This window comes from Mirounga leonina, unplaced genomic scaffold, assembly GCF_011800145.1.
Source record: "Mirounga leonina isolate KUSES-001 unplaced genomic scaffold, KU_Mleo_1.0 Mir_151, whole genome shotgun sequence".
Taxonomy (NCBI): Eukaryota; Metazoa; Chordata; class Mammalia; order Carnivora; family Phocidae; genus Mirounga; species Mirounga leonina.
The window spans coordinates 73,261,114-73,333,202 of record NW_023270377.1 but is presented as its reverse complement, the minus strand read 5'-3'; the positions used below and the strand labels follow the sequence as shown (position 1 = coordinate 73,333,202).

Here is a 72,089-nt window from a genome sequence, read left to right as displayed (position 1 = left end):
AAAGTGAATCTAGTGCAAGATTTATTCATAATCAAAGTTCATGTTAACCAGGAGACATCACAGTTTTGTTCAAAATGTCTAAGAAGTTGATTACATGGGCATAGTTGAACACTATTTGATAGAGTCTAAAGAACTTAATAGAAAAACACCTAAAATATTAAACCTTACCACTAATACCAAATAAATGTATTATTTTGAAAATAATTAAAACACAAAAAGTAATAGTCTCATTAGGATGACAAAACCATTATACTATAGTATAACTTTTATATTATACTATTCTATATATGTTGTATTACTTTCTTTTTTTTCATATTGTATTATTTTCAATAATATTTTTACCTGGCAAAATAAAATCATGCACCATTTTTAAAAGAAGGTATATATCAACAAAATTTCTGAAATCAAAATAGCACTCATTAATCTTAAAATTTCCTTTTAAGAATAAGGAGTCCAAAAATAAACACAAGTGCACTATTTGAGCTCTTCAAATTGTCTCTAAGTAAATGAAATTGTAAATGTAATATTGATCATAAAATATACTTAATATGTAATCTACATTTCCTCTTTCTAGTAGATATCAGAAAAGAAAATTTTAAAACCCACTTTAGGGTAATGATCAAGTCTTTGATCTATATTTTAAATTCCTTTTGTTAAAATTACCCAATTATTTCTCATTTTAAGATCATAAAAGTGAATTTAATGATTTCCTAATTAAATCATTTCTATAAAATGCTTTATAAACTTCAAATTGTCTTGTAAATTTTGGTAGAAATATTTGCTGAGAAAAATAACATTCATTATCTTCTGTTGCTTTTATTCTTCCTAATAATTTAGTTCAAAGCTTCAAAATGTATTTATATAATAACTGCTCAATTATGTTAGCTGGAAGTAAAATAAAGCACTAGTAAAATTTTGGAAATAAACAGATTAAGAAATAAAGATTTTTCTTTTTAAAAATCTTCAAAATTTCTTTTTCAAAAAAAGCTTATAAACAACTTGGTTCAAAATCTACCAAAGTATTTCTTTTTTTAAAGATTTTATTTATTTATTTGATAGAGAGAAAGAGAGAGCAGGGGGAGGGGCAGAGGGAGAGGGAGAGAGAGAATCACAAACAGACTGCACTGAGCATGGAGTCTGATGTGGGGCTCAATCCCACGACCCCGAGATCATGACCTGAGCTGAAACAGAGTCAGATGCTTAACCAACTGAACCACCCAGGTGACCATATCAAAATATTTCTTAAACAATCTCTATCCCCACAAAGAAAATTATCTAAATATAATGAGACCATGTGTCGACTTTTAAGTATGCTTAGTATATCTGGAGGACTGAAAGACAGGTCTCACTGAGAAAACAGCATCAACAGGGAAATAAAATTTACTTAATGGTGACTCTTAAAAGAGTATGTTCTAGCAGGATGCTATGCATCACGAGAGAATTTGTTGCTCATTGTTATAGATCTAAAAGTGGAGAAAAATTATATATGTGAGATCATTCACTAGTCATACAAATCATGAATAAATACTAAAGATCAGTATATAGTCACTGGAAAGAGAAACAATTAAAAAAATAATTCCACTTTTGTTTATATATATATATATATATATATATATTTTTTTTTTTTTTTTGCAAAACTTACACAGCATTCAAAATGAACCAAGCATGATTCCATGGGATTTCCAACTATTATGCTTTTTTATTTACAATAACTTTATGAAGTTGGCACTTTTATTGTCCCATTTTGCAGGGAGGGAGCTGAAACACAGAGTTCAAATAACGTTCCCAAGGTCATGTTGCTTAAACCACTTTGCTATACTGCTTTCCTAGTAGCCTATTTTTATACTTCTATTCTTAAGGTTGATATCCTTTTATTTAAGTAAAGTCTTCTCTCTTCATCATATTCGTCCATAAATATGTCAATCATTGCAAACACAATAGATCCATCACAACAGTAAGTGTATGATTGACCAATAAACACGTGAAAAAGTGTTCAAAATCATTAGTCAACAATGAAATTCAAGTTCAAACAAGGAGATATCATTTCACACCCATGAGCGTGGCTAAAATCAAAACAAATGACAGTATCAAATGTTGATGGGGATATGGAGCAACTAGACCTCTCATATAAAACTGGTAAGTGTGTAAAATGTTTCAACTACATTGGAGGTGTTTGGCAGTTTTCTTATAAAGTTAAACATACGCCAATCTCACAATTTTTCAGTGGTACTATGCTCAGGTCTAACTCCCCAGATCCCCTGCTCACCCATAAATAATTGCCTGCCGGAAAAAAGGAGTTCCTGCACAGTCTCATCTTCTCCCTCACATTGTGTTTTTCAAACTGAAGTGTTTTAAAGGCGATTCCAGATTTCAGATTATTTTACTGCACATACTTCTGTGAATATCTTTAACAAGTTCCAGTTCCAAAATTCTCTCCCACTGACTATAAAAAACAAAAACAAAAACAAAAACAAAAAACAGTAGATAGAATGCATGTAGCAGCTATCTGAGGACTCTAAAAAAATAAATGGCAGCTGAAGGAATAAAAGAAGAAAACAAGAAGCTGAATGCCACTGAACCGGTAGTAAGTTTAACATCTGTTTTTCCACGGTATCTCCTGGCCTGGTCTCAAGAGCATCATAACACTTCCAGGTATTCTCCAGGAAAGAAAATGTTCCAAGAGAAATTTCCTATTTCTGGTCCATGCAGTAGGAAAGGAGGCCTCTATGGGTCACAGATAGTGTGGGAAATCTTGTGGGTTTTTTGTTTGTTGCAGTTCCCTCTTCCCTAGACAGTAGCCATAGTGGAGGGTGATGGCAGCAGTAGATGGTCGGGTGGCTAAAACTCTAAGATAGGGAACCTTTTTCAATGACCAAAAAAGCTGTTCTTTTAAGAGTTTTGGTAGAACAACTCTTGCACTTCTCTCCCCATTCCCACTCCCCACCCCCCCAGCCTCTCTCTCTGTGTCCCCCGCCCTTTCTCTTTTTCTCTGATCTTTTCTCCTCTCTCCTTAATGCTTAACCCCAAAAGCAGGCATAGTCATACCAAGGGCATGGCAAAACAAGGTAACGACAACCTACAACTTCCAGCTAAGGAAAAAGAGAAAAGTGTTGGGGAAATTACAGAAAGCTGCAAATTCAAGGAAGTGATTCTATAAAGTCGTGCTTGAGCCACTGGGCTCACCACTAAGCTGAGTGTGCATGGATCTGGGCTTGCTGACACAAACGCAAGTGATATTCTCCATGGTACTAAACAAGAGTGAGAGTCACACAACATGATATTAAAATGTTAAGATACAATCCAAAATAATCTGACATACAAGTACAGGAAAATTTTAGCCTCTCACATTTAACATAGTCAACAATTGCCAAACTTAAGATGGCACCAATATTGGAATTATCAGACAAAACATGTAAATAGCTATTCATGCTTCAAGAAGTAAGAAACATGTAAGAGAATTGTCTTTGAAGCACGTTTTCACTCTTGAATTCTACCAAACATATAAAGAAGAAATGATATAAATTCTATACAATTTCTTCAGGAAAACAGAAAATAGATCACTTCCCAACTCATTATATATAGCCAGCATTACCCACAAAACAGACCAGGACATAAGAAGCACAACTACTAGCTAATATTCCTTATGAATATTTACAAACAAAGTTACCAACCAAGTACTAACGGATCAAATCCAGCAGTAAATTTTTAAAAATTACATCATGATGGGGTGCCTGCGTGGCTCAGTCAGTTGATCATCCAACTCTTGGTTTTGGTTCAGGACATGATCTCAGGGTCATAAGGTCAAGTCCCGTGTCTGGTTCTCACTCAGCAGTCTGCTTAAGTTTCTCTTTCCCTCTCCCTCTGCCCCTCCCTCCTGCTCTCTCTCCTCTTCTTTCTAAAATAAATAAATAAATCTTAAAACAAAAAAAAGAAAATCAACTTTTGTAATTTATCACATTAATAGACTGAAGAAGAAAAACTATGTGATTATATCAATTGCAGAGAAAAATTCTGATAAAATTTAACATCCATTCATGATTTAAAAAAAAAAACTCTAAGCAAACAAGAAATAGAATTAACTTCCTTAAGCTGATAAAGAAAATCTAAGGAATGAAATCTTGCCATTTGCAACGACGTGGATGGAACTGGAGGGTATTATGCTGAGCGAAATAAGTCAATCAGAGAAAGACATGTATCATATGACCTCACCGATATGAGGAATTCTTAATCTCAGGAAACAACCTGAGGTTTGCTGGAGTGGTGGGGGGTGGGAGGGATGGGGTGACTGGGTGATAGACACTGGGGAGGGTATGTGCTATGGTGAGTGCTGTGAATTGTGCAAGACTGTTGAATCTCAGATCTGTACCTCTGAAACAAATAATACATTATATGTTAAAAAAAAAAAAAGAAGAAGATAGCAGGAAGGGAAAAATGAATGGGGGGACATCGGAGTGGGATACGAGCCATGAGAGACTATGGACTCTGAGAAACAAACTGAGGGTTTTGGGGGTGGGGAATGGGTTATCCCAGTGATGGGTATTAAGGAGGGCACGTACTGCATGGAGCACCGGGTGTTATATGCAAACAATGAATCATGGAACACTGCATCAAAAACTAATGATGTAAAGTATGGTGGTTAACATAACATCATCATCATCATCATCATCATCATCATCATCATAATAATAAAAAGCAAGTTCATAACCAATTTGGTAACTACCTTCTTTGTCAGTGAACAAAATTCACTCAAATAAAGATAAACTGGATGGAATTGAAAAAAAAGAAAAAAGAAAATCTAAGAACAAAAAGAAAACAAACACACACATAGCTGACATTGTTCTTAGTGGTAAAGAATAAATGCTTTCACCTTAAAACCAGTGATAAGGCCAGAATATCTATTCTTATCACTCATATTCAGCATTTTATTGGAAGCCCTAGACTGTGCAGTAAGTAAAAAAATAAAATAAAATAAAGTTAAATGAATAGAGTTTAGAAAAGAAGAAATAAGACCACTTCTCTTGGTTGAGAACATGATTATCTATGTAGAAATCTCAGGGAATAAAAAAATAAATTCATTGAACTAATATGTAATTTTAGCAAGTTTAGAGAAGGATGGAACATCAACATTAAAAAAATGAAAACTTACACTCACACAAAAACTTGCACCTGAATATGTACAGCAACTCTATTACTATTACCTCCAAACTAGTAAAAGAGTTCCAGTGTCTTCAGTGGCTGAATGAAAAACAAACTAGGGTACAGCCATACAAGGAATACTATTCAGCACTAAAAAAGACCAAAGCATAGTTGCACACAATATGGGTGAATCACAAAGACAGTGTGCTGAGTGAAAGAAGCCGGTCTCAAAAGGTTACAAGCTGTATGATTTTATTTGTATGACATTCTGTTAAAGGTAAAACCATGAAGATGGAGAACACATCTGTTATTGCCAGGGTTAGAGGAGGAAGAAGTGTTTGATAACAAATAGGCAACACAAAGGGGTTTTTAGAACAATGGAACCATTTTCTATCCTGAGTATTATGGTGATTACACAAATCTATATATGTGAGGAAAGTCACAGAACTGTACACCAAAGGAATAAAACAGAAATGTATGTATGTAAATTTTCAAGCAATTTTTAAAAACAAAACAGAAATGTATGTATGTAAAATTTCAAGCAATTTTTAAAAACAAAACATACATGTAACCTATGACCCAACAATTCTACTCATAGGTATTCTCAAGATAACTGAAAACAGATGTTTATAAAAGGTTGGTACTTAACTGCCTTATTCATGGTCACCAGAAATGAAACATCCCAAACACTCTACAATAGAATGAATAAATAAACTGTGGTGTTTTTACAAAATGAAATATTACTCAGAAATAAGAAGGACCAACATAAATGAATCACAAGAACATTATTTTGAGTAAAAAGAGACAGATGCAAAACAGAACTTATGCTTACTATATGATTTCATTTATAAGAAGTCCAGAAATAAGGAAAGAAAAAAGCTGTGTGTGTGTGTGTGTATGTGTGTGGTGTATGATATTAGAAATCAAAACATTGATAGCCTATGGACATGGTTGGGGAGGAGTCTGGAATTAAATTTAAAAGAACACAGTGGAACTTCACTAAGTGATAGATATATTTTATGTCTTGTTATAATCATAACGTGGGGGTATATAATTGTCAAAACTCATCAAATGGAATATTGAAGTATACTTCAATTTAAAATAAAATAAAATAAAACTAAAGTAAAAAAATCTATACAAAGTTTGAAATTAAACTGGGGGTTCTATAATTGCTTCATTCCCACAATGACCACAGACATAAAATGGAGCATATGTGGGAGAATGTGGATTAAAAAGTCAGCATTAGGCATGATTTCCTTGACAAGTTAATCATTCCCTAAATGTAGTTTATTAAAATAAAATTAACCTTAATTATTTTCAACATCTTACACAACTAGGAGCTGAATTATTAGATGAAGGAGATCTAATAGTACCTTCTAAATTGTATCTCAGACAAAGTCACTATATTGGCTCTAAAAGGGCAATCCCATATGGATTCTAAACAAAATATTTCCTTTTCTTTTTTTCTCTCTCTCCTAAACTTAACAGTATAAAAAGCTTACATCCTTAGGCATACGATTTTAATTTCCTTTATATTAACCACGCTTTCCAAGGTACTTCCAATTCCTTGGGTCATAAAGGAAATGAAAAGTATTTGAAAATAATCAATCTTTGTAATGTCAGTGCCTCCAGTAAATGGGCACCTGCCTGACTAGTACCACCAAACTGTTCCCCTTCCAATAGTTTTAACTCGCCAACACACCATTGTTGTGTCAGTGGAGTGAATACAGACCTTAGCAATCCAAGTAATCACACGGTCTCAATACCGCTTCCCTTACCTATCAGAAATCCCTCCTACCTGTGGAAAGTTCTGGTGAGAGAAATATGTGTGGAAAAGAAAAGTCAGAGAAGAACCAAGATAAGAGTTAAAGGAAAAAAAAAAATATGACATACCTCTTTGGGAAAAAAAAAAAGTAGTTAAAAAGTAGCAGCCCATGTGCCATGACTTCCCCATTCTGCATTTAAGGCAGTTCTCACCAATGCTTCCTTCTTTTGTTCTGGCTGAGCCTGGAGAGAACCTTAGAATTATCCACATCTCATAATGTCAGGAAAACACTACCAACTGGTCAAAATTAGTATGCAAGGAAAAATCTATTTGTTATTCCTTGCAAGTTTTATGTTAGCTTTATAAGAAGTATTTCTGAAAATCATTTATTGAGGAGAATTCTGGAAGAGTTGGGGCTCACATATCTGGGCTACATCAGAAATGATTTCTTTCTACAAAGACCAGGCCAGATTCATATAAAACCTAAGAGTTCTGCCATGAAAGGAATTCCCAATATGTTCCTTATGATAGTGAAACCACTCCTCATCTTCCACCCCAAAACCACATCAAGTATCTTACCTCCCCTTCTCCAGGATTTCCAACCGCATATTATTCCAGTCAGTACAATAAATAATGTGGTCTCTAAAACTCCAAAATGTGAGCATTAATGAATCTGTTAATTTAAAAGCAAACTTCTATTCACACACATTGCTCCCAGTTGCCCATGGAGATATTCTCACTATCATTAATGAAAGCCTTATATGTAATCAAAGAACAATGAGCATCCTTAGGTCTGAAGAGCTTAAAATAAAAACTCTGTTTCCATTAAGTCAACATTTAAAATGATAAGACTCTTATTCCAGTTCTACAAATAAAATATCCACAAGGACTTGTGTGTTTAGGTGTCTTAGGAAAATTCAAATTGATGTTATTTGTAAATGTTTAAAGACTCACATGTTAAGAATTCATAAAAGATATCAACTGGATACAGTGTGAGAAAGCAAAGGTTCAATGAAAGATGCACAAATTATAGTTTTAGTTTCCAAACTACCTCAAATCCATCATGCAGTGTTTCCATCTCAAATATACCAAGAAATTAAAGATTATTTGACTTGCTGCAATTAAACAAAAGCACAGCCATTATGGAGACATTGCTTTTCATGCACGTAGTCTGGTTTTAAAGATGTGTTTATTTTGTTTTGTTTTTAAAGCAAAGGCATTATCTGCTCCAATTGCCCAGCAAGGAGGTTTTATAAATTTCTCTCAAGTTTCCATAGAAATGCATTGATTAGAGCATAATTTCTGTTAATATTTTCTTCTTCTTCAGACTCCTCTGCTCGCTTAAACTAACAGTGCACCTGCCCCTTGCAGTTGTTTTCATCTTTTGTTCGGCTCAGTAGGTTACCTAACTGGTGGATTTTATTGAGTTAAATCAAGCTGTCACTTCATCTGCCTGAAGGATGACTCAAATACTACACATAATAATAAAAGAAAAGTAGGATAAAATAATCTTGTCAAGCCAGAAAAACTGATTGCTTGAAGTTGTAGCCTTCAATCAATACACTAATTCCACAATTTATACCTTTTTCAATTGAAGAGGAAAGAAATCCTGATATGGTATTTCTTGGCTCACTGACCAACTTTGACCTTCTATCTATGTGAATGTAGGATTAACAAGGGCTTCTGCTTAGTGAAATCATCTATGAAAATAAGAAAACAAATGTGGGCATTTGCGGCTCCGAGTAACTATTAATTTCAGAAATGCAAGGAGCACACAGTATTTATTCAGTATGACTACTAAAATGAAGATTTTATTTAGCTTGAGGTAGATGGTCTTTCCTATTAGAAATAATTTGAAGCTAGAGTTTGTGGCACAAAACACTATAGAATTTGGCATGGTGTAATCCCCCAAAGATTTTTTCTTCCTATTTGATCTATTCACTAATAGCTTATACAAAAGAATAGGTAACTAAGCAATATAACCACGCTTTCTTTCAAATTGCGTACTTATTTGGCTTCTTAGAAAACCTGTTAGCTATGGTAAAATAGAGGGACACCCTTCTATTGAGCTAGAGCTATGATTTCTTGTAGGGTTTAATGAACTATTTTTTTCCACCGGTTACTATTTTTTTTTAAATAATCTATCATTTTCAAAAGCTTAGGTTTGTTTGTAAATTGTGATTAATTTGCATACCTTTTAAAATCAATAAAAACACTTCGTTTCAAAATTCTGGACTCTCTTTGGCTGTCAGGTTTCTGCCTTCCTTTCATAATTCCTTCCCTGCAGGCACCAACCAGAAAATAAAATTCTTTGTTTAGCAAGCCTTTTATATTGCACTAGGCCACCTGCTTACCTTGAATTGTGGCATGCAATTAAACAAGGTCCCCAAAACTAGAACTTTTTCTCCTAGCCCATATCTTAAATGTGTGTGTGAGTGTGTGTCTATGTATGTCTTGTATACTACAAAAGCAACCTATAAATTGGGTCACTAAAATGTCGGTCAAAAGCATTTTCAGTTACAAAAACTAAAATGTATTTGTCCAAATACATTTGGTTTTAAATTAGTCATCCTCTTACATTATCAAGCCATAATATTTTCATTAATATGAGAGCTATAACTTATATACATATAATATACATATTACATATATATAAACTTTATATGCATATAAGTTTCTGGAATAAACTCCTTTAAACCCTGGCTGTCGTGGAAACACAAGACTATCTTTGTCCTTCTGATATGCTTAATCACATCTTGCTGCCAACTTCAGCTTCTTAAGCCCAGATTTAAACTCTTGAAAGAACTGCATGTGACCATTCTGTCATGTAAACCATCTGAATGGTCTAAGTCCATTGAATGAAGTAGAACACAGATCTCCAAATGCTGCTAGCCCTGAAGAGCAGTAAATTACAGTTTGAGATGGGTGAACAAAAAACTGGGGTTGTTTTCTTCACAGCAAACATGAAAATACTTGCCTGACCCAGAGTAAATCCCTCAAACCACACCATTGCTTCCTAATTCTGTGCCATTTGATTTCAGGAAGAAGAAGGAAAAAGAAAACAAAGGGGAAAAAAATTAAATTCTAAGTGCTTATCCTCTCTATAGCCACCTACACACACACACACACACACACACACACACAGACACACTACTCCGTCTTACCTCCAGTAAGGATTAAGCCAAATTATCTCTTCAAAACGCTTACATTTACACTTACAGAAACATATGTTCATTTCTAAATGGTGAAGAAGCACATTCAAACCAGTAGCAAAATTATCTAGCAAGTAAATTTCAGGATGCAATTAAAGGTCACCAATGACTTCCTGTTTGCACAGTCCAATGGACTTGACTCACTCTTTATTTTCTATGGTATTTCATTCAGTTGACTAATCTTTTCTTCATGAAAATATTTTCTCTCTTTTTAAAACTCTCTTTTATGCTCTCCCACCTTTTCTGGGTTTTTTTATTCCCTCTTTATTCCCTTCTTACTTTCCCCTACTTGGAGCATTTCACAAGGTTTGACCCAGGGACCTATTTTTATATTAATATATATTCTCCTCCCTTTGAGGATCCATTTATTCTAAAGGTTTCCATCTTCTGACTCAACTGTGGACAGCAGTCCGTCTAGGGTTCAAGCTTTGGTTCCTAAGAGTCATGGAGAGGTCAGGAATTAAGCACAGGGTCAGCCAAGCAGACAGTCTGGAACCAAGTAAAGTACAGAAGTCAGCAGTCAAAGGCCAATTGGAAGATCAAGGCTGAGTGAAAAGAAAAGAAAGGGATCATGCCTCAGTCAGATGTCAAGCTAGTAGTGTGGGCTTTAAACCAGGACAAGTACGAGAGTTGCATAGTCTCACATACCAAACACCTCAAAGGGGGAAATCCTGCCTTCTCCACTCTCTATGCCATGCAGAAACCAATGACTGGCTTTCCCAGAGAATCAACACCCAGAATCTGAATATCCTTGCTATTGTCTTTAAGTCATCTGAAACAATGAAAAGACCCCAAGAATTTTCTACTCTATACGAATATCTCCCAGATGTCTATCTCTTATCTGTCTCATATTTTCAAAAGCCAGCTATCCCTAGAGGTTCTGCTGTCACATCAATTTGACAAAAGCTAATCATCTCTTCACTTGAGTTCTCTATTCATTTATTTATTTAACAAAATACCAAGTAACTACATTGTAATAAGCAGTATTCTGGGAAAAAGCAGAGAAGAAAAGTGACAAAAATCTCCCTTGTGGAGCTTGCTTCCTGGGGGTTGGGGAAAACAGATGATAAACTAAATAAATGGGGAAATAATACAGTTTGTTCCATTAGAATATGATGCATAAACAAGACAGTGTGGATATGTTATCAAGATAGATACATCAGTGAAATAGAATAGAGATTCTAGAAATAGATCCACTCATAAACAGACAACTAATTGCTTACAAAGATGAGAAAGTAATTTATTGGAAAGATAATTGTGTTTTCAACAAATGGAACTTGAATAATTAATATTCGTATGCCAAAACAAGAAACTTCAATCTGTACTTCATGCCATGCATAAAAGTTAACTTAAAAAGGATTGTGGAACCTAAATGTAAGCATTAAAACTATAAAATTTCTGAAAGAATATATAGGAAAAAATCTTTATGACTTTGACTTAGGCAAAGACTTCTTAAACACCTAAGGTAGGACTCTTAAAAGAGAAATAGATAAATTGGATCGTCAAAATTTAACACTTCTGCTTTTCAAAAAATACTGTTAAAATAATGAAAATACAAGCCACAACTTGGATATAATATTTGCAAATGATATATCTGATAAAAAATACTTTTATTTAAAATAGTTTTTTAAAAACTCTCAAAACTCAATAATAAGAAAATAACCCAATAAAAAAACAGGCAAAAGATTTTAAAGACACTTCACCAAAGATATAGGGGTGATAAATAAGCACATGAAAAGATGTTATTAGTTATTAGTCATCAGTAAAATGCCAATTAAAATCACACTGATATACTACCACACACATATTAGAATGACTGAAATCAAATGACTGACCACACCAAATGTTAGTGAGAATGTGGAGGAACTGGACTGGAACTCTCATACGCTGCTGGTGGACAGGTAAATTAGTAAAACAATTTGGAAAACAGGTTAGAGGTTTTTCAAAGAGTAAAATAGCCATCTATCATATGCCTGGATATTTACCCAAAAGAAACGGACAACTATGTCAATACAAAGACTTGCACAAGTATCTTCACAGCAGCTCTTGTATCAGTACCAAAAATTGGAAACAACTCAAATGTCCATCAATGGATAATGGAAAAACCATGGTATAGTCATGTAAGAGATTAGTACTCAACAACAAAAAGGACTAGGCAATTGATACACAGAACAACATGGACGAATCTCAGTTATACTGGATAAAAGAATTAGGACAAAAATAGAATATATACCATATCATTCCATATATAAAATTCTAGAAAATTCAAACAAGCTATAGTGACAGCAGATCAGTGGATGCCAGGAAAATGGGAGTGGAAGATGGAAGGGCAGAAAGGATGGAATACAAGAAGGAGCAAAAAGAAACTTTAGGGGTAATGAATGTCTTATCTGGATTGTAGTGATTGTTTCATGGGTGTACACATATGTCAAAAGTTATCAAATTGGACACTTTAAATACATACAGATTACATATAAATTATAATACCTATACATATCAAGAACACAAAGCTGCCCTAGACCTCAAATCAGTACTGATGCTAGAAATAAATATGATAAGAGAACTGGAGAACAATTAAAACATATTATTTATGTAAAATGAAAGAAAAGTGACATGATATTACTGATTTTTTAAATGACTTTTGAGAATAAAGAACAGAGAGAAGGAATATAAGTAAACATTTAATTCAGGTTAATGCAATAATCTAAGCATAATATAATTGTTGCTTGCATTGTAGATGTGTGGATATATTTTGGAGATAGAGTCAATAGAGTTTGCTCAAGGATTAGATATGTGATCTAAAAGAGAAAGAAAGGACTCAAGAATAACTCCAACATTTTTGGCCTTATCAACTGAAAGAATTGATAAGCTTGTCAAGTGAGTATAAATAGTAAGTCCAAACACTGAACACTAGGACACTTACATCAACAGTCTGAAAAGAAGAGGAGAACAAGCAAGGGAGACTGAGGAGGACTTGTAAGAAGGGTAGGAGGAAAATCAGGAGAGAATGGGTTCCTGGAAGAAAAATGAAAAACGTGTTTTAAGAAAGAAATAACAAGAAAGGGGTGGCAAGTAATAGGAAAATAAGGAAAGGTGAGGACTAAGAATTGGCCAACCTGCATACGCAAGCAGCACTTACAGTTCTACCAGGTTGGAATGCACGGAGGCACTCAGTATGATCCATCTTAAACCTGTATTTAGCACTTCCATGTCAGACACTGTGCCATGTCCTGGAGAATACAAAAAGTATATAGCAGCAAAAGTCCTAGAAACTGGGTATTTGAGCTTTCGATGAGTGGGAAAAGAAAAGGGTAAAGAGCAAAGACAAAGAACAATACAAAACTGCCCTAGATCTCAAGTTGTTCAAAAATGCTTAAAAATAATAAAGAAAAGAGAAAGACTCAAATGCAGGGTCCAAATCCAAGAAGTAAAAGCACACACACACAAATTGGCAGATTCAGAGAAAGCACATTTCTTAGAACTGGGGAACATGACAGGGATGTCCTGGAAAGAGAGGCAGAATCCTGCTCACTCATTCACTCATAAAATACTTGCTAAGTACATGGTAAACCAGGTGCTGTGAACTAGGGACACAAATACATAGTGGCTGGGTTCTGTCATACCATATCCACGTACTAGCTGACCTATATTTTCTTCTTTTGTTCTTCAAAATAACTCACTTTAAAATAATAGATTTTTTAAAACTTTTTGTCATTGACATAAATTAAAACCATTAACACTTGCTGTTATATAAACTACAAATTCAAATACCACATACCAGAAAATAATTTCCTCAATTGAAAGCATAGAACTATTTATGACCAGTCATTAATTAGAGACTATTAACCATGATGCCACTTATTTTGGCACAATATGAGATAGTCTCTGCCAATAAAATTATTTTCTCTTTTACTCAGTATCAAGAAATCCCAAATCCTGTGGGTATATGGAAGAAAAGGCCAAAAGATACTTACCTTCCTTCCATGAAATGTGAACCGCTGGGGTGCCTGGGTGGCTCGGTCGGTTAAGTGTCTGCCTTCGGCTCAGGTCATGATCCCAGGGTTCCTGGGATGGAGCCCCATGTTGGGCTCCCTGCTCAGCAGGGAGTCTGCTCCTGCCTCTCCCCACACCCCCTGCCACCCCGCTCATGCTTTCATGCTCTCTCTCTCCCTTAAACAAATACATTTTTAAAAACCTTAAAAAAAGGAAATGTGAAATGTTGAGAATTAATTTCTAACCAAATTGGCATTGCTCAATAGATTGAAAAGCTATCTAAAGTGACCTCCAGATTTTATTCTTCTTTGAAAACAATTTATATTTTAGAACTGCCCACAATGTGATGGGAAAGGGCTTCTTATCCATTCACAGCTGTCATTTCATTTGAAAAAAATATTACAATGAGCTTTTGTCAAGTCTTTCAAAATATTTCCAGTGAGTATTCCAGATGGCTATATAGTCAGGATGTTAAGATGATCAAAAAGTTTCAACCTTTGTTGTCTGGCTGAATGGAAAAATAACGTTTAGGGCCCCATTTCCATTTTGATGCATAATGTCTAAACACAGTAATAAAAATGTCTATCATTTATTTGCTGCTAACTATGTATCAGGCACTATTCTTATTTTAATTTAAGAAAAATAAAGGCTTTGTGACTTTTCAAAATTAAAAGGCACTAAAGAGGCATAATACCTACCTGTAATGTGTGATCAATGTCCTTCTTTGAAGGAGATTATTGCAACATTTGCCACAATTTGAATAAGGTCTGCTGATTAGATAATGGCATTATATCATTGTAAAATACTAAAAATGTGTGTGAATCCACATTTGGATTCTTAGGTAAAGGATTGGAACTTTCCTTGCTGTAGCTGTTGGACCAACATTTGATTGATTGATTTATAACCTTTATTTTTAAAAGGACCATGTTAGTTATCTATTGCTATAAAACAAATTACCTTAAAACTTGGTATCTTAAGACAAGAAACATTTTAAATCTCAGAGTTTCTCAGGGCTAGGAATTAAGGAGCAGCTGAGCTGATGGTTCCGCCTTGCAGCCCTTCATTTTCTAGTGGTCAACATAATGGCTGGGGCTGTGATTTGGGACTCGGGCTGGAGAATCGTTCTCCAAGGTAGTTCATTCACATGAGTTGATAAGTTGGTTCTGGTTGATGGTGGGAGATACAGTCACTCACCAGGAGGGCCTCTCCATAGGACTACTTGATCGCCCCGAGTTTGCTGCCCTCCTCCAAAGTGAATGATCCAAGATGGAAAGAAACTCTATCCTTTCAATGACCTAACCTCAGAAGTCACTTGGCATCCCTTCCACTACAATTTATTCATTAGAAGCAAGTCCCTAAATCCAGCCTTTTTCAATTGAGCAAGAGGCACATGACATTTTATGCAGAGACCCATTAAACAGATTAACTTGACTGGAAACTAATTACTTCACAAATGGGCTCCATCTTTTGAAGTCGGGGGTGCTGGTCAAGGAATCAGTGAACATACTTTAAAATCACCACATTTTCTATTTAGCTTCTAAGCTGAAATACTCTATTTGAACAATCAAAAAATCTTGATACTAAGTATAGTTCCATTCCTCAAAGAATTTATATATAACTCAAATGGCTCTAAGCATACTTATTTGGATTATGGACAAAATGACAAATCTTATGGAAGATGCATAAGAAGGTGTTTGCAGGAATCTAAATATAAAGTGACCAGGATTTTCAGATGGTTTGGGGATGAAAATGAAGCAGAAAAAAATCCTTGCAAAATGCTCTGCACAAAATCACCAAACCTCACTGGCTTTTGAAGTTTTTCCAGCCCAACCCCATCTTTGTATAATTCTTCTAATCATTCCACCACCACATATCACATTTTACAGTTGAATTTTAATTATGTAAATAATTATTTTGTTGTGTATCAATTAGCCTTTGCTGTTGACTTAGTGACTTAAAACAAAAACAATTTATTATTTCTCATGTTTCCGTGGGGGTCTTGGCAATTCTGATCTAGGGTGGTTAAGCCAAGGGCTGGGTGGTCAACCTTGGCTTCACTCAAATGTCTGGGGCTGTGGCCATGATGGCTGAAATGGCTGAGCCTCTCTCTGCATGATGTTTGAATGGAGAGAATGAAGTGCTTGAGCTGCTCTCTCTCTCTCTCTCTCTGGTCTCTCTCCTAGAATAGCCCATGCTTCTTCACTTGGAGTTCTTGGGGTTCCCAGCAGGGAGAAAGAGTAAGGCCCTAGAATAGGGTTCTCCAGAGAAACTGAATCAATAGGATATATAGAGATACACATATAAGAGGATTTTTGTTATAGGAATTGACTTACGTGGTTACAGAGGTGGAGAAATCCCACAGTTTGCCATCTGCAAAATGGAGAACCATTTTGTTCTCAAAATGTATAGCTCAGTTCGCCTCTGAAGGCCTGAGAACCAAGAACAGGAGAAGATGGCTGTCTTTGCTCAGGAAGACAGCTCAGGAAGAGAGAGAGTGAATTTGCCCACCCTCTTCTTTTTTGTTCAGGTAAGGCCATCAAGGGTTTGGATGATGCCCACCCACATTGAAGAATGCCATGTCTTTCACCAGTTCAAGTGCTAATCTCTTCTGGAAACATCCTCACAGACACACCCAGAAATAAGGTTTAACAAGTTCAGTGGACATCCTTAGCCCAATCAAGTGACACGCAAAACAACCAACCGTCGCAGGTCCCAACATACAAAGACTTTTCAAGCCTCTGCTTGAGTTACATTTACTAATGTTCCTTTGGCCAAAGCAAGTTACGAGGGCAAGTCCAGATTCAACTGGTGAAGAAATAAAGTTCACTGGTTGAGAGGATTCAAGGTCATGTCATAAAGCCATCTCCATACAGGAACGGGAGGAGTTTTTAATTATCTACTATAAATTGTTTCTGGCTTAGCGATTGTTGGAATTTTCTGGTTTTCTATTGAACATTTTCCTTACTAAATTTTAGCACTCTGGAGTTGAGAGAATACTACCAGCAATCAACAATGTGCCTGAAACACAACAATGAATGGGCATTCGGGAAATGTTCCCTGACTTGATAACTCACATAATTTTGCTCTGAGTTTTCTATGAGGATGCAAATGTATCCTTTTCTAATAGCACCCTTTAATATATATCTCTTCTAGGGGCACCTGGGTGGCTCAGTCAGGTAAGCATCTGACTCTTGGTTTTGGTTCAGGTCATGAGCTTAGGGTTGTGAGATTGAGCCCTGTGTTGGGCTCCATGCTCATTGGGGAGTCTGAGATTTTCTCTCTCCCTCTCCCTCTACCCCTCCCCTCTCAAATAAATAAATAAAATATTAAATATTAGATATATATATTTAATATATATTTAATTCTATATAACAAATACATTTAATACCTATATCTTCTATATCATACACCAAGCGGACAGGTGAGCTAGCAATGGATTTACTTGGTTATTTTCCATCAAGTGATCCATACTTCTTGGCTTCAATTACCTACTTGAATTAATCAGCCCACAAGTTTCCTACCTTTGAGGATTTAATGAATAACGTGTATGTCCATTTTTCACTTTCCTGATGATGTGGTAATACTGGCAAGAACATAGGCACACTAGCTATTTAAATGCTTTGTAGCTCATTAAGGAGATTGTACTGAGTTCCATTTAAGATTTTAATTATGTTATTTTTCCTTTTTGCTTCCAGCTTGTTTTGGCGAATAAAATTACCCACAGCTGCTTCAGATTGGTCATTCCTGCTGGGAGGAAAACCATATGGAATACTTAGAGCAGGTGCTTGGTACTTGACCAGCTTCTTCCATTTAAACAAGCTTGAACTGTGGCACCTGACATTGGGGCACCAGTCTACAGATGTGTTTGCAAGAATTGGAAAATTGCCTCTCTTACATTACAAGAACTGGTGGCCGATGGTAAAAAAAACTTTTGCTTCCACATAAGAATTTTCAGTCAACGTGAGACCACAGTGCAGTAAATTTGGAAACACTGATAGTATTTAAACTGGCAACTGAGTATGGGGAGAAAACAACTCTGGGGTCCCTTGGCCCTCACATCACCGTAACGTTGGGCACATTATTCTGTCAACCAAAGGGCAAGGACAGAATTGTTATTGTCCAAGAAAGCCTGCAGCAATGGATTTTTACACCCTTGAAAGAAGCACTTGGAAGAACTGGAGATTATCCAGAGAAAGGTATTTAGGGAAAAAAAAAAAAAAAGAATGCTGGGGGTTTTCCGAGGAGTTACGGCTTCTTAACCTAGAGGGGAAAATAAGTCTGAGAGGTTTCTACATGAATAAATTGAAATTATTTAAAAAAAAAAAGGTGTTAAGCAGCTGTTTTCTGACTTTATGGAGCACTGCCCTAAAAATAATAACAATAATAATAATCTTGACAGGCAACAGTAAATGTATCAGTGAAATGTAATACGAAAAATCTTGACTCTAATTATTGTTAATCAGTGAGCAGTACCAAATCCACTTAGAAAGCCTCAAAGAATAAAACAAAACAGAACAAAACAGAAAACAAATTTTTTATAGCCTATAATTCTGCCTCAAGGACAGTGGCTGGACTCTATTTCTTCATTTACTAATCAAAATAATAGGTTGTGGAGCCTCTACCATGTGTCAGACGCTGTGCCTGTGAGCATAGAAGGAAGGCGAGGTCTCATTCCTCAGGCTTCTCCCTAGAGCACGGACATCTTGCACACCTCAGGTCTGTGCTCTGCACCCGAGGATCTCTAATCTCCTTCTGGGTCAAACGTTTCTCTGACTTCTCGGCTAGAATACAATTTCAGGCATACGTGCATTAATGTTCAAGTGACAAGGAGGCAGTGAATGAGGAGGCAAGGCATGGGCGTGTGAGTATGTTCGAGGGCAATAGATGGTCTTTATTTTCTTCTCCTTGAAATACTAGTGAACCAGAATAGACTACCTTCTTATCTTTGGCTGCTTATTTCAATTAATTTAAAACCCTGAGCTTTGGAGATCAAAACTGCTGATTTCTTGCCGAGGGAGATCATTTGGCTTCTAACTCTAGACAGCAGACCCATAGGTATTGCTGGTCACTAGCAAGAGCGAGAGAGAATTAATGAACTCGGGCACAGCCATAATCTTTCATTTGGCCCAAATTTCATAGGCAGAAATACAGCCCAAAATATGAGAATGTTGATAGCAGACCATTAGGATTACATGAATCTATGAATCCAAAAACACATCATGCTTTCTGTTAAATGAGTAGAACCCCCCCTTTTTCAATCCATGCACACCAAAGAAGCACTCATATCAAGTTACAAACTCAGAGATACTTCAATAATTTTTCTGAGGCTTTTGATAAGGAGCCAAATTTTAGCAAACTTTTTTTGATTTATCCAAAATTCTAACATGATTAATATATTATTATAGAATATAGTATAAAATGTCAGTGAAAATATTTTCAAGAGGTGGAAGTTTATCTTTTCAAGAACACTGAAATGTGGACATACTGAAAACATTTTCTTCAGGAATATCAATACCTTTCTTCAAGATATTATGTAAGAAAATATATCTCTGACTTTCACATGAAGACAGATAATTTTATTTTAATTCAACTAACGTTGATCAGATGTTTACCAGGTGACTATAGGAAATCAGTGGGTCAGTGTTATATGAATGTAAAGATGAGTATAAGTCATATAGTCTTTACCCTCAGGCAGCTGACGTCTAACAGAGGAGCTAAAAAAATTTCCAGTTCTGTGATACACTATACAAATTGGAGTAAAATATAAATGGTATATCATGACTACTGCAGATGACTAAAACTGGCTTAAGGGAAAAAAAAAAAATGTGGGCGAGAAATGAATATATTGCTTCACAAAAGGCAAATTCTTCAAGCGTTAGGAAGTCCACACCCAGCTGGGTTCAGGCATTCAAATCATGTTGACAGACATCCGTCTTTTGGTTATATCTTGGCCCAGGATTGGCTTCATTCTCAGGCAGGCTCCCCTGTGTGGTGGCAAAATCACCCTCCAAGTTCCATACTTTTTTCTGCCAGATCATCAAACCCAGAGCTAAGCAAGTCTTTTCCCTAATAGTTCTTGCAGTAAACCTGGTGTCATTAATTTATTCAGTCACCTAGCAAATATTAAACACATAGTAAGTATTAGGCAGTGTTCCAGACTTAGAGGATACAGTAACTATAAACAAAATAGACAAAGCACCTGCCCTCATGGAGCTCATATTCTGGGAGGGGAAACATATATTAGACAAATACAGAAATAAATCTGTAAAATTTTTCATGATGAGGGCTATTAAAAAAAATTAAAGCAGGGTAAAGGATCGAAAGTGACTCACCTGCCCAGCTTGTGTGGCCTGTCCATCCCTGAAGCTTTAGCAGAACTGTTTGGGCAAGCCTAGAATCCATCACTGTCTCTGTACCAAACAGAGTACCCTTGGTACCCCCCAAATCATCCAGGAGAAAAATATGGAATAAATAGCTCCCCCAAGAGAAACTCCCGATGTTGTTACGAGAGGGAGGCCTAGCTTCTCAACTGACAAAACGAACCAAACCTCACTGGGTTATAAGAAATATCAAGTGTAAACCCTTCTCAGGAGCATGTGGCCTGGGGATAATAAAAGTTATGTGCTCCAGGTTTGAATGCGCATGTGAAATGGGCCTTGAAAGATGGTTAGGATTTAGATAAAGATCAGGGAGGAAGATAGAGTGATAGGAAAGGGACAACAAGCAGAAGAGTTTGGTGTTTGCAGGAGTGTGTCTACAGGGAAAATGAACACAAGATTGTAAATAAAGATGTGGCTGCATTTGGACAGGCCTTGAAATGTTCATCTGGTAGGCAGAGAGGAAACATTAAGGGGTTTGCGAGGAGAATAACATTACTGAGATCTGCTTCAAACTTACAACAGTGCCCAGGACTGATTGGAAGGGAGAGCGAGAGGAAGGAAAGATAGCCTGGAAACCTGTTGTAAAGGTCCAGGTGAGTGTCTAGGTGAGAGTCGGAATTACGATGCGGGATTAGGGAGAATGGGTCATATGTGTTTTTGAGGTCTCAAGCCCTGGTCATTGAGAAAATGGTGCTTCTATTCCCCATGGAATGCACATGAAAAGCAGGAATGAGGACTGAATAGTACAGAGGCGTTGACAGAGAATCAGCAACATAGTATATTGAGTTAGAGGTTCTGCCAGAACCAAGTTACAGTGTCTGAATGACAGCGAAAAATGCAATCCAGGGCTTAGGGAGAGGTTGGAGCTGGTGACTTAGATTTAATAATTACCTGAAGAAAAATGATTGTTAGAGCCATCAGAATGAGATAAAAAAATCCCAGCTGGCTTCTTCTTAGGCTCCTTTGCAGTCCCTCAGCTCACCTTTAGAGTAAGCTCTAAAGGTGAAAATGTCCCAGCTCTCAGTCTTTGTAACTCTTCTCACATCTGACCACTCTGGTGACTTGATTCAAGTTGTACAGTTTTAAATGTAATCAAGCTCAGACCACTCTCCTGAATACCAGAATAGAATATCCAACTACCTACTCAACACCTCCCCTTGGGCATCAAATAGGTCTTTTGAACTTCTCTCCAAAACCAGGTTCTTCATTTTCCCTCAACCCTCCTCGTCTCAACAAATGGCAACTCCATTTTTCCAGTTATTGCAACCAAAGATTTTGGAGTCGTTCTTCACTCTTCTTGCTCTAATATAGCATATATAACCCGTCATCAAATTCTATCACCTATATGCTACAGCCGACTCGGGCAATTTCATATAAATGGAATTATACCAGGTGTGGTCTATTGTGTTTGGTTTCTTTCGCCTAGAGTCATGTTCAGAGTTTATCCACATGGTAGCACGTGTCCGTACTTGGTTCCATTTTGTGACTGAACAATACTTCGTTGTTCTAGTATACTGCATTTGCTTTATCCATGTATTCGTTGATGGACATCTGTGTTACTTCCACCTTTTAGCTATTGTGTGTAATGCTGCTATGAACATTCCTGTACAGTTTTGTTTGAACACCTGTTTTCAATTCTTTGAGGTATACACCAAGGCATGGAGTTGCTAGATCAAGTGGTAATTCTACATTTAACTTTTTGAGGAATGGTCAAACTGCTCTCCACTGTAGCTGCACAATTTTTTAGATTCCCACAAACAATATACAAAGATTATCAATTTCTTCACATCCTGCCAACACTTACTTTGTTTTTTTTTTTCTTTTTATAACTATTCTAGTGGGTGTGAGGTGGTGTCTCATTGTGATTTTTATTTCCATTTCCCTAATGAATAATGACACTGAGCATCTTTAGATGTAGTTGTTGGCAATCTGTATATCTTCTTTGGAAAAGTGTTTGTGTGAGTCTTTTACCCATTTTTTAACTCTGATGTTCATCTTTTTTGTTGTTGTTGTTAAATGGTAAGAATTTTTTATATATTCTACGTATTAGACTCTTATCAGATATATGATTTGCAAATATTTCTCCAATTCTTCAGATTATCTTTTCACTATTTTGATAGTGTCCTTTGATGCATGAAAATTTTCAGCTTTGATGAAATCCAATTTATCTACTTTTCTCTTGTTGCTTGGGCTTCTGGTGTCATATATAAGAATTCTTTGCCCAATCTGAGGTTATAAAAATTTATTCCTATGTCTTCTACTAAGAGTTTTACAGTCTTAACTCTCACATTTTAGTTCTTTGATCCATTTTGAGTTAATTTTTTTACAATGTCAGATAGGAGTAATCATAGTATATCCTGTAATTTACTTGGTTTACTCTGTTTATTTCCCGTATCTCCCACTGGAATCTAAGCTTCACCAGGGCAGGAAAGTGTCTTGTTCACTACTCTAACTCTCTTGCTAGCCTGACCAATAGTGACTTGCACATAGTAGAGGCACATTATTTGTGAAATGAATAAATTAAGTGGCCAAAGAATGGTCCAAAGGGAAGACAGCTAAGATGATCTTATATCAGTGTATTACCATGTAAAAGATTATCCCTAATGGAAAAAGTTCAATACATTTTACCACAGTTCTACTACAATGTGCTATAAACACAATAGCTCATTTGATCTTTGTTCTATAATAAGCTAAGTCACTTGAGATTTTTTTCAAGTTACTTTTTCCTTATAATTTGGAAAAGAGAAAAGAAAAAAGAAAACCTCATACAACATCTGGAGTTCACTTTTATTTATATATATTTTTTATTTAACAGTTAATTATGATTTATAAGTGTCATTTTAAAAACATCAGTCCATCAAACTATGCAGAAAAAAGTGGCAAGAAGTCTGCAAAACAAAATGTATTTTAAACATGTTTAAGTAGAGGGATTATCTGAAATCCTGGATTTTTCAGTCCCTTCGTTATTATGCTATGACAATCAAGTAATGCTTAACTTCAGTGGAAGTAAGCCTCCTGGATCTGGCTTCATTGCAGTCTCCAACCTCTGTGTTGTCTTCTGTCATTTGCCCTTAAAAAACTTTCCTTTAGGGTTAATCTGGCTGTATGAATAACATCTTCAAGTTCCAGGTCTTCATTATATCTTTTCTCCAGGAAAGTCTTCCCATTGACATGATTCTTTCCCATTGCTGTGGCTTTCCAGGCAACATGAGCTCCAGGTAGATCTGACTAAAATAAATATGGCCACCCCTCATTCCAACCACAAATTACTAAAGAGACTCCAAGTGGATGAACACTACCTGAGTGTATTCTTACATCACATAAGCTACTCTCTGTACAAGTTGAGCCGTGGGGATGGGGTCTTGGTAAATGAGATAGTATTGCTGAGCTAGTTTTTGAGCTCCATGCACGAGCACTCTGTAATCTGGGTCAACGCCACTATACACCAAACCTATATGCTTGGTAATTGGTTCCACGTTGTGTACACTTGGCTCATCTTACAGAATGGATTTCTGTTTCTTCTCAGTTGCTAATACCACATCATTTGCAGCTTTAATTCCCACTGAAGGGTCTCCTCCAGCTACACCAGCCAAAACATATTCAATCTGGACAAGTCTACCAGATGGGCTGAATGTACTCAGCGAAAAGCCGAAACTGTGCTCCGCCTTCTTTACCTGGAGTGCCCTGGAGTTTGCTTTTAAAGAGACTCGTATCAAATTGCATCTTGATCACCTTGTATCTTCAAGTGCCCTAGAGGGATCCACTGGCCAATAACTAGATGAAAATTTGATGTTCAGAGTCATAAAGAACAAATATATAATTTTGGAATTTCACTCACTGTAATTTGTTCATTTGCTGAGAATGTGTCAGATACTGTGGTAGGTGCTGATGGGAAAACAGAATTCAAGCAATCCTCAATCTCTGTCACAGAGTTCACCATAGGGAAGACAAACACACACATTATTAAGCTATGCCCTTAATATTAGAAAGAATGAAAATATACAGTCCATTACTAAAAGCACTACTATTAGACAATCAAGCATGAAAAGTGTCCAAGAGCTGGTGCAGAATATAGATGTATGCCTGCCATTCCCTCTCAGTGACAATGTGTTTCCTGTGGACATTGAGGATCACTTCCCTCTCTGAGCATTCCTCTCCTTGTCCTCTGAAATCTCCTTGTATTTTATTCCCTCTGAGCTCCACCAAGGTTGAGTCTTCCTCCACTATGCTTTGGCCCATGTAGTCTATCTACCAGTGACCTGAGGGAAAGGGAACAGACTAACAGATTCTGATGAAGGACATGAAGGAAAATTGTCCTTCCTCGTCTAGCTTCCATGAAAATAATTTATAATACATATCAAGCCCTTTCCTGCTGAGATTGGTTGTCCCCATTACATAACTCGTCTGTTATTATGCTACAACAATATCTTTCTCTTTTGTCTGCATTACCAAGCTAAACAGAGAATGAACAAATAACTTGATTTTCCTAGTTATATATGGCCCAGGACCTCAGAAATGGATGGGTATGTGCCCTTTCCCCAAAAAGTGAGGAGAGAGTATCAGAAAACCCCATTTTTCATAATAATATCAACTTTTTGGTACTACTAGTGTCAACTCTAATAAACGACAAATCAAGCTGAAGTTATTTAGCCCAAACCAGGGTTAACAATCTGCTAGCCCTAGTGCAGAGAGCCCTATTGGTTCATTTCAGTCTATGGTGGGTCTAATTGGTTGGTAATAAGAAATAATAGTTGATAAACATTTAAAATACTGCTTGTGGCTCACCTTAAAAACACAATTTTTGGAGGAGATTTCTCCAAAGAATTAACAGGAAAGAAGAGATGAAACCAAACCTTACTAGAATAAACCAAATTTTATTGCTAGAAATTTAAATTGAGTTCATTGCAGATACTCATAAAAGATCTCATTTGCCCCATTTTCTATGGAAAACCCTAAAGCAATTTTGTTGGCACTAGGTAACTAACCCACTGAGGCTATGAAAATCTATCTAGGCCTCTACTTTCTTTACACAGTGGAGAAATTTAATGCATTTGGAAAACAAAACGGACTCCAACTCTCAGTAATAAAACTAATCCCTCTTTAACTGTTGAAAGCACTATCTATTCAAAATCAAAATGAACCTTAAAAGTTGATCAATAACGCATAAAAAGCCCCAAGTACATAAATTAACTGAACATCCATCATGGAAATCATTTGTTAAAGTGAAGAAAACAAAAGCTGCCCACAGATTTTAATAAAACTAGATTACTTCCACGTATAAAGAACCTGGTTTTCCTCTGAACTCAAAATCACTTCATTAAAATTTTGTTAGATATTGTGTATTATATTTAGCAACATATGTATATATGGAGGTGGAAGGGAGAAAAAAAGAAACTATTTTTATTGTGAGAGGGATCCAGAGGGAAAAAAGTAATAAAACACTCCATCTTATCAAATAGTATTAATTTCATCTCCTCTGGTTCAGAATCACCCATTTCTGGTAATTATGAAAACAAATCAAAGTTCAACTTCCTTTCAAGGCATCTTTTCCTTCCCAAGATGGTATCTGGGTATGAAGAGAAGCTGGCCACACCTCATGGCATTGAAAAAGGGACTTTGTGCTCTACTTCCCTTTTGGTGTTTCATCCCACTAGCCTGTAAGGAGCAAACAGCCTCTGTCCTCACTGGCTTGTCCTGAAGTGGCTGTAGTTTAATTTACCTGTTCTGTTCCCTCCTAAGGGAAAGGAACTGTAATTTCTCCCAGGAAACTTGTCCACCCACCTGCTCTCCAAGATCCCCTTCTTTTCTCATTGGTGTTACAAATCTCCTGTGTTCTGGCCATGATCCCCATTAAATCCCCAACATTAATATCTTCCTTCTGCATTCCTCAACTGGAGATATGTGGAATTTTTCAAATCCTTTCTATCACATGTGAAAGAAGGAGTCGCATGAGAATTATTTTTGGTCCCTCTTTACCTAAATATCCTATGCAGCCATTTCTGTTCTGGGATGAGCAGGTAGTCAAAGACACCATATTCAGAATTACAGCTGAGCAATGTACAACTCCAGAGGCACAATTGAGATAGACTATAATTTGACTAATATCCCCTAAATTTGTGTTATGTTCACAGGTACATGGTGACCTATAGTGACAGTCTTCTTCCCAGAGTTCCCAAGAGGAAAGGAGGCACAGAACCCCATAGTTTCTATCTCAATTATATATTGTCTTCATTTCCTCCTTCTTTCTATAACTAGGACCAAGGCCAAAGAGAGCCTTTGAGCTGCCTGGGTAATCTCTCTTTCCCCCAGTTCTTTAAAGTTTCTGTGTTTTCATACCACCAGAACAAAAAGAGTTTTCCCCTCCTGCTTGGATAAGAACTTTTGTTACATGTCTTATAATCTCCATACACTATCCTTTATAAGACTATAAGATCTCCAAGCTTTGCTCATTTGATATACATATAAAACTATATTTATAGTTATATATAGACAAACTTCTGAGACTTTGAACCCCATTTTGTTTCTCAACAAAGTTCGTTTTTTTAATATTCTTGTTTCCTTAATTTAAAATCACTTTTGAAACTTAAGCATGAATAACTACTTTCTTTGTTTTCTCTGAATAGTCCACAGTTTCCAAAGATAGTGGAATCACAAGACAAAATGATCGATGGGATATAAAAAATTTAAAAGTAAATATTTTTTAATATTTATTATATTGGACTTTAAACTTCTTAAGGATAGTGTTTATGATGATTTTGTTTTGGTATTAACCTGAGTATATATATTAACTAGATCTTGGATTAGTGTTTAAGTGAATTAAAGAAACACGTTCTTTCTTTTTTTTTAAACATTTCTGGAAGAATTTTTATTTATTTATTTATTTTATTTTATTATGTTATGTTAATCACCATATATTACATCATTAGTTTTTGATGTAGTGTTCCATGATTCATTGTTTGCGAATAACACCCAGTGCTCTATTCAGTATGTGCCCTCTTCAAGACCCATCACCAGGCTAACACATCCCCCCACGCCCCTCCCCTCTAGAACTCTCAGTTTATTTCTCAGAGTCCATAGTCTCTCATGGTTCGTCTCCCCCTCCAATTTCCCCCCCTTCATTTTTCCATTCCTGCTATCTTCTTCTTCTTTTTTTTTTAACACATAATGTATTATTTGTTTCAGAGGTACAGGTCTGTGATTCAACAGTCTTATACAATTCTTTCTTAACCTAGTCCAGACTCTGATCTTAATAAAGACTGAACACAGAAAGAAGTTGCTCCTCAGCTCAATGCTGTGGAATCTTAGTATGTACACCTATAGGAGAAGGATTTGGATGGGAAAGGCTAGAAAGAGAAATTCCATGTGAAATCCAAAAGGACAGAAGATACTCCAGTACCCAGGACTTGCTGATATGGGGAGAACAAATAAAATTGAACATACCTTAAGAAACAACTACTTGTTCTTCCTCTGATCTTGCTAGATCTCTAAGTAGACCAAGAGTTTGTAGGAGAAGCACTATATTTGAGACATGGCTAACAGGGGTTCCCTTTTCTTTTCATCAAACACACAAAGCTTTGACTGTTTTAGGAAGTTTGCGCTAGCGTTTGCATAGCTCATTGTTATTTATCCTACAGGCTTTCTCTAAAATGTCACCTTCTCCCAAATCCTTCTCTAACCACCTGACATATTATAATCTCTACCCTCCTGCACCCAAATCTCATTATTCTGTCACATCACCTATTTTAATTCTTTTTTACATGTACTAGTTTTTCATGTCCTTGTTATTTGTTTGCTGTCTTTCAAACTCCTCAACCCCTACACACATCATTTACTAGCATGTGATGTAGCTAATTTAATGTCTATGCTAGTCATTTTACCCTGTAGAATGGGACAATAATAGTACCTATCTCAAAGTGTTGTTTAGAAGGCTTTAATGAGATAATACATGTAGTACAACTACACATAGTAATTTGACACATAGTAAACTTGAAAAACAACTATTGTTACATAAAAGAATGAACAGATGAATAAGCAAAATATCACTAGAACAACAAACTATATGTTCTAAAACTATATGAATTAAATATTGTGTAAAATCTTTACATCTCAAGCCAATTTCTCTTTTTTATAATATCCCAGCTTAGATTCTAGTCTACACAAAATGGCAAAGAAGACAAAATTGTAAATTAGTTCTTTTTCTGCAATTAAACAGGATCTTCCTCCTCAAACCACAGGGCTTGAGACCCTATCCTTTACCCATGCCCTCTTCAGTGACCATACCTTCCCTGGCTTCAAATGTTAATGGTTCTGTTAATGGCCATATATGTTATCCTCACAGGGCTTTCTAGGAATAATGAGCTAATGATAAGGCACCCCACTTGATGGGAATTACAGTGCTTATTTCAAGAGATGCTGTGATGAAGGAAGTTTTGTAAGTCCAGAGGGCAATTCGGCTGCCCCTCAACTATAGCACATAGGTTCCTGCTCATAAAGTCAGTCCAGACTAAACTGTGAAAACAATTCATGAAAAACTGAAAGGTAGTGCCTTATCTAAAATTCAATACAAACCTTGTAATATCATCTTAATTCTGTATACAAAGTACTCCAAAATCATATAGATTTTGACCTGAGATCACTTAGAAAATGATTAAGAAGTGCAATAGGTTACCCAGTTTGGCACAGTTTAGTAAAACACAATGGCTTGTTGAAGAGAAATACTGCATATTTGTAATAGTAGATCAAGAAGGAATTATGAAAAATCATTTACAAAACAGATTTATAACCCTGAGTCTCTTCAATCATACCAAGATCACAGAGACTTCACTGTCTTTCTAAAGTCTAGAATTTAGAAATTCTGGTAAAATAGTGCTTAGAATTGTGATGGAGGAACATTTTCTTTTGCTAGAAACAATAGAATATAAATATAAACAGTAATTTCTTCTTTCAGTAGTAGTTACCAAAGGACAGAGCAAAGTTTCCAAACTAAAGTAGAACATATAAAAGACTTCATTCACAATTTACATTAAATTTAAGTTAATTTATTCTAGGTCCCAAAACTTTCAGATGCCATCTTTTACTTAACTCATTAAGTCACATTAAGAGTCTAGAATAAAATGCTGCTTAATGTTATTGATGAGATCTTATATCTGAACATTATTTTAGCTGATCTACTGAAACTCATCAAAGCAATCATTTTTCTTCTCTTTCCATTCTCATTCAATAATGTGATTTTATTCCTGACATTAAAAATAATGTCCTCTAGGGGCAGTGGAATTCAGTGTGATGTGAGCAATCAGCATATGCCCCCGGATGAAGAGGCAACTATATGGGGAAAATGAGCCCGTTTTGTTCAACCCTAGCTTTGACTCTCAGTTGCCTTCAAAACCATAGTCCAGGTTAAATTAAAAACAGGGAAGTCTATGCTGGTTCTTTTCTTAGGAACCAAAATAAAAATATAATGTATTGATCACATTTCTCAACTAAAAAAAAATGAATATATTCCAAAATATTTTGGAAGACCTGGATCTTTAGTAATGCTCTATAGTTTGGGGCACAGCAGTAGGATATAGCTGTTCAGAAAACTTCAGTCATTTAGTAGATACGATTTCAGAGCTTCTGAAATCTTCCATTCTCTGTAATCATTCTCCTAATTTTTTGACTTCTTCATCTACACTACTTGCAATATCATCTATTGTTCCTGTCACCCCCAAGATCCATTTCCTCTGCAAATGTACCTTTATGTTTCCTAGAGAGTCATATTCCTTCACACTCAGTTCTTGTGGTTCAGTTTATACTAATCCTCTTCTGAATCCAAGCATTAGACATAGGACTCAAGACAGAGCACCACATCCCATTGACAACACAAATTGAATTGGGAAAGGACATGTGATCCAGATGTTACAACTGGGTATTTCACCCGTCTGGCTAGAGTGTTTGGGTCAAGGATGGGCACAGGACCCAAGCAAGCCAATGAAGCTCAACCAGATCTTTTGGTGGCATTATTGAAATGTAGATTATCTTTCCTTTGGATTGAGGTTAGTAATAAAGCAGCCTTGAGTTCCTGAGAGCTATCTAACCTTCCTGTGGGAAAAGATGCCCATATAGAATGCTAATACAGATGAAATCATGGCCAAGAATAAAGACATTATGAATTCTTATGACATTATTTGAACTCCTGTATCTAGCTATTCCTGAAGACCTCCTGCCAAATTTTTGGTTGCATATATAAACTAATATTTCCTTTTTTCTGAAGACTGATTCAGTTGGGTTTTCTATCATCTGGGACTGAAAAATTCTGTCAGTATATTGCTCCATTACTTTTCCAAAATGTCAGGATCTCATGTCATAATATTCAAACAGACAAAAACAATGATCACCAAATTATTTCAACAGAAAGTAGATTGGAAATTTTACCTGTTAATCCAGAGATTAGTGAGGGAACAACTGCATTAACTTAGTGTCCCATGGCTCCAGAGCAAGGCTATTACAATCTTTCTGGGTTAACATGATGTATAGTAGTAACATTAATACAATTAAATAAGTGGCCACATATGATTAAGTCATGTGCCTATTCTTCAAAGATAGACATAAGCCAATCAAAATAAATGCAGCAAATTTTGAGCATTATAATAATTTCAGATTTTAAAAATACATAGTTCAGTCAACTCATAATTCAGTTACATTTTCAGTTCTCTGTTCATTCATTCATTCATTCATTCATTCATTCATTCATTTAAAGAATGTTTGTTGGATACCAACTGTTGGCCAGTCATTTTGTTTCTTGCTGAATGCACAATATCTACATGGATTAATAAGCACTTATTTTACCTCTTATACCCAATGGGTTATTTTAGTATTCATTGGTACTTCCTTTGCAGGATGGATAAGAGAGAAAAAAAGAGATGAAAATCTTTTCAGTTAAATGTCATCACCTATAAATGATTTTACTGGTGGCTGAATGGAAAAGGACTTTTAAATGAATGAACAATGAGAAATTTGGAGATTATTTGTCATTTCCATTTTCCTCTAATTTCCTTCTCACCCATTTTAATAAATCATTGATAATTGGCCATATTCCAAATGAACAGATTTTTCAGAAAGCTCTGGTTATGATATTCATTATAAGTATTTCAAAAATTGTCATATTTTTGTCTACACAGAAATTGGAAAGTGGGCAACTTTACAAAACTATCTGGATAATTCAAGTCAAGTGTCCTAATTATTGATGCAGAGTAAGGTTTTTGATGATCATAACATCATAACAAATTTAATTTGGGGAAATTCGGTAAGATTAAGCAGTTTGAACACTTTACCATGAACCATGGTTCCAGGAATCCAAAATTTGAATCTTCATAACTTTGCCCCCAACCATTTGAAGAAGGGAGTTATTTAGTGCTAATGGTTGCAATCATTACGTTTAAAGGCAAAGAGAAAATACTGTAAACAAAGCAGGAAAATATTTTTGGTGTATAGCATAAACACACAATTATCTTAAAATGTAATCTTCATGTGACTTATTAAAGTAGATTACATTTTAATGTGCATTGCAATTTGCACATTATAGAGACACTCTATATGCAGCGTTAACTGTGTGACCAGCCTGACAACCTGCACAACTGAAGATATAAAAAGAGAAAAAAACCCTCTGCTATCTTTCTCTAAATGGATGTATTTGGTGTTGATAGTCAGATACAGTTTTCACCTTTATCCCAGCTTGTTTCTGACCCAGTGGGTTAGTGTTAATCACCACTGTAGGCACCAATAATTTCCCCATATGTGGAATTTGATAAGTTAGAGCACCCACTTCAATTCAAGAAGATTCCAGCTGACTATCCAGTTATCGCTATGGACAGCTTCAAGCACATCCATGGCTGGCCTTGTATTCTTAGCTTTATCAAGCGCTTTGCACTTTTTGTCTTTTATCTCTTAATTGAGACCTGACTGCAAGAAATGCCTATCTGTTCAACTAGGTTGCATTAAGTATTAACTTTAACTGCTTTGGGTACTTGAGGTACAGAAGAGGGGGAAAAAAAGCCTTAAGAAGCTGTGTAGAGTGGAAAATCTTCCCAAATCTCTATTTATAAATTGTGTAAATGCTACAGTGTTTTTTAAAAAGTAAATAAATCTTTATCTCTTTTCCAGATTTTAAAAAAAAAGTGTTTATATTACCAACTGGGGGAAAGTTTATGAATCCTCCATCATATTTGGCAGTAATAATAATCTTACAATTCTGGCCAAAAGAGATAATATTTAGGAAGAGTAAATAATTCAGTAATAATAGATGAGAAAGAACTTTGTATTTATGTCTCTAGAATATCTAGGGACTGACTCCTCTCTAAAGGATATGGAAATGGGTTTTATTTGAGCCGAGAGCACACCAATCCAAGGATTCGGGATAGCTTGTATAGGTTCCAAGTCTTGCAATTTCCTTTTCTAAATATTTCCCATTTCTAAATATCACCCAAATTGTACTATTTTGTGAACTCCTTGAGGGCTCTATCTGTGCCCTTTGCAGCTTTTCATCCCATTTTCCTGTATATGGTAGCCCTTCAACTTATGCTTATTGACCTTAATCACATGCACATGGGGTCTCTCTGAGCATTTACAGAACCTCCCTGTGACTCTTTGTGCTTCTCTGTGAGAGATCTCTAACTCTGCCAGCTCTGTGGCCCCTCTGGTAGGTGCTCCTCCATGACAAATACAGAAGTATTACTTGGAAAATATATGTCATGAACAAAAACAGTCGATTTAGACAATAGCCCTGAAAAACCGAAACCCAAGAAAAATGGTAATTTATTTGTGGGACGGGGCCTGTTTGTTGCTAATTGAAGTGGCACTGCTCATTTTTTGTACCAATACCTAAAAACCAAGAATAAATACAAGATATTAGTGTTGAGAAATCCCTTCAGTCAAAATGTCCTCAACTAAATCCAAGTCTAGACAAGAAACATCTCCCTAAGGATCAAAGACAAAGCTCTAAAATTATTTTAGACCTAGGAAGAGGCACAGAAACATAGAATGACAAGACTGTTAACTCATGATAGTTATTACAAAACAAATTAATGTTACTAATTGAAAGTAAATTTCCCATATTGTATGTAATTCCAGGCAAAAGCTCAGTGATAGACCATACGTTAAAGGCTGTGTGGTAAAAGACATCTATCTATACGAGGTTGATGTTATGTTTTGAAATTTTCATATATAGCAATTAGTACTCAAGCCCACGTTCCAACTAGAAGTGTTGGTTACCAAAAAGCTGTCTAGATCTGAGAAGGGTATAAAAAGAAAAGAGAATCATAATTCTAAAAATAAATGAATGTGAAGTCCAAATGAGAAGAAATTCTATCCCCCACCGCTTGTGTGGTACCAAAGCACCATAGGATGAAGTAATGTTTCATTCATTCATTCACTCATTCATTCATTTATTAATTTCACAAATCTCTGAGGACTTTCTACGTGGAGGCAACAGAGGAACAAAATGAACAGGCTCTTTGTGCTTTCCTCTAAGCATGGCTGGCAGAGCACACTGATTATTTAAAATTGAATCATTAAAATTTGAATCAGAAGGGCTTTATGAATAGTGTTAACCCACAGCAAATAACACAATCTATCCATCACCTATACTACCTACAAGGGAATACAGATTTTCCTTCAAGATTCCTAATTCATTTGTTGGTCAGACACATTCATCCTCTCTTATACCCACACCAGGTCCCAATCCCTGCAAGAATCACAGTGTATCATCACCAACATTAATTTGTAAAACCTATACTTATTATGAGGAATAATGCTATTAATAAGGGTTTAATATTCTGCTTTTCTGTAGACACGGAGAATATGTAAAAAGAAGCATTTTTTTTCTTTTTTGCTTTTAACTTCAACTTCGAAAAATCCCCCTCCCCACTTAAAAGGCAAGACAAAATACTCTCATTTTATTGTTTTCTTACAGGCTCATAAAATTTTAGCTTTGTGTTACTTTTTCAAAGACTCTATTAAACTTGATACATGAGACTGGTAGGCTGCCACAAACTCATAAAAATCTTTTCAAAGAATTGCTGCCTAGCAGTGGAAATTGAATGGCAATTTCTAAGAATCAAGCTAATGGCTTAAACTATAGAAAATGTGAAGCCCACTAATAGATAATTTAGGATTTCCCCTCTCCCCCCCCACCCACCACTGGAGAGAACAGAACATGAGCTTGAATAAAATTGCACCAAGATCTTATTAATCTTCAGTCTGTAAAAGCTCAATTTTCTTAAGCAATGGGCTGTGGTACACATACCACAGTAAGATCTATGCTTAAAACGTTCTCCATATTTTGGAGCTAAAAGTTCTGCACCTTTTGACTATGTGGACACTTGTATTATTGTCAGTTTCAAGAGTTAAATATTCCAGCAGGAATTTGTTACTACACAGCTGTACATAATGCCTGAAAACCCCCTGCACCAATATTGCTCTCAAATTGGCAGCAAGTGAACAAGGGACATGAAGGATGCTTCAGCCCAGTAACCTATCCTTCCTTCTCTCCTGGGAGCCACTTGGCCAGCTTTCATCCTCATAATTATAATAAATTTGACATTTCATAGATAATATTGATTTCTGTATTTTAGCATTTCACCATAGGTGACAGTCTAGCGTCAAGAATGAAATTTCTATTGATCTCCTGCGCATTAATCTCTCATGTGTATGTGATCATTTTTATAAGACCTTTTACTGCACATAAATCAATATTTCATATTTCCAGCTATGCCAGAGGAGATGTCATATTTGTAAACTGTGAGTTGACACCTGCAATTCCTTCCTGTTCAGCTTCAACTGTTCAGTAAGAGTCGATTCAGGGTTGGGAAAGGATCAAGCTCAAGAAACAAGGTAGATGAAAGGCATGAATGTAGACTAGAGTAATTAGCTTAATGAACAAAGAAGCCAGGTAGTGAAATGAAGTGAAATAATGTTTCTTCTACAAAAACTGCTTCTGTGGATATAGCATCTGAAAGAGAGTTTGGCTTTCCATGCTTGCTAGAGAGCTGAGAATAGATTTAAATGCCTGTGTTAATAAGGAACACCAAAATACTTTTAAATAATTGCTTTCAGAGAACTAACAAATGAATCACGGAACACTACATCAAAAACTAATGATGTAATGTATGGTGATTAACAGAACGTAATAAAATAAAATTTAAAAAAAAAGAGAACTAACAAATCTTAATGGATAAGAAAGTCACTACAATTTCATGAACGTTTGACATAGAAATGTATGATCTTCCTACCCACAGCTCCAATAGGTTGCCAATGCTGACGTAGTAGTTTTCAGGACTGTGATCAGTTTCCTAATTTTGCGAGCATTTTAGGAAGTAAGTAAATCATTTCCATAGTTCCATATTTAATGGTTTTCGTATTTCAAAAATAAGAGCTTAGAATTATATATGAAGATTCCGATGAATCAAAACATAATAGTATTATGAACAGAATGTGAGCTCTTCTTTGTATGAATTTTAATGCAGAGTGGGAACTAGCAGGCATTTTTAATAAGTAAATTCTTCACTCTAAGGAGCTACTACTCTTATAACTACTTAGGGATCCACTGAAGTATTTATTTTGCCAATTTCAATGGCAAGTAAAAAATCAGTGTGCATTTGTATATATATAATCTTGTTGGACCTGTCTAAGCTTTATTATTTTCAAAACTATTTCCTACCTATTACATAATTGGAGTTTATCTATGACATATTTTAAGAACTTGGGGAGTAAACCATTGGACACAAGCTGATATATGTGAATGTTTATGCTTCTCCAGATAAATTTTCCCTGCCTATTCTTAACACTTGCCGAGAGGTTATTAAATGCAAAACTCAATTCGGATATGGTCTAATACAAATGAAAAGGTATTGAGAATAGAATGCTATCTTGTGCAACATTTACATTTATTCTTTAAAAACTTGCTATTCCACATATTTAGAGAAGTACAGAACTCCACGCTTTGTGCAATAAACATTTTCAGAATCTGACAAAGATGCTTTTAATTCAATAAAGTGTGTGCTGGTTTAAAAAGAACTCCTTTAAAAAAAATTTTTTTAAAGAACTACTTTTTCCCAGATAAAAGTGGACTTGGAAATGTCCACTTTCTAGCAATTTCCTATGGTCACTATTGACACACTATTATTTCAAATTATATGTCGTTTCACTAGAAGGAAATGCTACTCTTGCTTATTTTTTAAAGGCCAATCCTTTTTGCTGGTTTCTGAAACATGTTCATGGCCATAAAATATGTCAGCAAATGACTGTTTTAACATGATGACAGACACATTATTGGAGTGTGACTGACTAGTGTATGAGTGACTATATTTTGACAATTGTGTCAGCTTTTGACTGAAGGAGCACAATTAAAAAAAAAAAAAAAAAAAAACCCACCTAGACTGAATGGTAAGGTATTACTGAAGAAGTCAGCAGGTGGAATATATCTTTACAAATACTTTAGTTTCTCAAATGTCAAAAGAATTAGGCGTGAGCTTTAGGCATTATAAAATTTATTTCATTTGAGAACCAATTAACATTGCGAAGAGCCAGCCAGCAGAACTTTGTGTCCTCAAAACTTAAGAACTTTGACTTTTAATGTTCAAGGTGACTGGATCTAATCCTCCTATTTTGCCTTAGTTAACTTTCACTGTACATTTTGGCATTTTATTTCTTTAAGATGAAAATTTCTGAGCCCTGATATCCCAAAGCTGAAATGACCAGCTACATTCCTTACTAATATTTATTCCTTAAGTAAATTAAATGAAGAACTACAGATTCGTTCTTTTAGGGAAAAATACGGCTTTAATTTTGTGAGCAAAAACTTTTAGCAATAATGGGACGTATGAGGTGATGCTTCCAAAATTATGGAGGGCATTTTTAAAATGTGGTGGGTTTTTTTTGGTTTTGTTTTTAAGATTTTATTTATTTATTTGACAGAGAGAGAGAGTAAGAGAGGGAACGCAAGCAGGCAGAGGGGGAGAGGGAGAAGCAGGCTTCCCGCTGAGCAGAGAGCCCGATGCGGGGCTCGATCCCAGGACCTTGGGATCATGACCTGAGCTGAAGGCAGATGCTTAACGACTGAGCCACCCAGGCGCCCCTAAAATGTGTTTTAACTGGCACTGATGATTTTGCTACTTCTTTTTGTCTCTTTCTCTCCTCACACCTGTCAGTTGCCTTTTGTATTTCAGAATCCGTAGAGATTTCTCCCGGACACAAAATACCATTACCTCTGTTCTCGTGCCTCTCCCCTCCATTGCCTGAATCTAATATTTAGTATTCTTGGTAAGGCTGGATGCACATCTCCTTGGTTTCTGTGACGCTCATGGACACTTTTGTCATTGGCCTCAACTATACTATAATCTTAAGCGTTTATATTTCTTTCTCTTCCACAAGTTGAGAAATCTTTTCTTTTTTCCTGTCAATATTCCCATTGTTTTGTAGATAATATATATTTAGTATATATCACTAGACGAGTAAGCAAATCTTTATGGAACGAATGAATGAATAAATGAGTAATACAATCAGTGGTGCATTTAAAATATGATGTTTTACAATGAGAGGGGTCATTAATTCAATGATCTGGATTACACAGAAGAATCCACTTCCGTATTTTAACAATACTATAAATTTAAGCTCCTTAATACCATTTTTTTTTTTTAATCAAAAGGCACTTAGCATCTGGTAAAAACTCAGTAAATAATGTGCACAGTGTAGTAAGTTTTTAGCTTTTGGTTCATACAGAAATATTTTTTAATTTGTCAGTGCACAAAAAAGTTGTTCCATAGCTTCAGTATTTTAAAAATATGCATGCTGTTAGTGTTTTAATACAAGAAGAAATGAAGATTCTAACAATTACATTTAGAGTACATTTCTAAGATCTTTATAATAGCAACAATTTTTTCTAAATGCGATATGAAAAATTATCCCTTTTCTCTATGTTAACTTCCTAAATATAGATGTTGACTGAACATTATACATTTTTAGGAAAAATTGGGCTTAATTTTTCAAATTAATTTTCTGTTACTTAAAATGTCATAATTTATAAGTCAAAATTTCAAGTTCTAACTAAAAAATTTAAGAGGAAAAATGCATACAGAAATTATTTGAAGTCATGTAAAACCCGAAATTATGGTGAAATTTAGAAATGTCTAGAAAGTAAACATAGATTACAGAATTTAAAAGCTGGAATAATTTTGATTATTTGGAACCAATTAGTTGCTTCTGCACAAATTATACATTTGGAGTAACTGACAACAGTCCAAAAGATCCAATTTTCAAAATAAATTTGATGTCCTGAAATTATGGGATTGCCAATGACAACATGGACACCAAGAGAAAGAATAGTTTCTAGAATGAAATCAGGAAGGATGAAATTAGTATCATGGTAGGCTTCCTAATATATGAAACAACAAAAGTATTTCAATGAAATTCAAGAATTTGATATGGTACAGCAATAAAAATTCCCAGGATTAATATTAAAGGATAGATTCACATAAAAAGGAGTTTATTAAATATATGTGAATTGAAATATATGGATATGTGCTGTATAGGTATTTTTACTAATGGATTATTATGGGGGCACATTTACCCAAAAATATCTTCACTGTTGAGTAATTAATATCAACTACACATAAAAAATTAAATTCAGATTTCCATGAGTTTTTAAAAATTTTTTTAGAATTAAAATATTGGAACATGTTAGGATTAAAAAGAAGTATTTAAAGAGACAACTATATAAATTAAGGATTCGATGGATATATTTTTGTTGATGTTTTTACCAAGAATAATATGGAAATTTTTATAGTGCATAAAAATGGGGAAAAAAAGGAAATGATTCAGTTGCTTTAGTTGCTTCTTCAGAGCTAAAATTATAAGTAAAAGGAAGAGCATTTATTTTAATTATAATCAGAGCACAGTATGGAATATTTTTGTTCATGTCTTACTCATGGAATCTTTTAAGAAATTCTCACGTTAATTCTGGTTTCCCAAAATTTAGAAGTCAAAAGGAAAGCAAACATGGAGGATTTACCCACAAAAGTCTCAGCTTAAAAAATAATAACAGGTCTAGAGAGAACCTGACAAAGAATGTATTACTTTTTTAAAGGTATGTGCCAAAATGTAATTAAAAGTGGTAGTCAAACCCAAAGAACGGAAGACTACCGAAAATAATTATCATGTAATTAGACCACCTTTCTGTAGTTTAACTTATCCACCTGTTACTTATAGTATTTTCTTGGGAATCTCCAATCTATTGTTTCCCTTATAAAGTCCTCCCTGCTAAACTTTTGAGCGAAGTCAGGGGTCTGTGATGAGGGGAAGGGAAGTTTTCAATTTTATTTTTCCCTTTTTGAATCATTTTAATTTTCTACACGTAACTGCCTCTTTTATAATTTTTTAATAAAAGAATTGATTGTTTAAGCAAGATGATGGTAGCTTTTGTTTTCCCTTCTCTCTCTGAATATCTGCATCTAAAAGTTTTTTTAAAAGGCTAAAATATGTTGGGCACCTAGGTGGCTCAGTGGATTAAGTGTCCGACTCTCAGTTTTGTCTCTGGTCATGATCTCAGGGTCATGGGATGGAGCCCAACGTCAGACTCTGTGCTCAGCAGAGAGTCAGCTTGGGATTTTCTCTCTCCTTCTCCCTCTGCTCCTCCCCCCGCTACACATGCACTCTCCCTCTCTCTCTAAAATAAATAAATAAATTCTTAAAAGTAAAGCTAATATATGCTATACACACAAAAAACTAAATGAGAAACAGAAGGTCATATATATAGTCAAACACAAAATAGAAGAAATCTTATATACATGTATGATTTTATATCTGTGGGTGTGTATGTATGTATGCATATACAATGTGTCTGGATCAACATGCATGAAAATGACAAAACAGTCATCACAAAGTTAACCTATTTTTCGTACCAAAAAAGTGCCTGTAATGACATATCTTTTTTTATCCTGGGGCTCAAAATATGTCCACTTGTCTTTCATTATTGAAGTTAATATATTACTCAGATTGGAGAGACACAATAGCACTGTGAGTTAAGAAAGCAAATTTTAGAGCCTACTTCTGCCCCTTATTAGAGATGAGACTTCTGGCAAGTCACTTAGTTTCTCGGTGTTTTGGTTTCTCTTCTGTAAAGTGAAGAATATTTCCTACCTCTAGTTTTGGGTGTTGTGAGGATACCACGAGTTAATACAAGTAAAGCCCTTAGAAGAGTAAACTGCTATGCAAACATTAGCTAAGATTAGCATTCTCCCTCCAGATGTTCCCAAAGACTCCCAGGGTGGTTTGTTCAGTCCAGTTCAACCAGATTGTTATTATCTGTGGAAAGTCTGGTCAGTCAGCTAAAGAAATGCATTTTCTCAGCTTTGCTGCTATGACTATCACACGGTATCACCAACAAATACGGGCAGTCTGGGCAAAAGAAGAAAGATTCATTGATTCGATAAATATGTGCTGAGTGCCTTCTATGGGCCAAGCGTTCTCCTAAGCACTGAGAATACAACAGTGACCAAAGCCAAGCCACTACTCTGGTGGGGTTTGTATGTATTTTACTGACCTAGCTTATAGTCAAACCTCCACAATTTAGCAGTCTAAAACTGAGGTCACCAAATAAGTTGATTTCTCCCAAACTATTCTGAATTTTGAATGCTGTTGTAATGGGAAACTAAACAGTTTTCTGACAGTTCTTCCCCAAAAGGAATACCTTAAGTTGCTTTAGTATCTATTGAAAATTCATCATCTTACACAACCAAGAAAAGAATATGACACTTAACAACTGTATATTTGCGTATGTGTGCGTGAGTAAATGTAGGGTTAGCAGTATGTGTTAAGTGAAATCACACCTGCAAGCAACAAAGTCAAAGAGACTTTCATTTAATTTGTCTTTTATTTAGATTTAAACTTAAATCTTCTAATTCCAAATTTCCGCTCACAGAAAACACCTTGAGAAACAAAAACACCTCAATGCATTCAGGGATCAATGGAAAATGTTAATCAAAGTAAATATTTTGTAATCAACACTAAAATCTTAAGCCTAAGTGCAAATGTATACATATATAAGGTCCCCCCTCCCAGGAAATGTAAACATATTTCACTCTTTGTCCATGGCAGCTGTCCTTGAAAAACTGATTCTACATGCCAGTGATGTAATTTCACAGAATTCAAGAAATAATGCTGATCAACAAACCTACCAGTAAAAGTCTAGCCCGACCAAGTTGTTTTATAATTCCATCACCATAGAAAGAGGAAGAATACAGAATATTGGTGCCTAGCTATCCTTAATCAAATTTGCATTCCTCGGTAGGAAAAGATTCAGTTTTATAGGAGAAAATCCCAACCAATGGAAAAAGGGGTATCTACCTAGCAGCTAAATTGAAAATCCCTTATGAGCACAACCAGACGGAGGTTATGCACATGCTTATAGACTCTTGCAGTGTTTTCCCAAGTGAGATTACATTTCCCATTTGAAAAAGGGAGAAACACGAAACTGCATTCACCTGGAAATGGTATGCTGTGATTCGGTACATCTTACTGCCTCAAACGGGAGTTACTTCAACATGCATTTGTTTATTCCACACATCTCAAAACAAGCTTTTTTCAGAATCCATACTCAATATTTTAGAAATCATTTATGGTGATAAATACTAACAACTAGAACTCGAACTCATGCAAGGTTTACTGTTTTTGAACTTCACATTTACATGGCTATATAATATATATTCGTTTACTCAAAATATAGACTGATATACTGGTAGATATGCTATGTAGAGCAGCGTGTAAGACACATGTCAGCCTTACCCTCACGTAGTTTAAAATATTATAGGGTGGAAAGTAAATATACAAATAAATACCTAATTATAAATTCTGATGAGTACTTTGGAAATAAGGAAGAGGAAGGAGACCCACTCCAAACTGTGTGGTCAGGGAAAGTTTCTAGAAAGTTTCTAAGAAGCTTTTTGGTGAACTAGGGGACAAGAGCATGTGAAGGCTTTGCTAGGAAATTATTTGACTAATTTATGGAACTAAAAGAGCTAGAGTTGAAGCTTGGTGAGAAATGGGGAGAATAATTCCAGGAGAAAATGAAGAGAGAAGTAGGAGACATTGGATGCAGGTTCCCAAGGCCAATTGTTTTAATTAGGGGAAAGGCATTTTCAGATTTATGACATGAAATAATCACACTGGAGAGAGTTCTGAGGAGGGCAAGTATAGAAGAGGGAAGACCAATGGAAACAATGCCAGCCATGTATAAAAATGCCATGAAAATCTTGTTTTTTCTGTCAACAACTTTAGACATCTGTCTTGAATTGGTTTCTATGCAATTAGTAGAAACAAAATTCATTTTCTTTGAAAAACTTGTGAATGGTTGTCAACAATAAACAAAAACCATTGTCTATCCATATTTCAATCATGTGATGAGTTTACATGGGTTGTTATGGGATCCTAATTGACATCTGTAACACTTCCATATGGGAGATGTGTCTCATGTGAATGTCGGGGATCTTGGTTAATGGGCATGTGCTCTGTTCCAGAGGGGAATCCATTTCTCATCTCCATCTAATTTTTGTTTTATAGGAACCAGGGTTCAGTGCTGATAAATTTCTAGTTTTCCAAAATAAACTAGAAATCTCAATTTTGATGTGAAATCTCCCAATGTTTTATGTTGGTTCAATTTTTTTAAAAAACATATTTATGTTAATTTCCAGGACTTGTCAGCAATTGAGGCTTTGACCATTATAAGGTTTGTCTGGTTTGTGTGGTGAGGTGAAGAGAGATGATTTCACATATATAAGAAGAGAATTTGATTAAGCAACAAGAGAATCCACAAAGTACCTTTCTAAAACTAAACTAGTCTATGAAATCCTCAATATTTAATAGTTTTCCCAAAATAAAAAAAAATATGCCTTTCCTACAAATGAATTCTATGAAAAACTTTGGCAAGTAAGCATTCTCAAAAATGCCCACTGGACCCAATCCCTTAAAATAGAGATTAAATAATTTAGGAGACTCAAATAATCATATGTTCATTCATTCATTCATTCATTCATTCATTCATTAAACAAATGCAAGCATTCAGCATTGTGTTCGGCACTGGCACAAATAGGATACAAGATAAAATCCTTGTTGTCATAAGGCTCGCAGTCACTGGGTGGGGAGGTAAATAAACAGGTAGGTCAACACACTGCAGTGTGTTGAATGCTTTAAAGTGGGAGAGTGCAGTATGGTACTGAAATATATAGAAGGAACATATAACCCACACTTGGAACTGGGAGGTAGGGGAATGGGCTAGAGAATATTCCTTGTAGAAGTTCCTTATGGCAGAAGGATAAGTATGCATCACCTAGGTAAAGAATGAGCATGTTTAAACACCAAGTAACTGCAAAGAATAAAATGCTTTCAACAAATTATAAAATGGCAAAAAGAAATAGGCCAACTATAAGAAAGAGGAATGCAGAACATTAGTCACACACAAAAGTGCTAGCTTCAAACAACAAGGCATTTGGTGAACTTTTGGAACAAGTAGCAGCACTAAGATACTCCAGATAAGTGGCCATAAGAAACAGAGATACTCTTTCCAAACCAGCACTCCAGGCGACCACACATTTTTGAGTTAAGAGAGTGCACAGTAGGCTCTTTGAAGATTCCTGAAACCAAGCATCAGCTTTTCATGCATGCTGTGTAGTAAGGAATACCCGCCTTTTCAGTGACCCCTTGTACAAAAAAAAAGCACAACATTTTCACTAGAAACAAACCATAATTTAAATCAGCATGGAACAGCCATTTGGTAATCCCCACCACCCCAAAGATACTCAGCCCTAATAAACTACCATCCATCTTTTATTGTAACTCTTGAGAACCCAGATCTTCCCCATAGGAACTGCCATAATTACTGTGACCATTTACACGCTTTTATGCAATTTCTGTCTTCAAATGTTCTAGGAAATTCTCTTCTCAGTACTTACACTTGATTTCAGAGGGAGGAAGTGGCAGAAATAAATTTAAAAGCTACTCATCCTTTGCTTATTTCTATTGGAGAGAATGATGTCAGGAAAGTCAAGATGCTGTGGGAATATGGTTAGACAAAGAATGAGGGAGAGGAGGACTAGGATGCCCACTGCAGAACCTTCTGGTGAGGCAGGGAATAAAGGAATGGCTAGCTAGATCCTGGGAAAGACAGTCCAGGGATGCAGTAAGTGGATAAATGAAGAGTAAGTCTAAATAGAGCTGTGACATACAGTTGATATATGCACAGTGATTTCGATAACTACCCAGGATGTATCCATTAAGGGTCTTTTTATTTCTAAAACCCAATTTAAGCTGGCTTACACAAAGATTATTTATTGGTTCATATAACTGAAAGGTCCAAGGAGTATGTTGGGCTTCAGATACAACAGGAGTTCAGAAGTTCAAATGATGTCATTGAAACCAGGTTTTTCTCTTGTCCCTGTCTTCTAGTTTGCTGGCTTCTGTCACTAAGCACAACATGCTGACTTTCGACAGCTTCAGGGTTACCCTGGTGGCAGCAAGGTACTGAATTTGGTGTTCAGTTTTATGCCTTCCTTTCAGTACTTTATCTTATGTTCTCATTTGACCTTTTTTTTTTTTCTCAATTTTTGTATTGTGTGAAAATACACATTATATAAAGTTTACCATTTTGACTATTTTTAAGGGTACTAAACACATTCACAATGCTAGGCTACTGCCACCACCATCCATCTCCAGAACGCTTTTCATCTTGTAAAACTGGAACTCTCGGCCCCGTGAGTATTAACTTCCCAATCCCTCCTTTCCCCCAGCCCCTGACAACCACCCTTCTACTTTCTGTCTCCACCATTTTAACTACTCGCGTAAGTGGAATCATACAGCAGTTGTCTTCTTGTGACTGGCTGATTTCACTTAGTGTAATGTCCTCAGTGTTCATTCATATTGTAGCAAATGTCAGAATTTCATTCCTTTTAAGGCTAAATAATAACCCATTGTATGCATATACCCCATTTTGCTTATCCATTCATCCATCAGTGGGTACTTGGGCTGTTCCCACATCTTACTTCTTGTGAACAATGATGCTATGAACCTAAGTATACAATTATCTTTTCAAGACCTTGCTTTTCTTCTCTTGGATATATACTCAGAAGTGGAAATGCTGGGTCAGATGGTAATTCTTTTGTGGGTTTTTTTTGTTGTTGTTGTTTTTTGTCTTTTTTTTTTTTAAGATTTTATTTATTTTATTTATTTGACAGAGAGCAAGAGAGGGAATACAAGCAGTGAGAGTAGGAGAGGGAGAAGCAGGCCTCCCACTGAGCAGGGAGTCTGTGGGGCTAGAGCGCAGGGCACTGGATCATGACCTGAGCCAAAGGCAGACTTTTTTTTTTTTTTTTAAAGATTTTATTTATTTATTTGACAGAGAAAGACACAGCGAGAGAGGGAACACAAATGGGGAGTGGGAGAGGGAGAAGCAGACTCCCCGCCGAGCAGGGAGCCCGATGCGGGACTCGATCCTGGGACTCCAGGATCATGACCTGAGCCGAAGGCAGTTGCTTAACCAACTGAGCCACCCAGGCGCCCCCGAAGGCAGACTCTTAACGGCTGAGCCATCCAGGCAGTTTTTTTGTTTCTGTTTCTGTTTTTGTTTTTGTTTTTGTTTTTGTTTTTAGGAAATGCTCTACTGTTTTCCACAGCAGCTGTACCATTTTACAATTTTACATTCCCATCAACAGAGCACAAGAGTTCCAATCCTTCTGTTTGTTTTTGATCAAAGCCATCCTAAAGGGTGTTTGTTGGTATCTCATTGCAGTTTTGATATGCACTTCCTAATGATGAGTGATGTTGAGCATCTTTTCATGTGCTTGTTGGCCATTTGTATAGCTTCCTTGAGAAACATCTACTGAAGTCCTTTGCTTATTTTTGAATCAGGTTGTTTATTTTTGTTGTTGTTGTTATTAAGTTTTAGGAGTTCTCTATATATTCTCAATATTAATCCCTTATCAGTGTGATTTGCAAATATATTTCTCCCATTTTGTAGGTTGCCTTCTTACCCTGTTTATAGCATCTTTTAACGCAATTTTTAAATTTTTCATGAAGTCCAATTTGTCTATTTTTTTTCATTTGTCATTTGTGCCTTTGGTGTGACAAGATGTTTAATTTTGATTTAAAAAGAAAGGCAAAAGACTCTTTTCCAGGATTTTCAAAAAAATTTTTCATTATCTCCCTGGCTCTGATTAGGTGCATGCAATCACTGTAACTAGACCTATACTTAGAAAGTATACAAAAAATAACAGGCACCTGGGTGGCTCAGTTGGTTAAGCAACTGCCTTCGGCTCAGGTCATGATTCTGGAGTCCTGGGATAGAGTCCCACATCGGGCTCCCTGCTCAGCAGGGAGTCTGCTTCTCCCTCTGACCCTCCCCCTCTCATGCTCTCTGTCTCCCATTCTCTCTCTCAGATAAATAAATAAAATCTTAAAAAAAAAAAAGTATACAAAAAATAAGAAGCATTAGGAAGAGTAACATATCTGGGGAAATGTCTCTTAACTGCAACATTCTGGAATGGTAATGCATAATACAACCCACAAAATTTCATAAGTGTATACCAAATCTGGACTCAGTCTTTCTTTTGTACGAGCCCTATACATATTTTAGCAAAAAAGATACCCCAACAATGAAACCTTTCTCTGCAGTCACACCCTGAAACATACTCACTATGCTACATTTTGCTCAACAGATCAGTAGGCATCCAGAGGTCCTGAAATACAGGGCCCTGATTGTCTCAGTCAGTTAAGGGTCTGCCTTTGGCTCAGGTCATGATCCCAGGGTCCTGGGATCAAGCCCTGCATTGGCTCCCAGCTCAGCAGGGAGTCTGCTTCTCCCTTTTTCTTTGCCCCCACTTGTGCTCTCTCTCTCTCTCTCAAATAAAGAAATAAAATCTTTAAAAAAAAAAAAGAGGTACTGAAATAGAACACAAACACTTAAAAATAAGTTATATTGAATACTCTTCTAGAATACTTTCTTTTCACCTCAAGAATGATGTTGTAGAACCAGAATAATTTTGGAGACCAATTAAAGAACAAATTGAAGTCAGAGAAAGAAATATATCTTAGTCTGTTCAGGCTGCTATAACAGAATACCATAGGTGGGGTGGCTTATATACAGGAGAAATCTATTTTTCATAGTTCTAGAGGCTACAAAGTCCAAGATTAAGGTGCTGGCAGATTAGGTATGTGGAGAGGCCCACTTCCTGGTTCACACATGGCCGTCTTCCTCTGTCCTCACATCGCAGAACGTGGCGGGGGGGGAGCTCTCTGGGGTCTCTTTTAAAAGGGCATTAATCTTGGGCGCCTGGGTGGCTCAGTTGGTTAAGTGACTGCCTTCGGCTCAGGTCATGATCCTGGAGTCCCGGGATCAAGTCCCACATCGGGCTCCCTGCTTGGCGGGGGGTCTGCTTCCCCCTCTGCCCTCTTCCCTCTCGTGCTCTCTGTCTCTCATTCTCTCTCTCTCTCAAATAAATAAATAAAATCTTAGAAAGAAAGAAAGAAAGAAAGAAAGAAAGAAAGAAAGAAAGAAAGAAAGAAAGAAAGAAAGAAAGAAAGAAAGAAAGAAAATAAAAGGGCATTAATCTTATTCACAAGAGTTCCACCTTTATGAGTTAATCACCTTACAAAGGCCCCACCTCCAAACACCATCACTTTGGGATGGGTTTCAACCAATGAATTTGGGGGGCATACAAACACTCACGCTATACTAAAATCAAAGTAAAATAGTTACACATTTTTTGTGTGAATAACAGGTAACTGAAAGAATGCACTAGTAAAACCTATTAACTCATTAAAAGTATAAAGATATCAATCAAGGAAATATAGGTTTAATAGAAACCATAGGATTTGCTTGAAAAGTATGTGCATATTATAAGAAAGGAGAAATTATGAACAACTCTAATTTGAGAGATTAGTTGATGGCAATGACTTTTGCATAATTCAGAACTAATGGGGCAAGGGATATCCATTGAAAATTAAGCCCATTAAATTTAGAGCAAACTAAAAACAAATTGTACTTACCTCAGTAAATAATAAATATGAGGAGCTCATTAGAAACTCAAAAATTGGTAAACCTGAAAATTTAAATGAGTCTGAAAATATTTTCTTTAATTATGAATTGCAGAACCATTAAGTGAAACTGGTATGAATCGAACTTGAAGGGTTTCATAGACGGTAATTATACGCTCTCTTAATTTCATGTCCACCAATATCTTGGTCATTATTTCACAAGGCAGCATATTCCATTATAGAAAAACTCTGACCATTAGAAAGTCTTTCTTTCATTTGAACTAAAGCTTCTAGTTACTTCCTACCTTAGAATCACTCAGGAGAAAAAAAAAAGAAAGATTTATACTCAGAATTAAAACCATTGATCTCTATGTGATCCAACAAATACAGACTAGAACAGAAATATGGCCTCCTCTTTTGTTCGGGACACATACCTTCTACTTACGCCCCAAAATAAAAATTCATTAACTCTATTGACAACTTACTCTTACTGAATTCTGTGCTGGGTATTGATTGTTTTATAGCCATCATTCATTTTCACTTCCTTGTACGCTCTCCCTTATACTGCTGAATAATCCCCTTCCACCCCTCACCCCCCTCACCTCCAGATATCCAGCTCCTAATCCCTGGAACCTGCGAGCGTTACCTTGTCTGACAATAGGGACCTTGCAGATGTTATTAAATTAAGAATCCTGAGATGGGGAGATAATCCTGGATTATCCAGGTTGACCCGAAACGTAACCGTGCATGTCCTTAGAACAGGGAGGCAGAGGGAGAGTTGAAACACAGGAAGTCAGTGTGATGAAGGGAAACAAGAAGAGGGAAAGAAGTGGTGTGATGCAAGGCCATGAACAAAAGAATAGGGATGCTGTCCAGAAGCTGGAAAAGTCAAGGAAATGGATTTGTCCCTAGAATCTCTGGAGGGAGTATGGACCTGCCAACACCTTGATTTCCACCCCCATGAAACCCAGGCCAGACTTCTGGCCTCCAGAGCTATGAGAGAATAGTATACATTGTTTTAAACCATCAAGTGTTTGATTGTTACAACCACAGAAAACTAAAACACCCTCTCTTTGGGAGGGGGCAATCACATGAAATTTGGGACACGGAAGAGAATCCAAATCATTGTTTTCCTTCTAACAGTAATGTCCAGGTACAGAGGATTTGGCAGTGGCTCCTAGGACCTGTTCTATAGCTCAGCTTTTCATGCTGAAGGCAGCGAGACCCATTGGCAGTGGGCATCTGCAATTCCCACAAATTTCTGATTTCCTGAAATCTAGCAACAGCTTTCCATGACTTCCACCACATCCTCAGCTCTCCCAAATGATCTTAAGCTCCTGAATTTAAACGCTTCCTAAAAATGTAAAACAAAATAAACCCTACCTGGTTTGAAACACCTAGAGTGCTGTTTTCCTGACCAAACCTTGACTAATAACACCCAAGCTCTGAATGTCCTACAGCTTACTTAGAATAAACATAGAATATTTTGCTTCCAAAAATTGTACAAGGTTCTCATTTCTATAAATTAGCAGTCATAGGAAGAATTAAATGTTTTCAAAAGCAATATAAATAAATGTGCATAAAGAGAAAAGTATAACATTTAATATTTACTTACTCCCTCATTCATTCAACAAATATTTATTGAGCACCAGCTCTGTTGGAGATGCCATATACAATATTAGAGATTCAATGATGAGCAAGCTAGGTGTTATTCCTACCAACAAAGTTGATAGTAAGAGGAGAAAAGAACAAATATATAGGCAATTGAATAGAGAATAACATTCTGTGAAAAGGTAAGTTCACGGTGCTACAGAAGAATATAACCTTAGCAGGATCAAGGAATGCTTCTTGAATGAAGTTATGCCTAAACCAAGACCAAAAGCATAATGGGAATTACTAAGGTGTTATGTAAATGGAAGAAAAAATAATCCTTCTCTCCCCCACTTGCCACATCTGCCCTTTGTCCCTCCTCTTCCATCTATGAATCCCCACAGGACTCAAGCCATCTCTGACTTCCTTCCAACACATAGAAAATTATACCGCAAGTGAAAGCAGATATTATTGACAGGCAATGAGCATATCCTCCAGTTATGAGTTTCCGAAATAAAAATCTAGAAAACAGGACAGTCATTTGAAGGGAGAGTTTAGCAGAAAGCAGAGGACACCTCGAATGTAGAATATGGCTCCCACAGCCGCTGCTCGCTCACTCGCGCTGCCCATCTGGTGACTACTGCAGTTATTTGGATTTGATTACTGGCCAGCATAGGACTGTCAAAATTTCTGAAACCAAATATCTTTATGCAGAATTCTGCAATTTACTAGGGGTCTCTTGTTTGGATTGAGTGTTTCACACACCTATTTTACTTACCAGGTCTCTCAAAGCATTTACTCATGAATCCTACTTCAAAAAAAAAAAAAAAAAAAGCATGTAGATTTAAGTCAGTCAAACCTGAGTTTAGAGCTCAGTTCAGCACTTACTACATGTGTAATCTGGGGCAAACTACTTAAATTACCTAGTCTTTATTATTCTGTAAAATGAATATAATGATATCTAACCTTGCTTAGAAATAATGCCTGTGAGATGCCCAGCTCAATGGCTGACTTGCTCTTCCTGCCCTTCCTCCCTTCCTCCCTTCCTTCCTTCCTCCCTTCCTTCCTTCTTTCTTTTAAGATAGTGTAGCATGTAATTATATTGCAATAATTATGTGCCAGCATCTAAGATATAAATTAAAACATTTTTTCCAGCTTGAATATGAGCTTACAATCAGCAAAGTCTCAAGACTTTAGATTTGAAACAATTTGTCAAACGGATCAAATAAGTGGGGACACTCAGGCCCCGACTTGCCCTTCTTCCACCCTCAGAGGAATGTCTTCTCAGTTAACATGGTCCTCTTTTTTGAATTATTAATGCCAACAGGAAAAAATTCTTCCTAGTTAGATCAGTAAATCCAATTTTCTATTGCCCACTTCAAGCATTAAGTCAAGCTCCAAATAATGATAGCATTATATCAAAGTAATGGACAAAATAGTCTATATCATGCAAAATTAAAATGTGAATTAATTTCCAAAGAAAAAAATATTTTCAGTGGTATTAGTTCTTTCATTCTTATTGCCTACTGGGAATGAAGAGAATTGCTCTCAAATCATGTGATGGATTGGTCCCAGAACAAGCAGTAAGAACTAATTCACCAATTAAGTTTTAAAAAATCCAAGGAACTGAGCACATGTCTAATAAAAAGAACATGGATCCCTGAAGGGAAGAAGAAGAAAGAGAAGGAGGAAGAGGAGGAGGAAGAGCAGGATCGAGAAGGCACTGGATCACAAAAAGAAGGCTATGTGGTCTAATGAATGAAACATTGCACTGAGTATAGGAGGAAGTGTTCTCCATTGCCACGTGACATTGAAGGGGACATGTGCTGCTCATGTTCCAGGGTCTGAAAAGGAGAATGGGATATAAGTGACTCATCAAGAACTACTTCAGCATACTCTGATATTTTGTTATGCTATAAAAATGGCGTAATCTGCATTTTCTTAATCTACTTTGTTTTAGGAGGATTTATCATTATTACTCACAGAGTATGAGAACCCAGCAGGCAAGAGCTACCTCTTTTCCAATTTAGTGCCCTGACAGTTTTCCTAGAAAAATGTTTTAAACAAAGCATACGTATGTCACATGGAATAGAATCAAAAGCCAGAGACAACTGCATGACTCTTAGCACGTCATTAAACGATATAAGGTTTTGCCAATTGTCCATATATTTGGACAATTATTTGGACAATATATTTGTCCAGGAAATTTTTTTAAGGTTGGAAGATATTTATTTTCTTTAAACAAGGTCATAAGTAACAAGAAACAGAGTAGGTCCCATAATCCAGACTGTGCAGGAGATCAGGGATGGGCAGTTGTTTCCTGGAAGGTTGGAGGGGGCCGCACATCACCTAAGACAGTCACAGAAAATATGGGCTTCGGGAGACTGCCCTTGCACATGGCATATAAGGGCAGCAGGGGAGGGGAGGGCACAGTGCTGTGATGAGGGAGGAGGGCCGTACTGTTGTTATGAAGAGTGAAATGGAAACCATAAATGGCAAACAACATAATGAACGTGAAATATAAACACTACAGCTATTCAGTATTAGGATCATTTCCTCCAATGTTAGGCTGGGGAAATCAGCAACCTGTTGGATTCCTTAGAAGCAACTATCCTACTCAAGTTACCATGAGATATTCATTTCCCCAAGTCAACTCACAAGCCAGGAAAGAACCATTAACATCTTTCTCTCCACATTAGTATCATTCAGTATTTCAGATTCAGGAAAGGAGGTATATGCACCAGGTTTCAGACAGATTTGACACTTCTGGCTACCAAAAGATAGAAACTCTTTTTAAGATACATGAGAACATAGCTAGCTGTAGCTGGGAGTGGGGGTTGTTTGGTTGTTCCAGTTTGGTTTAGTTTTTTATGTGACTGTCTCCTTCACTCTAGCAAGAATTCCTCGAAAGTAGCGGCTTTGCTACCTAGGCCTCTGATTTTGCAGCTCTGAACATGGTCCCTGACATATAGAAGAGATTCAATATAGGTGAGATGGAGGGATGGGTAGGAAGATGAATGGATAAGCAAATATTCATGGATGAGTTGTGGCAATGACAGGTACTTAGAAATATCCTTTAATTAAGAGAAATGACTTACATTCTTAGGTTCCCAGGCAAACTTTCTTTCTTGAAGCATGGAAATGCCTAAGAGATTTTCCTTATTGGAAGATGGAGAAATTTCTGCTCTCCAGACAAAGCTACAGAATACCTTCGAGCCAGAGTATTAACCTAAATACCAGAACCCTGAAGCACTGAAATGAAGGGACTAGAATATAGTGAGTGTGTAAAATCTGTGAAAATGAACTAAAAAATAGCAGCGCTGTTTTATCAAGGTTAAGTGCAAAGTAATTCAATTACAAATCTGAAGTATAAATAGAAACATTAAGACCTCTGACTTGGGGCCCCTCCCTTCACCAAGAGCCTTCAAGTCCTTTTCCCTCCCATGAGAAAAGCAGGGTGGTTAGGTTTAGTAATTGTCCTTATGTGGAAAATACCTGGTTTAGGTTTCCTACCCTAAAAGATTTAGTCTCATTTCAGCTTGGAAAAATCCTTCCTAGAAAAATAAACAGGAAACTAAATGCTCAATGTCTCTTGTGAAAAGAGAAAATATATAAATACATTTGCTCTTTAACTCTGATTAATTGAAAGGGGAATAACAGAAAACTTTACGTTCTTAAAGCAAAAATCACCAAATTTCACTAAAGGGGAGACTGTTCGGGTCTTCACACACACATTTAAGTATTCACTGTCACATGATCACTACCCCTAACCACACGGCATGTGTCACTTAGATCCATCTTGCTTAACCTTGCCAACTAATTATGGTTACACACCAGAGACAATGAAGGAAGGAAATTATTCTAAAGAGCTAATCAAAATATAAAAGCCACATGTCATTAAAAATGCAAAATTAACACACAAATAGCTATTCTTAGAGTCGGAAAAAAAAAATTGTTCTAAAGATAGTCATTTGCTTCACATTTCAAAGAAATATTACCGTGACCATAGGAATGTCAGTAAAGGGATGTCTGTGACTGTAACACAAAGCAAACCATGCTTTTCTTAGGTGTAATGAATTATGGATTAATCTGTAAGATAACTATTTGAATGGATTTATTTCTTATCAACGAAAGTGGTTTTTCTTCCTTTAGAATCCTGCCATTCCATTCTGAAACTTTTTCAGGAACTCATTGTTGTTTGGGTTTTTACTTGCTTGTTACAGAGACACATTCTTAAGAATTATTTTCTCTTAATAGTGAGCATAATCACTTTTCCTTTTATTCCAATGGTTGAAATATGTTCTCCTGTTGGTAAATGTGGCTCAGGAAAATGACTGACCTTTTCAAAAGAAATTTATAATTTTAGAAATGTAAAACTTAACATTCTTTAGTAATCCAATATTAAAATACATTTATGTTGATCTATAAAATGCTCTGATTTCAACTATTCTTTTTTGAGTGTGCAATAGAGAAAGATTAACAATGCGTGTGGTTTAGAAAAATTCATTTATATAGCTGTTTGCCATGTCATGATGTATTTTAAACAAAAGAGGTACAGACAAAGGTATTGATTTTAGGGACTTAACTAAATAAACAGTATGTAAATTGGGTCTTTTTCTATAAAATTAGATCAGGACACACATATTACACTGCCTTTTTCTATAAGAATGACAGCTATTGAATTTGGCAGACATTGGAATTTGGTTAAAGAGTTACAGACCTTTGATCTTTGGATTACAATTAAATGAAACCATTGTAAAAGGACAGTGGTGGGCCAGCCAATTCCTCAAGCACACCATAGCAGCCAGGAGGCGTTACAGCTTAGTGCTGTCAAGAAATCGACTGCATTCGGCTCTAAGTCCCATGCCTGCTGGTAGATGGTGAGGATGGTGATGATATCCTCATTAGAATACACAGTAACACCTTGAGAACACAAGTCGGTGTTTTTCCTCCCCTTTAGTTTCGACCGTATACCCATGCTGATCTATTATACTTCCAAGTAATGATATAATACCCGGGGCTGGGAGGGGTGGGGGCAGTTGCCTCATTTATATATATTTTTCTTAAGACTCTACATGGGGTTATTTTTAGAGCCAGTAGAGAGAAACACAGAATCTCGGGTTCGAATTCATTGGAGTTTTAAGAAAAACGAATGGAGGGAAGGAACTTAAGGTTAACGTTGCTCATTACTTCCTCATTTGTAGGAATGTTTGTTTTGTTCTGTTTTTTTTCCTTCTTTCTTTTCTTTTCTTCTCTCTCTCTCTCTTTTTAATAACACTTTCCTAATCAACCTGGCTGTTAATAAATTAACTTTCACAGTCATACCCACAGGAGTCATTCCCTTCAAGTCTTTGCTTTTTTTTTTTTATCTTTTTTTTATTGTTTATTTTTTTAAATTTTTTTTATTCTTATGTTAATCCCCATACATTACATCATTAGTTTTAGATGTAGTGTTCCATGATTCATTGTTTGTGCATAACACCCAGTGCTCCATGCAGAATGTGCCCTTCTCAATACCCATCACCAGGCTAACCCATCCTCCCACCCCCCTCGCCTCTAGAACCCTCAGTTTGTTTTTCAGAGTCCATCATCTCTCATGGTTCATCTACCGCTCCGATTTGCCCCCCTTCATTCTTCCCCTCCTGCTCCTTCTTCTTCTTCTTTTTTTTTTTTTTTTCTTAACATATATTGCATTATTTGTTTCAGAGGTACAGATCTGAGATTCAACAGTCTTACACAATTCACAGCGCTTACCAGAGCACATACCCTCCCCAGGGTCTATTACCCAGTTACCCCCTCCCTCCTACCCCACCCCCCACTCCACCACCATTTTTAAAAAGAGATTTACTGATAACCTTTTGGATAAGAGGAATGCTCCGTCTCCAAGTTCCTTATTAATCCACACTCTTCTTCTATAATTATTCCTAATTCTAGCAAGAAGTGCCCTAATAAATGGACAATAAACAGTGACTTGGCAAGTTTTCTTCATCTAAAATTATATATTCATAGCAACAAATAGGCAGGTTAGCTCTCTCTTAGGTCTTTTTATCCAGCCCACCAGATCTGTGTTCTTTTTTTTTTTTTAAACCTTCTTTGTTATGTCATTCTGCAGACAGAGCTCAGGCTGTTTCCTGTCACCCACTGGAGCAAACTGCTCAACAGAAAGCACAGTTGGACAGCCCTTAATTAGTGCTACTTGGGATAGTCAGTGTGTGAGCTTGTGTCCGCATCTCACTTAAACAGGAATAGAGCAGTGAGCATCAGCTGACAGTTTGAGATGCAAGACACCGGGTCCACTTCCACCTACAGTCATACATTGCATGCTGCACGCCTGTGAATGGTAGGAAAAATGTTGGAAATAATGTTCTGTATGTAAATTGGAGTCAAATTATTCCATCACGTCTTACAGGGTATTTATTTCTTTAAGTGATCCGGTCCATGTTCTCCATCAAAAGCGAATGTGCAAAAAGAAATAAGATAAATTTCGAACTCACTTGCTGGCAACAAGTTCCTAAAAATTAACCAGACAGACCTGCCACAATTTTTTAATATTAAAAAAACACAAAGACTAACACTTTATAATTAGTTAACTGGAGCAATGGAATGCAATTAACTTAAAATCGACTGAACAATAGCCTTGGGATTAGCATTTTATTTTGCATTGGTATCAAACGTGCTAAAATGATCATTGATAATTATGATATCATCTATGTAACTTAAATAGAAATCAAATTGAATCCGGGTAGACTAGGTAACTTCTTAGCCAAAATCTGGGCTTTATCAACTCAAACTTTTCACATCGGTGAACATAAAGAAAGATTTACAGCTTGACAAATCTCTCGCGGGATAAAAACCCGAACACAGAACTCTACCATCTGCTTGCACCCCTCAAGTTCAGATGACTGGCTATTCTGATATTTTATTACAGTTTCATCTCAACGGCCAAACCCAAAATTTGATACAGAATTTGGTTCAGTTCTGTGATGGTGGGGTTTTCTTTGTTGTAGAACAGACACTGTTTAGTCTGGGTGAAAAATGAGATCAATATATTCTAAACCTGTAACTTATTATAAACATAACCTCCCCCAAAAGTGTTTTAAATTAATATTTTTCTAGTGGCTAATAGAGTCCCTTTAGGTTAAACGTGAAAGGAGTCTACCATGCATGTTTTCAGAGGGTAAACAGCCAACACTTCCCTTTTTTTTTTTTAAATCTCTCTGGAAGGTAGCTATTGTACTTTATACAGTAGACATTTTTAGAAACTGTTTTTGCTTTTTGTTGTTGCAGTTCAGAGGTGGGGTGGCGTTTCGGGGCTGCTGGCAACACAGCCTTCTTTATAAGGATGAATGAAGATGAAAAGCAAGACAAATAGAAGCGAATGAGACACTGCTTTATGTGATTCATGATAGCTTGCCGTAAGCCTGTTAGCCTCTGCCTGGCTCTCCTCCCTGAGAAAATAATGGATAGTTACAATGTGTATAGTGACACTGTCAAACCATCAGGAATTGCTGATTATAGTGCTAAATATTGATCTCTGCTTCACATGTGTCAAAATTCTTTCTTCCCTTAATTAGAACTTCCCTAAGCACCATACAAGAACAAACTGAATATATCAGATCTCTGTGAAAGGGAGGGTGATACGAGCATATAATTGTGACCTCTTGTCTCCTCCTTTTCTCTTGAGTTCCGAGATGCCTTCGGCTGTCTCTCCTGCCCTTCCCAGCCCATGTGATCATCATGCTCATTTTTCCCAATCTAACCATAGGAAGATTTCTCCTGGCCTCTGCTTTTCATCATTCTGAACCACTGGGGTAGTAGTCAGATGGCAGGGAGACTTAAAGTGCCAGAAGGTGCCTTTTTCTATTTGTTTGTTTCATGGTACACCGCACCAGGCAATGACCTGCGGCAACAATGTCATACAAAACGGAGACAGGTTCACCCAATCAAAGGGAGCTTTAAAATTAATACAGACCCCTTCATTTCTTCATGTGAGATCTGGGAAGGGCAATTTCAGGGTGCCATAGTCTTCCTGATTATCAGTCACATTCACTTCAAAAATATGTTTAAGAAACTTTTGTTACGGAAATAATCCCTTTTTAGCTCCAAAGTCCGCCATCAACTGAAGCAGGGTGAAGCTCCCTACTAATTTGATATTACTATTCAATCAACTTCCATATTCTGTACTCCAGCAGTAATGCAATATAATGAAAGGTGGTGATATATGGTTTCAATTTGCACCGCAAACTGAACACTTAACTCATTTATCTTAGTTTACCTGTAATATATTGTTATTTTTTAATCATGACACCATGGTGCATTTGCCTTTGGTTTGATGCGCTTGATAAAATCAATATTTCATTAAAAGATTTTCAAAAATTGTTTGTTTCAAACGCAGAGCCAAACCGGTTCGGCAGCCGGTTTCTTAGAAGCGAGGTCCGGCCTGACTCTGCGAGCATCACAAACGCCTCGTAAATACCTGGTGTAGAGGATCTTCGTCCGCAATCGCCTCCCTGGTAAATTGGCAAGGTCCTCACTCACCATATGGGCTTTCGAGGGGCAATAAATAGCAAATTCCGTTTTTGACCTTTTCGTGATAAACCTAGAAGAGGATGATGAAGGGAAGATTTTTAAGCCTCCCCATTTTTTTCTAAACAATTCCGACAGGAATCTCTGTCCCGTACAGAGAAACCTCCCAGAGTCCCGTAAGAATGCACGTCCCCTCCCATCGCTGCCCAGGTCACCTGGCTACATCTCACCGCAGGTGCTCTGCGTCACTGGTAGTGATCAGGTTAGCAAAGTGCAGGGAACTAAACTTTAAATTGGGCTGAAGAGCCTCAGACTGCAATGGAGAGGTGCCAGCATTTCAAATATGCTGGTGCCCAATGATGACACTGAATGCTTGTTTGAATGTGGCATGATTTGGAAGTAGAGCTACTTACATGAGACATGTTAACTAATGGCAACCGTGGACTTTTTCTCCCTTGGCTTAGGGATGTGGGAAGAAAAATGATCATTGGGCTGTCTGGTTAAAACACACATTACCCATTTTCTTGAAGCTATTCAGCTCACAGAAGTCACACTTTTGCCTGTTTTCCCCTCCATGTTACACATAAAATATAAATTTATCACTATAAATCAATATCCAGCTATCTTCACAGCCTGCTTTTATGCCCTTTGGAGATAAATGTAGAATATGACAACTGAAGCCAATATAACATCTCTGAATAGATATTTGGCTATTATATAAATACAAGGAACGTGGTGAAGTATAAGCTTATATTTGTAGATTTAAACAAGTTTGTCCTGTAAGATCAAGAAAGTAGAAAATGGTCATGGATAAAAGTACATATATTCATTGAATTGTGTTCCTTCTACTGGAAGGTGACAACAATTTTGTAAATACCGAAGACTGAGGAGTCCGTTGACAAGTCCATATAGAGCCCTCCATCAGAAACAATCACGGGTTGAAATGACTAAATCGCCTTCTCCTTCGGTAATAATTGGATGGAACGGGATTTGCAAGGGCAGGTGTGCACAATACCTAATAGCCAATAGCATCTAAGGACGGACCGGCTTTTCTTTAATATCATCACAACTGTGTATCACTCCAAATCTGGAATAAATTAGTCATCCTCCTGTCTGCAAGAAATATTCATGACAATTCACAGCTGAGGCAGAGAAGATATGGTCAATAAAGAGACTACTAGTCTTTAGTACTTATGTCCTTCCCACGAATCTGAACCAGAAGAAGTAATAAATAAGTGGCACATACGGATAGTACCTTTAAATAAGCAAGTGAGCCTTCTTCAGCAACAAGCAACATTCTCTGGATATCAAAAATAATAACTGGTTTTGCAGCAATGCAGCATGGAAACACGAGGGTATAAGATATACTGTACTTTAAGCTCTGTTTGATGAATCTGAGCACAGTTCCTGGGGGATAGATTACTTTAAACCATGCTCTTTTACTTTCTAATCCTGACTTGATTTGATTTGTACTTTAATACAGCTGCCTGGCAATTCAACAGCAAATAGAGACTATTTATGTAATCAGATTGTAAGTAGTGGGACAAGAAGAAACTCTCTAGAACCTTTTTGGAAAATAGTTTGTTGTACTTTTTATTTATTGAACAGCAGGGCTCCAGGCTTTCCAGTGCTCATTATAATTGGTTTTCTGCTTGAACTTTCAAAAACTGTCATGTCAATACTCAAACAGAATTTTTTTGCTTACTATATGGCTGTGGGCTCCATTTTCTCATGTGCAACTTGACAAAGTTTCTTGTAATACCTCAGAGGCAAAGTTCTAGAGTTTCGTTTGCTATTTAAGAAAACTGGGTATTGGAGGGCTTTAGTATTTTGCACACTTGTGTTCTTATTTTGCAATTAAATGCCTTAGTCTAATAACTGTTTCTTTTTGTGCCCACCTCTGCCTATTCACGTGTCTCTATTGTCCTGTGGAAGGAGTTCCTTTGCTTTTGTCTTTGCCAGCCAACAATAGGCTCTGAATCCCACTACCTTGAGGCCCCCTCACGTGGAAGTAAGGTTGTTTTTCCGCTGATGTGTTCATAATCACACTTCATATGCTAATTAACATTTGATAAAAAATGTGCCCTTTCCCGTAAGTGTCATTTCCTGTGCCACTACCAAAAGTGCACATGAATTTTATATTCCCCAAACCCTTTTCCTTTGGAAGCTCTAAAAATTCACCCAACCACTTATGTACAACAAGAACCTCAAATGAATCTAAGACAAAGCAAAACATTTGTCCAAACTGAAAATGAATTTTTAAACTCCATCCCTAGAATTAACCCTCTTCATATAAATACGAATATGAATATTTTCAAAGAGGTTAGCCCTATCATATTCTACTTTTTAACTAGCTAGAGGTCACTTGATTATTTATAATAATTTTTACCTGGCCAGGACAGAGATAATTGCAAGACAAAGGATTCGTGCTGGAAATTAGTGCTCTGTATTTCATTTCATTTCCTTTCTTTCGACACTTTCATCCCACTGAAAGAAGTCATCTCTTAGGAAATACGCAATGAGCGCGTATTTTCTCTTCATGTTAAAAATGCAATACTAAAATTAAATAAATGAAGGCCATTGTATAACACCAACAATTTGATAACAACTTTTAAAGTATTAAAACAGTCTTTGCTTGGACTGGACGATAGCATCACAGATAGAAGTTGGCCTGTTTCGATGTTTCTCTCAATTACGTGATGGGCTTCCTTTAAGAACATTTAAAGAGAGACACTATGCTATAAAACTAAAACTTTCCATTCGATTTGGTCGCATTGTACCCTAATTTTGTCCAGGTGGGGGTTAAACGTGTGATTATGGAGCTGAAAATCATTTTTCTTTCAAAAACCAACCCAGGTGCTACCTTTCCAAAATCCAACCCCACACTGACAAAGCAGCCATCCACAAACACAAGCTTGACTTTAAACTCAAAGAGAAATGCATCTGCAGGGAAGAATATGCATCATTGAAATGCTCAGATTTGCAGCCAGATTCTCAAGTGCGATCCTGAGGAAGCTGACAGGGATGCAAGCTGGGGGTCAGCTTTACAACGCACTTGTGCTCCTTTTACCCTGGCACCAGGAAAAGTGGGCCCCGCCAGAGTTAGGTAGATCCTTGTGCACCTTATGGGATACATCGGGGCCCTTTAGTACCATGCATTCAGAACTTTTCAGAGTCAGCATCCAGAAAAAGATTTCCACTGCATGGGTGGGAACTAGGCTGGAACTAAGAATAAAAAGATAGTTCAATATAACAAGGGTGTGATGGGGAATGAAAAATGTTTCAGAAGTGTAAGAAATGGAAAAATAGCTGACAATGCTTACTTGAAACAATAATCGACATGGAGGCTCTTACTGGACTCTACTCTTTATTTCAAATATTTAACTGGAGTGGATTTGTGTATTTATACAATCAGATCTGTGAAGGTAGTCATGTTTAACCACAGAGTATGACTTGCAGCTTGATCCTGGAAATATAAGTTTGCCGTGCTAGCATACAGGTTTAAGGTGACTATCAGGATCAAATAAAAATATGAAATCCATTACATTCTTCGGGTAAAACTCATTCTCTGGATCTCAAATAGGAAATTGCTTGTGGATGGCAGTTTTTACTTTCACAGTTTTATGTCCACGTGGTTCCCTATACAAGTGAATATATAATTTTTGTTACATGCAAACTGAAAAAATAATCTATCTTACTTCTTTGAAAAAAATATATTGGAAGATATATACATGTTTATTCATATATATATATATATATATATATATATATATATATATATATATGCATTTGTACGTATCTGTAAAGTAACAAATCCAGTCTGCCAATTATTAGTAAAGAATTCATTTTGTATTTTCCATATAGAATATGCTCATCTCTTTTAAGAAACTGTATGATTGTATTATCTATTCTATTATCTGTTTTAGCATCAGACGGGGGGGATGAACTAGTACGTCTGTTTCATGGCACAGAACAACTGGCTGAGATTTGCTGTCCCTGCACACTAAACTCCGAAGAGGGATCTGATTCTCTGTCTTTAGCTCCCAAAACTACATCAAGGCTACTCTTTTAGTCAAGTTGGAAATTTATATACTATACACTAGCCCTCCTTTAATATCCTCTCCCTCTTTCCTCTGGGCATTTATTGCTGTTCTTTCTAGTTCAGTAACCAGTGAGCAGAAGGTTCATTAAAACTAATTGAATTGGAAACTTGTCTGCCCTGGGAAATATTAACTCTTTGTTGTTATCTGTAGGAAATTCCTTTTGTTATGTTCCTTTGAATTGAATTATTGGATCTTCATGTTACAAACGCCCTGTTAAAAATGATTTCCATCTTTTTGATGGTCTAGACAGCAAGTTTCAGGAAAATGTCCTTATATTGGATTGGATTTTACAAAATAAAGCAGCATTTTATTCAGTGATGTAAACAAACAGCAGTATCACTCACTGTTCAGAACTGGAGCGATGTTGCCCTGTTAACTCTTGTAGCTCTCCCAGTTGCTGGAAATTAAAAAAGAAAAAAAAAAAAAAAAGAGGCTTCTCTTATGGCTCATTCTCACTTGGTAAAGCAAATAACATGACCGCAGGTTAGCAAGTCAACGTTAGTAGAATATAGATTCTCAAAGAACGTTCATCCCACAATTGCCGCCATTCTATCCATTTGAAAAAAATGTCAAAATGAAAAGATTATAATTATTCTTAATGATATAGGGAAACTCGCTTTAACTTGTCATTTGTAATCCTTTGGAAAGGGTGTTGAAAACAATACATTTGAAATAAGGGTTTAGGAGGCCATGTGTGTTCTGGAATTGTTTAGAGCAGAAAAATATTGACAAAATTGGGAACATTTGATAATAGTCACAGTGGTAGGTTTTTGTCCGCTTTAAAAATCAATTGAAAATAACAGGCAAACCACTGTTGCTAATAAAAGTAAATATTTATGACTGATTTGCCCGTGCTTCAATACCAGTCAATCCCTTTCTAAAGAATCTTTGCAATTCATTAACCTCTTTTTACTGGCCTTGTCCCTGTTGGTATTAGCCATTAAAAAAGAATAAGGGAGGGGGTTTTGATTTTTCTGTTCTCATCATTCATAGCTTATTTGCTACTTCCCTTCATTCCCATACATTGCGGCTAAATTGATTGTCTGTTTAGTCATATGAATGATAAAGAGCAGTGCCAGCAAGATTGAAAGCCTCCATTAATTTCTGAGGAAGGTGAGTTCCTCTGCTTCAACCACAACCAAAAACAAACCTGCTTTTCTTAGCGTCTTCTATCACTAGCAATTCCTGTGGTGATAGAGTCCGTGTAACTGTCAGAATTCCTTTTTGGACTTCTCGCTGGGCAAACTTTAAAAAAAAAAAAACAAAACCAGGTATTTATTAATATCATCTCAACATTATCTGTCCTTCTATGTTTTCAGCCTGGCTATGATCTTCATGTACAAAAAGCTAACATCTGCAAATTTTTATTGAAACATTAAAAACAATTCTTGAGATGTATTTTTTTAAGATGTTACCAAATTCCATTCATCCAGCAATCCGTGTACTCAAAGGTAAATCTTTCATGCAGTGAGACATCTTCCTTTATTAAAAGTGCTTTTTAGAGCTCTTCCTTGATACAGTTTTAGATTTCTGAAATCTGTGTTTAAAAATAATAACACTACACCTTACTGGTGTTTTTTTTTTTTTTTTTTACTTCTTAAAATGTTCATAAAATCATAACCATCTAAAATTATCTATAGCAACTGTTTCCTTACAGAGGTATTCTATGATGTATTACAGTGCTACTTTAAGTTGCTTTAATTGCCTTTGTAAGTGCATATTTTGTCACTGAATTAACAGACTGAGCAGACATGTAAAACCTGCATAACTTACCAGTATGTGTAAGTTAAAGCTACCTCTAGGTAGCCTTAAATTATAATCCTCTATGGAGATAGGTTTTTTTTAACTCTTTCAATGATATGTGGGTTTTATCTCCCCCCTTATTTCCATGGAACTTTGTTTATAATGACAGCTCACATTTACTGAGCTATAAGGCTTATGTGGCAGGTACTGGGCTTTAAAAAGGGAACTTCAGTGTAATTTCTCCTACTTAATCCTCCCAATGACTCCATGAGGAAGATCCCATTTTAACTGCAGTTTCTCAGATGAGAAAACTAAGGCTGCTAGAGAGTAAATAATCTTTCCAAAATCACATGCATGTTAAGCAATAAAAACTGAATTTACGGGACGCCTGGGTAGCTCAGTCAGTTAAAGCGTCTGCCTTCAGCTCAGGTGATGATCTCGGGATCCTGGGATGGGGGTGCTGGGATGGAGGCCTGAGTTGGGCTCCCTGCTCAGCACGGAGTCTGCTTCTGCCTCTGCCCCTCCCAACCCCACCCCACCTCCCACCCCTGCTCCTGCTCGCTCTCTCTCTCTCTCTCTCTCTCTCTCTCAAATAAGTAAATAAATCTTTAAAAAACAACAACAACAACAACTGGATTTGCACAACATTCTGAAGCTAGAGCCCATGTTCTAAATGCTATCCCTACCTCTATTGGACCTGTCAGCATGGTCTGCCCTGCACGAGAAATACTTGTAGATCTGCCTGTTTCCCCATCTCAGATGATAATATCCCCCAAACACTGGGCTATCTTATTCCCCCATGACCCCTAACTCTGCCTCAGCTTGGCATTTTGCATGTGGTGGGTGCTACTGAATCGCCAGAAGGTACATACTACATAGGAAGAAGTTCAAATTATTCAGAATTCTTGGTTTCCTTCCTTTGTAAAGGCTCCAAGCACTATATGAAAAACAATGCTACAGGGGCTAGTTTCAGAGGAAGAAGTAGAAATACACACACACACACACACACACACGATGGATGCAAAGAGTGTGGCACAGCCAGCAATACAGAAAGCAGAATTTGGAAGCCCTGTCCCCAAGCCTACCCAGCTACCTTCATATTTAGAGTTCTGAGTGTGGCCCGGGGCTTAAGATCTGATAAGGTATCATTGTCCCTGAAAAAGCTTCAGTTATTAATTTCGTCCTCACTGGCACTTTGGTGTCCCACATGAGCCAAGGTTTCCGAAAGCCTCTTCATTAGCTTTTCGATGGAGAGTCAGCACCATTGAAGTCAATTATTAATGGAACATGTCCCGATTTTCTGGTCTTAGATGGTAGCATTTGGTCCCTGGCAGTCCCAAGTTTGGAAACCTCCTGTCCATGGATTGACGTTTAAGTCCCCTTCAGTAGAGAAGACTAACCTTCTATTGTTCTCAATCCTGGATGCACACAGGACATTGTCTTCTCGTGCTTCGGCGAGAATACAGCAAGGTCTTTTGTGCAGCAGTGAATCCGTAGCATCAGACCCAGCATGGGAACCACATGCATTCTAGGAAACTGGATGAGAAGATGACTTCAAGGAAAGTAATACAACTACCTGTAACACAAGCGCATCCCATTCGTGGCAAGAATAGAAAAAAAGGAGAGTAACTTCCTCACAGATATGGACGAAAAGCAGAAAGTCCATGGTTTTATTTGGTAGGCTTTACTTATCTTTTCAAATTTTATCTATTCCATAAAAAAAGAAATATGATTTCCTCAAAGGTGACTTCTGAAAATGGGTACAGGATTCCCCAGAGGATGTAAATAGCAGACAGGGGGCAAAGCAACTAGGAAAAGGTTCTACTGTGAAGCCACATCTTCTAGCCCACTGTGCTTGAGGAAAGAAAAGTGCCCTAAGAGCAGATGTGGTAAAAGCAAGAGGCCTGAGTGTTCTGGTATTGCATTCAGGATCAGAATGTTAACCAACAATTTCTATGCTGGCTTTTTCAAAAGGGCTATTAAAAATGAGTATAAAATAATCATTAAATTAGAAGAATCACATACTGTGTTGAAGTTTAATATTTTCTTTAGTGTTAAATTATTATCTCTCATTATTTTAAGAACATGTTTTTAGTAACTTATAGATGTTTCAATGTTTATATTAAGAAATTAATAGTATTTGACATCTGGGAAATGTAATAAGTTCACAAAAGTTATACAATTTTGTTTATTTTTATTATTTTATTATTTCCACACTAAAAATCTATCATAACTCTCTTTGACAATGTTGACAAAATACCCTTGAGAAGAGCAACGCAGCAGGTGGGTAAATTTTTACATTGAGAATAAGGATGGGGGGTGGAGCCCAAAGCAGTGAAGCCAATCTGTTGATGACAAAAGGTTTTCATAAGATGTTCGATGTTAGCGATTCTACAAAGAAGTTGACCTTCATTTGGCAAGTGCAAGTCTCCAGGGAACCATTTTGCATCAAGCAGAATTACAAAAGTGTTGAGGTCCTGGTAATAGCTATCTTGAGCAAGATTTATAGCACTTTAGAAATCCTAGGTCAGATGCCTCCACCTTCCAGTCTATTCATCCTTGCATACTAGTCCCAAGAAGACTACCTACACGCTTACTCTGAGAAGCAAATAACCATGAGTTTCACAGGGTTCCATCCGATGCGAGTCTTCCTACTCTACTGTGTTGGGATCACTAAATCACTGGAATCACTAAAGTCACTCATTAATGTGGGCTCACAAACGGCTCTTGTATTTGCCCCTTCTCTTTTAGATACGATGCTCTTTAAGTGGAAACCAGTTTTTACTTCATAGTTTACAATTGTTTTCAAAATAGTAGCAAAGAACACTTATATCCCAAAAGCGTTTTTGCTAAGAAGCTGTAAAAATGAGTGACAGGAGATGATTTAAACATTTAAAGATATTTAAATTATTTTGAAACATGCCTGCATTGGCACTTGAGTATCTAGAAATGATAGGTGATACCAAGTTAAAATTTTTGTGACCTACATGTCAAACCAATTAATAATGATTCCTCAACATCAGTCACTAACTCAGACACTTTATATTGAAACCCTGAAGAGGATTTAAAAACATATCTTTAGGGAAGTCACCTAACAAATTCAGATCTTAGTTTTCTCTTCCGAAAATGAAATGACTGAATGACTTGATCTCTTTAAATCCCTAACAATCCCGAACACTTTGACATAAATTTCCACAGAGGAGGAAGGAGGACGACTTGAGCTACCAAGTGGGCAGGTAAAAAGGGAAGACTGGAAAGGTCACTGATGACAAAATTCATAATTTGGTGCTAAGACTTGGCCTGGTGAGCAGTGCTGAAAACTGGTAAATGTTCTGAGCTTATCTTCAAGATTAGAAGCCAGAGTCAATCAAAAGGATTAATTTTTGTAAGTTTGAAGGCCCCTAAAAAGAGGCTAGAAATTCAACCCACTGATCTTGAGACCCCCTGTTGCCCTGTGATGGTATCTGTCTCAGAGGAAGGGCCAATGCCCGACCTTTTGTGGAGGAATCTTCCCTGTGAGCCTCTCTCCTATAGCGAAAGTATAACCTTTGAATTTCAGGAGAAACGGGACCTCTGGCCTTAGATGAGACATCTTGAGAACCCAGCCACAGATTTCTGCAGCATGCGGCAACTTCTCAAAGAGAGTAAGCCCCTCTCTAATACCTCTTTGTACATGGCGGGGGCAAACTTGGTTTGAAATGTTTACAAAAGGGTAACTTTTTCTTAATCCCTTTTATCCCTTTCAACTCCTAATATGGAAGTAAAGAACTTGGAGTTTGTGAGGTTCACTCAAGAAGTAATAGAAATACGGTAACACATCAATCCATTCATAGATCTATTGGAGAAATTTGTACGACCTTTAACTCCTGGGAAGATTTTTGCCAAAGCCAAAGTCATCTAGAATTTCTCTCTGAAATGTGTTTCATAAAGGTAATCTTGTTTTTCCCTCTCCTTCTCTTAACCTGCCAGAGACTTTGCTGTTTGGATCATCTTTCTCAAATGTTGGGTGCTTCCTTTGATTTCCTTGAGAGGAAAGCTGGACATTGTAATAAAAAATCATGTTTGGGAGATTTCTTCTTTAAATCACTTTGGTGGGTTCTAGATAAATTTCTCTCTTCCTTTTTAAAACATATTTAATACCAATTGCCCATGCTTTTAATGAATAGATGGAATAATTGCATTATTATAAGATAATTTTCAAAGTTCATTACTTTATATCCTGTTATTGGGAATAATTATCAACATTTATTAAATGATGAGGTTGGAAAAGTCCTGAGACATCATAAATTACAACCCTTAATTTTCAGAGGAATAAACTGTACCTCAGAGAAATTAACAGACATCCAAGATTGGATTTTTTTAAGTTTTTTTTTTTTTTTTTTTTTTTTTTTAGAGAGAGAGAGAGAGAAAGAAAGCACAAGCAGGAGGGAAAGAGGGAGAGAGAGAGAGAATCCTGAGTATACTCCACGCTGAGCACAGAACCTGATGCAGGGCTCGATCTCACAACCCTGAGATCACAACCTGAGCCGAAATCAAGAGTCAGATGCTTAACCATCTGAACCACCCAGACACTCCCCAAGGTTGTTAATGACAAAAGATTAGATCTCTTGACCCATTTTAGGTGAAATCATGGATTGCCAAAGTTAATGAGGACCTTGGAGATGAACCCAAGAAAGAAGCTAAAAGTCCCCAGTGTCCTTCAGGACCCCTTTGCTCACCATTCAGGAAAGACCTATCAAACTAGATGAGGAGATTCAGCCCTTGAGGAGAAATGGCACATGAACACAAGATGACCAAAGGAAACCTGCTTCATAATCCATATTAACCCCAACACTCCCACAACGCATCTCTTCCTAGTACCTTCACTTTAAAGGAGTATTTAATTGAGTTGTGGATTCCTAGCACAACGAGGACTAAGGAGGTAAAGATCTTTAAGGTAAGTGATGCTTCAAGATGCTTCAGCGCATGTCATGTAAACCAACCACAGCTCACTTCATCTCTGTGAAAGACCTACTTGGGTGTAATCATAACTTCCTTCCCAACCATGTGCCATGCCAATAGGTAGGTAGGCAGGTAGATAGATGATAGATAGATAGATAGATAGATAGATAGATAGATAGATAGATAGATAGATAGATGATAGATAGAACAATCAAAGTCAGTATTGTTAATGCTGACATAGGAATTGTGATTGCCTACAGGTAAATGGCTGGAGACAAAAACAACTGACTTTTTATCAGGCCATTATAATGTTCCCAAAGTGCAAGTGGTTTAGAGTATACAACTGATTTCTATTCATAGTATGAATTCTGTTTTCTCATTCTTCCTTTTGTGACTATAGTTACTTCCTTTCATTTTTTGAGACGAAGAATGTACATTAATTACCCATACGCCACTAAGCTCAGTAGTGGATCCTAGAGTGCAGTTTTGAATAAGACAGGCATGATCCTTGACATATTTGTTAAAAAGTGGAATTTCAAGGTGGTAAGAAAGCATAACTTATGGAGGGCAAAACTACTAGAGATTTAAGGATGACCTCCCTAAAGAAACAACATTTAAACTAAACTTTGAATTAATAAGAGTTGGTGAGTCACTGAACAGGAGGAGGTATTCTGAGCAAATGGAACAGCATACATAGAAGCCCAGAAACAAATAGAGGTGTGGTATATTTAAAGAATTTGAAAAGATCAATACAATTGGAAAGGCAGGAATGACAATGAAACACCTCTGGACTATGATTGCCTAGAAGAAACTAGAGGAAAGACCCTAGATGTGCAGTTGAAATCAGCTCTGCTGATTTGGGTACCTGAAGACTTGCCGGTGGCCTGCGCACGAGTGCTGGAGCTCCATGTGGGCACAGGTGCAGCTGATCCCCCCTTCCACTGACACCCGATATGGGAGATGTCCTTGTATCAAACTCTTCCAACCTAGTGGGTAGGCTTCCTCCCTGCTTCTTGCAGGAGGATCATTCCTCCAGTTCTCTTAGGTGTGTCTTCAGCCAATCAGATCAGGTCTAGCCACTTAGTATAGACTGCAGGGGCCTGGAGGAGCAGACCACCGCTGTGCCGCACCACATGGGGCTATTCATCTTTTCTCTTGGCCTGACATTTCTCTCTAACTGTCTTTTCCTCCTGCCCAAGTAGTCACAGAGATCACATTAACAGAAGTCTAAAGAGGGCCAGGAGGCCAATCTTTGTTTCTCTTAGGCACCTCCAATTTCTACGAGTATATTCAAGGTCCCTCACTTTTTTTTTATTATGTTATGTTAATCACCATACATTACATCATCAGTTTTTGATGTAGTGTTCCATGATTCATTGTTTGCGTCAAGGTCTCTCACTTAACTTGGATGAAGAATACTTCCCTTCCCTCTCCTATGAGAAGAGAAAAAGAATAAAAACCTCAGTTCTCTCTCCCGCTCAGATTAATGAATGACTTCACTTCCCCAGGTTTCAGCCATCAGCCCTGTCCCCTCTCTTCTCTATCTTCCCATTCTCCCTAGTCCTCTGCTTAGAAATTAGGAAAGGGGAGAAGTTATGCCAAATAATCCATGAAGTGTGAGGAAAATTCTGATTATAGAAATAGATTTCTTTCTTATCACCATCTCCCACTGGTCTATTATCAGAAGGTAAATTTATCAAATGTGTATCTTTAAATCCTTAAACTCTGCAGGAGACAGCACTCGACAATAGGCTGTTCCTTTAAGATCTCCTGCCTCAAGGACCACAGAGATCCATGCTCAGCCATTTTAAAGCAATCTTGATTCCAGAAGATGTTGACCCCTGGAATTAGTTTCTTTTTTAACTCCCCTTCTGCCCCCTCATTTGCCTCTGATGTTTCCTGACTTTGATGTGTCTTCAGGATTCCAATTCTGGTGTCCACGCCATTCTGCTCCTGGAGCCTTCTGTCCTGACACCCTGTAATTGAACTTGGCTTAACCCTCCAACTTTTCCCTGCCGGGGTATCATGTAACTCTTTTCTTTCCCTGGTACTGGCCCCTAGGATATCTCGTTTATATCTTAGTGGTATAAATTCTTGATATTAATCTTCAATACTAGGACACAAAAAGTTCCCTGGGATTCCCCAAATCATAGCATTATGTATTTTTCATAACATTTTATGTGTTTTTAATTAAAAAAGAGTGACCATAATAATAAAAAGCAAATCATTTTTCTGACTGAGGTCTTCTATTAAACTTTGGGAGGTTTTTCTGTTAACGAAACATGCTGTAACAAAGGCATGACTTGTTAACATTATAAAATAATATGTATTATAAAATTCAGTAACATAAAAATGATCTCTATCTGATATAAACATCTGATAGTTGGAAACATTAAAAGAAATCAGTAGTTCAAAAATACCAATAAAAATTCCTTTTAAAAAATTAAAAACATTACTATAAAGATTTAATATTTAAGAGCTGCTACTCTTAAAATGAAATTTTAAACATATAAGGCATTAATTACCTTATCCAATAGTCTTGACCTTTGTTCCATGACAAATATTAAAGATGTAGAAAAGCTTTCATTTTGCAATGCTAAGTAAGAGTACATCCAAAAGTACATTCAAGCTGGGTGTTAGGGTGCAAATT

General features: G+C 36.6%; 1 pseudogene; it reads right to left on the bottom strand.

Annotated features, from left to right (window-relative positions):
• Positions 1 to 23,452: 23,452 nt before the first annotated feature.
• LOC118011665 lies at positions 23,453 to 58,667 on the bottom strand (annotated as a pseudogene).
• Positions 58,668 to 72,089: the final 13,422 nt, after the last annotated feature.